At 35.2% G+C, this 55,103-nt stretch overlaps 1 protein-coding gene and 3 pseudogenes across 1 annotated transcript; 2 read left to right on the top strand and 2 right to left on the bottom strand.

Moving 5' to 3' along the window:
• Positions 1 to 12,721: 12,721 nt before the first annotated feature.
• Positions 12,722 to 15,102, top strand: LOC120139039 (annotated as a pseudogene).
• A 1,370-nt stretch (positions 15,103 to 16,472) lies between these two features.
• Positions 16,473 to 18,090, bottom strand: LOC120139064. Its single transcript, XM_039154398.1, has 5 exons — positions 17,891 to 18,090; positions 17,665 to 17,764; positions 17,436 to 17,498; positions 16,653 to 16,745; positions 16,473 to 16,529 (listed from the first exon to the last, which is right to left on the bottom strand). The coding sequence occupies exons 1-5, from the start codon at positions 18,088 to 18,090 to the stop codon at positions 16,473 to 16,475; spliced, it is 513 nt and encodes a 170-aa protein (XP_039010329.1).
• A 16,982-nt stretch (positions 18,091 to 35,072) lies between these two features.
• LOC120139041 lies at positions 35,073 to 37,503 on the top strand (annotated as a pseudogene).
• Positions 37,504 to 39,290: 1,787 nt separating this feature from the next.
• Positions 39,291 to 40,429, bottom strand: LOC120139063 (annotated as a pseudogene).
• Between the last annotated feature and the right edge of the window lie 14,674 nt (positions 40,430 to 55,103).

Here is a 55,103-nt window from a genome sequence, read left to right as displayed (position 1 = left end):
CTGTCCATCAGTCTGAGGATGAAAAGCTTTACTGAAATTCAAACGAGTACCCAGAGCCTCGTGCAAAACTTTCCAGAACCTGGAAGTGAATCTCGGATCTCGATCAGAAATGATAGACAACAGAACACCATGAAGTCTAACGATCTCAGAAATATATAACTTAGCAAGTTTGTCCAGAGAATAATTAACCCGAAAAGGGATAAAGTGCGCTGACTTGGTGAGTCAATCAACAATCACCCAGATAGAATCCTTTTTTAGAAGGAGTCAAAGGAAGACTAGTAACGAAGTCCATCGTAATGCGCTCCCATTTCCACTCAAGAATATTAATTAACTGTAACAATCCAGATGGATGCTGGTGTTCTGCTTTAACCTGCTGACAAGTCAAACACCTCGCCATAAAATCTGAAATATTATTTTTCATACCAGTCTATAAGTAACGCTCTTTGAGATTATTGTACATTTTGTCCCCGCCAGGATGCATAGCATAAGAACTACTATGAGCCTCCTGAAGAATAACCCGTCTCAACTCATCATCTTTAGGAACGCATTAACGACCGTGAAAACACAAAATACCATCTTGATCCACAGTATACTCTGAACTCAATCCTTGCTTAACTTGCTCAATAATGGGAAGCAATGAGCTATCCAGAAGTTGTTTGGTCTTAATCTCATCGGCCAAAGTAGGTTTAAACTGCAACTCTGCTAACAAACTGTTATCATCAAATAAACTCAAGTTGGCAAATAAGGCTTTGAGATCTGATATAGCCTTACGGCTCAAGGCATCCGCCACTACATTAGCCTTCCCTGGATGATATTCTATCTCTAAATCATAGTCTTTTAGAAGCTCCAACCAGCAACGCTGTCTCAAATTCAATTCTTTCTGAGTAAGCATATACTTTAGACTCTTATGATCAGTATAAATATAACATTTTTCTCCATATAGGTAGTGCCTCCAGATATTTAAAGCAAAAACCACGGCATCTAACTCCAGATCATGAATAGGATAGTTACGCTCATGCGACTTTAACTGACACGAAGAATAAGCGATAACCTTCCCATCTTGCATCAAAACACATCCTAATCCAGAGTGAGAAGCATCACTGTAGACAGAAAAATCTTTTTCAGATTCAGGCTGAATCAACACTGGGGCTTGAGTTAGAACAATCTTCAATTTCTCAAAGCTAGCTTGTTGGTTCTCAGACCAGACAAATGGAACATCTTTCCTCAATAGTTTTGTTAGAGGAGCTGCAATAAGGGAGAACCCCTCAACGAAACGATGGTAGTAACCAGCTAAGCCCAAGAAACTACGGATCTTAGAAACGTTCCTGGGTTGCTTCCAGTTCAGAATAGCCTCCACTTTGCTTGGATCACCCGAATACCATCAACAGAAACGATATGTCCAAGAAAAGTCACTTCGCTGAGCCAAAACTCACACTTGCTCAACTTAGCGTATAACTTATTCTCCCTTAGAGTCTGTAGAATAATCCTTAAATGTTCCTCATGCTCTGCTTCACTTCTAGAATATACCAGTATGTCATCAATGAACACAACTACAAACTGGTCCAAATAAAGTCGAAACACCCAATGCATCAGATCTATAAAAGCAGTAGGGGCATTTGTTAACCCGAATGACATCACTAAAAACTCATAATGCCCATACCGGGTACCGAAAACAGTCTTCGAAATATCCGAGTCTTTCACTTTGAGTTGATAATAACCAGACCTCAAGTCTATTTTTAAAAAGAAAGAAACCCCTCGAAATTGGTCAAATAGATCATCGATCCTGGACAGAGGATATTTGTTTTTAACTGTGAGCTTGTTTAGCTTCCTATAATTAATACAGAGTCTCAATGTTTCATCTTTCTTCTTGACAAAGAGAACTGGGGCTCCCGACGGTGATATACTAGGTCGGATAAATCCCCTGTCCAATAACTCTTGGAGTTGAACTTTCAGTTCCTCAAGCTCCTTTAGGGCCATATGATAAGGAGCCATTGAAACCGGAGTAGAACCAGAATATACTTCAATTTCAAACTCAACCTCTCTATCTGACGGTAATCCAAGCAACTCCTCGAGAAAAACATCGGGAAATTCCTTGACAATCTGGATACCTTCAATATCAGACTGAGAACTCCTAGTATCCAATATATAAGCAAGAAACGCCTCGAAACCTTTCCTGATCATCTTCTCAGGTACCAAAGCAGACACAACATTCGTCAGAAATCCACGGCGTTCCCCGATCATTACAATCTTTCGATTATCTAGGGCCTTCAGAATAACTCTCTTGGTCTCAAAATCAATATTTACTCGATGTTTATCCAACCAATCTACGCTGAGAATCAAATCAAACTCTTCCAAAGGTAACTCCATCAGGTCGGCCAGAAAAAATTCCCCATTGATCTCTATAGGACATTCTCTAAAAATACGATTCAACATTATGGACTTGCCTAAGGGACTTTGAACTATCACCGAATGCTCAGTATTCTCAACAGGAATATTTAGACCCTCAGAAACGGAATGCGATATATAGGAATTTGTAGAACCACTATCAAATAATGCAAAGTAGGGAACTGAATAAATAGTAACAGTACCTGAAATCACATTAGGCCCATCGCGATCCTATCGAAGTCTAGCAGTGTAAACCAATGTAGGTTATCTGGCCTCAGATCTGACTGGAACCCTATTTTGAGATACACAACCTCTACTAGTCGATCCGAATGATCTCTTCTGAGTACGACCACCCGCAGGAGTCTGAACAGTACTCTGAGTACGAGCGGGAGTACGAGCTGGTGTCTGAATTGAATGAGTTAAATCTGGACAATCCTTCACAATATGGTCACCTGAACCACATCTAAAACATGTACCCAATTTCTTCATGTATTCCCCATAATGAGGTTTCCCACAATAATTACATGACTACAAAGATTAAGACCCAGAAGATCCACCATGTCTAGAAGGCTGAAAAGTTGAAGAACCAGATGCAACAGGTCTGACACTCGCACCGCCTCTCTGAAATGACTCACCCCTGCCTCTTGCTAGGGTATGTAGATGAATCAACAGAACCAGAAGGCCTCCTGAATCGATTTTGGGCTCGATCACTATCTCTCTTGTGCTCCATACCCAATCGCTCTATTTCCTCAACAATCTTGGCTATCTCAACCAATGCATCAAAATTCCTCTCCCGGTGGGTAGCGACTCGACTCTTGATATCATACAGGAGTCCATTTTCGAATCTCAAGCATTTATCTATCTCTGTGCCAACAAGTCCATGAGCATAACAGCTCAATCGGATGAACTCAACCTTGTAGTCCATAACAGACATATTACCATGCTCCAGATCCTGAAACTCCTGACGTCGCTCCTGCAAGTATCTCTCTCCGATGTAGCGACTCCGGAAGCGAGTCTTAAAAAGATCCCATGTTAACTGGTTTCTCTGAATACTACCAGAAATTGATTGCCACCATCTAAAGCTCTCTTTCTTCAACATAGTTAGGGCCCCCTTCAACTTCGGCTCAGGTCCGAGGTCCATCTCATCCATAATCCTCTCTGTGTCCTCAAGCCAATACTCAACGTCTATTGGGGGTCCACCAGTAATACCCTCGAATGGAACTACACCAGTAGCGACCAAAGAATTTGAAATCTCAACCGCAGTCATATTACTAGGGGCTCTGACAGCTCTCTAAAAAATACGGAATATAGCTCTATTAATGACGTCTTCATTCACATCAGTATCCTCATCTCCAGTAACGGGAGTGTTTCTCACGGGAGTAAACTAATCATCATGAGAAAGGGTCGGATCTACTTGCGGAACATGAGGATCACATGGAGACATCGGATCATCAATCGTAACAAAAAGTCAAGCAACTCGCCCTCGACCACGTCCACGTCCTATCCTACGACCTCTAGCAGCACTCATCGTTGTATCTATAAGGCTCTACAGAAAGAATTTGAAACATATGTCAGATTAGCATCAGGGATCTCGAGAAAATTTTAAATCATAAAATAATGTGACATTTTTTTTATTTCTTAAAAATCCAAAATTTAGGACCCATATACAGTCCGAGTGTTTAAAACTGAAAGCTCTGATACCACCAAATGTAACCCTCCGACCCGGTCTGTAAGTTAGACCCAAACCTAAGTGGTCACATGTCCCATTCAGAGGTTTTTTTTAACAACTTATAGAACATTACATATAATATAGAACAAAATATTAATAATACAGATATATCCAAAACGATAGTAAATACATGTCACCAAATATAACCGAAAAACATATAGAGATATATGTTCGTACAAAATAAGTAGTTGATCTCTCCTGATGTCAAATATGCTAGCTTACGGTCTGTTGTTATATGAAAAAAGGTAAAAACTACAGAATGAGCTAAAAAGCCCAATGTGCTCCATACAGTGTATAAAAACATATTAACAAAATATTATAATAAAATTTGTTTATGCAACATGTTTTGAAAACATGAACACTACCCCCATCCTTTCACAATATGTTTGTGTAGGTTCCCCATAACCATACACCCCGCACAACCAGTAAGGCCCTGAGCACACAGCCGAGGAGCATGCAGATAATCTTCTTCTAATAATATTCCCCCCAATGATAGTAATTAACATGAATGTATTCGCGTAAAACAATGAATAATTCTTTAAAAACATAAGAATATTTCAAGCTTGAAAACCATAAACAGAAATACAGAAATCAAAAATCAAATCAGTAATGTATGATAATTCAGATGTTGGTTAATCAGTATTCAGAAAACGATATAAAATACCATAACCAGAAATCATATCAGAAATATGCAGTAAATCAGAAATCAGATACACAATATTCAGATATTTATATACTTTAAAACAATAATATAACACTATCAGGAAACACACCTGTAACAGTCTGAGAAATCAGATAGGGAAGCCTACTATTGGGTTTGTCGATTAAGCTCTACTGCAGCGCTAGATCCTACGAATTGGAAAAATCCATATTGGAATCCTAATATAAATAATCTTAATATTTATTTAAATAATATACGGAAACCTAAGGGTAATTCTCGTAGTACGCGGTTCGGGCTGATCTGACGAACGGAACAATTTCGGACCTAACTGATCCTCTCTCAGTTGGAACACCAGTACCTTCATAAAATATTTTATTGAATCAATTCCTTAACCAAAACTCAATTAAATAATCAAAATATTAAATTACTAAGTCTTTTTGGGTTCACATGCTCGATTCAGGAATTTCGGGTCAGAATTTGGCAAAACGGACTTCGAAATCAGATTCAGGATGTCGAAAAACATAAAGTATGACCTTATGGATATTTAAATTTTTGGTCAAAGTCAAAGGGTTTGACTGACAATTTGGAGACTTTCGAGTTCGAATTTGGTGAAACGGACTTCGGATTCGGATTTGGAACGTCAAAAAATGTCAGGATAGGTATACTTGGTCAAAATCAAAAGTCGTTTAATGCCCGGTCAAAGCCGGTCAAAGTTCTGGTCAAAGGAGGTCAACGATCAACGATCAAACGGTCAACGGGTCGGGTCAACGGGTCGGGTCGGATCGGTTCGAACCGGTCAAACCGGTTTTTAGCTGCTGCCGAAGTTTCCCCACGCGCAGTGGTGGCGCGTGGGGGCGCATGTGACGTCCTACGGTGTCCTATAATTCACGGAAAAATTTCTAAAAATTATTTTGAGCGATTTCGAGATACTTACAAAGCTCGGTTCAAATTTTTGAACGGCGGAGAGCTCGATTTCAACAAATCGGAAACTTTGACCGCTTCACCTCCCCACGCGCCGCCGTCTACGGAGACCAAGGATGACACCGGCGGACTCAGAACGGCACAAGGAACACGATGGTGCGGGAGGTGTCGTAAACGCAGCAACGATCGGTGATGAATTTAAGATTTTCTCGACGATTGTGCTAAAAAAATATCGATACTTTGACTGGAAATTCCCGGCGTTTGACAGTGTTTCGCTTTAATTAATTTAAGGAGTTTGTTCCTTGCTCGATGATGAACACGATGGTGGTTTCAAAACGACGATCAGAGGTCGGATGGCGTCGGAATCGGGTTTGGAAGTTGTGTGAAAAAAAAGAAATTTGAGCAATTGGTTTCTGCAGAAACCAATTGCACGTCTAAATAACCAGAGCCTGCCGACACTTCAGGTGTAAATTCAGGGCTTGGTCCCTGAATTTTCTTTAACTCTAAAATAGGCTACAAGTTTTAAAAACTTTCAATTTAGTCCCCAAAATTTACCAATTTACAAAATTAAAACCTTAAATTTCATTTAAATATTATTTTTAAATTTTCGGGTTATTACAGGATCATTATAGGAGATATCCGATAAGCGGTACGATGAATATGTCAGATTCAGTGGTAGCGAAAGCATGAGCTTCAAAAAATGAACCCGAGCAAGATATCGGGCTAGCCAGTTCCATAGTTAATAAATAAGTCTTCGTATAACATTCTTGATAAGAGAATGAGCAAGATAGCAACTAGTGAGAGTATAACTCCACTTCAGTGAATCCAACAATGTTAAGGTATACCCAAGTTACCTTAGTTGCCCTAGTGGGGCATTGTTAGTGTGCGAGACACTTTAAGGCTAATTAGGGTGCGAGGAACGAACACTCGCAAGGAGTGGATTAGCAATGTCAGTGTTGTGTGGCCTTTGGGCCTTAGATATGCATGGGTAGTTATGTCAGTTCAGTACAATCATGTAAGCTTTCGATACACGTAAATTATGGTTCTTACCCTTAGGTTATTCCCTAATCAAGGTAGGATGGGTTGTTGTTATGAGATGCACGTAAAATTCCTTCGATAACACCACCATACCTACCTCATGTCTGTTTGTTTAAGTCATGCATGTACAATCTTATTAGTCCGGTATATCAGATATGTTAAAGCTTGGCTTGAAGGCTATATGAGACCGAATAAATGCTTCACTTAGGTGGGAGTTATATCGATGCTATGAGACACCGGGTTCCCCTCAATGATCTACCTGATGGCTATGTGAGGACCAGGAGATCATTCAGTATGTTTTGTGGGAATTGCATCGATGCTATGTGACACAGGGTTCCCTTAGTAACTAGTGTCTGATGGCTACATGAGACCAGATACTAGTCAGGTTTGCATTCAGATAATATACAATATGTTCAAGTTTGCATTAAGATAATGTACAATATGCTCAGGTTTGCATTCAAAAAATGCACAATATATTCATGTTTGCATTTAGATAATGCACATCAATACAATCATTAGGGTTAGAGACCCTTTAGAGGAGTACTCATGACGATGCCATTAGTAGAGGATTAAGGGAAGCATGAGACCCCTACTTTAGTGATAGAGCCGTAAAGCCTTAAGTAGGTAGCACTTGATCTAGGTAATGCATGTACCTACTGCTTAGTACAATGTCTTTAACATACTTATGTTTATGAAATTCTTATGCTGCTCTAGTTTAGCAATTATTACTGGCTTTGTAAGTTCAGTATTCGGATGTTTTTCGTTGGAGGTTAGCAGCTTGAGTCGTTCGTGGAGCACCGTTCGCAGCAGGACTTCCAGCATATCTGACAAAGTGTTGTACTGTAGCTTTAGTGGGTATGTATATTCGTAGAACCTTACTCATGTATTCATTTTATCAAACTCAGAGTTGTTTTGGTTTTAAATTATGTGTTACGGAGCTCCAGTTTTGTAAAATGTTTAATAAATTATTTATGTTTTATCTATAATATCATTCATTATGTTTGAAAGGAAAATGAACAAGTTTTGAAAATCAGTGATTGCCTCGGCAGCCCAGTATGGCACTTTAGGCCCAATCAGATTTAGGGTGTTACAATACATATTTTATTAAAATTATTTTTAATATTATGATAAAGATTGATTCTATTTTTTTAAATACATATTTCATATTCTTTTCATATTAATGTTTTTATATCAAATACAATCTAAAATTATAAATATATTTGCAACATTGTATTTTAAAGAATGTATTTTGAGGGTGAAGTATTAATAAGAGTATAAATGAGTCAAGAAATTGATTGGAAGAAATAATTTACAAACAATTACAATCAAAATACCAAATTGAGTAAAATACAAAGTTAAGGATTAAATAAAAATAAGAGTACAATTTTAGTAAAAAAAAATAGAAAGTGAAGTTACATAGGTATTCTATAGTGGTATAGAATATGTAGTTCAAATTTGATAAAAATGGACTTAAAATAAAAAGATGAATTGAAGAAATAAAAAATCATGAAAATTAAGAAACTAAATTGAAAAATAGAAAACTTGTTATCAAAAAGATGAATTGAAAGTACATACGTATTCAAAGATATTATAGGAGCATATGATTCACATTTGATAAAAAATAAACTTAAAATGAATGAGGAATTGAAGGAATAAAGAAATCAGATACTAAATCGTAAAATTGTCAAATACTCGGCCAAATTTTTGGTTTTTCGAGTAACTCGAATTTCAAATTTCAACTCGACTTGAACTTGAAAACTAAATTGATAATTCAAATTGACTTGAATAATTCAAAATTTAAAAAAAAAACTCGATTTTTCGAGTCTAGTTGAATTTTGCTTACCCTTATCTATATGTATTAAGTATAACCTTCAGGAAATTGTGCATTGAGAGATGCAGCAAACCTCCAAATAAACAAAGACATATAGAATCACTCCAAATCCTCACCCATGACCTCATTGCAGTCACTCGGGGAATGAGCCCCTAAAAGATTTCGAACTCAAATTATAGTTTGTCCATCATAAACCATGACTCATCAACAATGGCCTTATTTCAATCAATCTGCACGCGTAGAAAACCTTTAACCATCAGATATGATTGATTCACCTCTATTTTCTTCTCTAGATTCTTCCTTCTTGTTGCAGTTCCTCTTCATTGTATTGAGAAGAAATTTTAATGAGAAAAGAAGAAAATTTTACAAAAACATTATCAGAAATAATTACAATACAATAAAAAGTAAAGGTGAAATGAAATGGAATTAGGTATTTTTCCTAGCACGCGAGTTAACGCCACCATCAGTGTTTAATTTGAATCCTCCTGTACTTGGTGGATTTCACGGTTAGACTTGCACACGATTAACCTTAGGAGTTTGCATTTTGGTAAGGTTATCTTTAATGGTAGAGGCCCACATTGAAGCAGAATGGACAATATCGATAGTGGCGCAGACTTGGCCATTAAAAATAAAATTATTTCTTTGCTTCCAAATCTTCCATAGAAAGATCCCACAGACATGTCTCCAACAGCCCTCGACAATGGTAGAACCTGCAGAAGAGGTTAGATTTGAAGAAAGCCAGTCACTAAAAGGAAGAGAGAAGTTGGCCTGTAAATGGTTCGGAACAACCAAATTCCAATTGCTTGCACCGGGTAGAAAAAAAGTAAGACATGTTCAATGGATTCAACACCCGTTTCACAAGCTGGGCATTGATTATTAGCCGAAATTCCCCTTCGCGCTCGTTCTTCACTTGTCATTAGCCGATTACGGAGCACAAGCCAATGAACAGACGGATACGCAGGTCCATCGAATTTCCAAGCCAAATTCCAACGAGTATCCTGATTCTCCCAAGACGTGTGCTGAATTTTGTAGAAAGTGGATTTGACTGAATAGATTTCGGATTGTTCCCATTTCCAACTCGGCTGATCTTTCCCGGTGCTTTCACGAGGCGCAGGAACACCAAGGATACTGCTAACGGTACCCTCATCCAACAGTTGTCGAAGAGCATCATGTTCCACCTTCCATCCTGAGTTGTAAAATCCCGGACCGCAGCTTGATGGTTCCGGATCTGATGCATATCAACATCTCTGAAAGAGAGTTTTTACCGGGAATCCAATAATCATACCAAAACTAGTGTCATTCCCATCTCCATCGACCAGCATATATTCTCGTGGAATTGGCTCCAAACATGCGCTAGAGATTTCCACAGAGAGGACCCATTCTTACCGTCGATATTAATGGGAACCGGGTCGCGAACTTTGTACTTGGATCTTAGAATCTGAACCCAAAACGCTTCTGTTTTGTGATGAAGTTGAAGCCAAGTTTGATAAGGGATTTATTCTGCTGATCCAAAGGCCGAAGACCAAGCCGCCATGCATAGGAGTTGACAACAGACTGCCAATTGACTACAGATGTTTTCGGGGTCCTATTGTTGCCTCCCCAATAAATCTTCGAGCAATTTGTTCAATTTGGGCACACATTCCTTTGGGAATTGTCACTGTATGCATAAAATAATTCAGAATCGCGAGAAGTGTGGATTTAGCCAAAGTGACACGACCGACGAGAGACAACTGGGATGCCGTCCATCTAATATGTTATTCCGAACTTTGTCAATGACGAACTGGAATGTGCTCTTAGTCACTCTGCTATGAAAAAGCAGCACCGCAAGATACTTTCCGAGGTCTTTGGTATACTGGAACCCCAGACTAGAGCATATGCTATTAATAAGATCATCGTTGGAGTTGGTAGAGAAAACGACTTCGTCTTAGAGGAATTAATCTTGTGACCTGAGAAACGACTAAATTTATCTAGAATAGCCTTCAACAAGCACGCTTGATCCCAATTAGCCCTACAAAAATGACCAATTCATCAACAAAAAAATAAGTGTGAGAGGGGTGGAGCATCCCTAGCAAGAACTATTGGTTCCCAAAGCCCGACATCCATGGCATAATGTATGCTATGACCTAATCTTACGGTGCAATAAAGGCCTTCTTTTGCACGTCTCACTTTAAACTATTTTATGGTATTTCCTTGACCAAAGAGAAACAAATATTGTACCTCATCTGAACCTCCATCGCAAATGGTATTGATGTTGTCAATCCTATGTCTATCGAGACCTCCAGAATTCCCAAAAACCTTCAGAATTAAATATCATTCGAACGACTATAATCTCTTGACATAACCATTGGCTGGCCCGCAAGGTCTGTCAAGCTAAATCACTTATTGGAAATCTAAATCTATTTTGTATGCTAATTAACAAATGGTTATTATCATACTAGGCTTAACTCCAACACTAAAGGTTTGTATATAAACCACCATGCAAAGTTGTAGGAACCGACCTCCCTCAATGTTCATCATCTTTCTTGGACCAACAACTTTCAATTTCCTTCATAAAATTATTATTCGTGCCTCTCTATTCAAATCAAAAGAGATAATTTTTCAAACACACAATCTCGTTTTTCATTAACAAAGTTTAGGTTTTAGGACTAATATGAACTAAATTAAAAGAATCAAATTTAAAAACTATAATGTTGCGTTATCCATTTATTTAAATACAAACTAAGAATTATTCTTTTATAAAATATATAGAACGACAATCCTAATCTTAAATGATGAAATGTAAACACAATATTTACAAAAGACTTAATACTAAAATAAGTGCCAAAACTATATTGTTTTTCCCTAATAGGTGCCTAACTATTTTTTGACTCATCCAGGTGCCTAACGTTATAAACGTTATCTATTGAGGTGTTTGGGTCGTCAACGGCGTTAATTTCCACCATTAAGTGACACATGTCACAATCTGGTGATTTTGATTTTTTTTAAATATTAAAAATATTATGATATTTATAAAAAAACACTAATTTTTCTTATATTATAAAACAACCTCAAAATCCCAAATCCTAAACTTAATCCGCCGCCACCGCCCTTTCTGGCCAAGACCATCGCCACCTCCATAGTCCCTACCATTCTCCAACTCATACGTCGTCGTAGTTTCCGTCGATTGACCGTCGAGATCGCATGGGTTCACGATTTTCATCCTAGGGTTCGTGGGGTATAAAATGTTGATTCGTCGTCAATTGGTCAGGATTTCAACGTGGTTTTGGTCGTCGGGGAGAGAGAAGGTCGGGTGGAGCTTCGTCGACGGAAAAAGGCGATGACCAACATGGGTTTAGGGGTTAAAATGGATGTTTTCAAAGTTTTGGGTTTATTTCAAAATTTGTGTAATATATATATATAAATATTAATTTTTATTTTTATATAAAATTTTTAAAATTATCAGGTTGTGACACGTGTCACTTAATGGAGTAATTAACACCGTTGACGGCCCAGGTACCTAAATGAGTAACGTTTGTAACGTTAGGCACCGAAATGAGTCAAAAAATAGCTTAGGCCTATTAGGGAAAAGAGTATAGTTTAGGGACTTATTTTGGTATTAAGCCTCTACAAAATTGCACATACTATGTTCCACTAAACGAACCAATCTTTTGATGCTTTGCTTTAGATATATTTGGTCGTTGAAACTTGTGCTTAAAGCAATTAAAAAAAATATGGGCTTGAAATTCCAACTATCAATCACAAAAGAAAGAGTAAAACCAAAAAAGAACAAAGGGGGGAGATGGTGAAGGATAGTGACAATCATCAAATAGCCGGCTTTATTGCACTCGTTGAATTCTTTGGTTTTCGGGTTTCAAGTCTCCATTAAACAACTTCAACCTGCACATCCTCAAATTCTTATAGTATTACTAGAAACAGGGGTTTTAAATTACAAAGGAAACTTAATTTTAACTGGTAAATAAACGTAAACCAAAACAAACCTACACGAAATAAGATTGAAGCTGAAGATGAGATAATTTTTATTCTCAAACAGAAAATTTGTGATTATTTAATAAAATTGGTTGCTATAACTTACCTAATCATTTCTTTGTCAACAAGTATATAGCCAGATAATGACTTACGCCACCACGTTCTTTTCACTAATATTCAACTGAAAAGAATTAATCATTTATCACTACTCTTGCTTCCATGACACAATATTAGACCAAATTCATGCCATGAGCTTCAAGGAAACAGCAAACAAAATGAAGCCATCTTCCTTTTCCATTCCCTTCTTCTTCCTTGCCCTACAGGCCTTATCAGTCTTACAGGTTAATTCGCAAGAGACGGATTCATGCAATTCCAACCTAACCTTAATCTACCCTTTGATACTTCTCTCACTGCCTTTCTGTCTGGACCAGATATGATTTCATCCTCAGAGTAAGTTGAAATCTTCGTTGTGCTTTTGTCATATAATTGGAAGAGTTGATTACTTGTGGTATTAAACGTTTGAATTCTTCCGTTGTGCAGCACGTCCAGGCCTCGTCCAACGTTTGGAGCTTCGTTCTATCGGTGCCCGTTTCGAATTCCTTCATCGGAATGGGGTTTTCGAGCGACGGGCGTATGGTGGGATCAAGCGCCGTGGTTGGTTGGATTTCAGCCGACGGCACCGGGACATGAAACAGTACTTCCTAGGAGGGCAGCGACCGAATTTAGTGATCCCTGATGAAGGGAACCTGACGATCGTCGATAATTCTACGTCCATAACTTCACAATCGTCGCGTATATACATGGCGTTCCGTTGAGCAGCAGTAAACCGCGGTCACGGGTGCTGTACTCCGTCGGGCAGATCGGAGTGATCCCATCGTCGCCGGCTTTGCTTTGGCTGAACACCGTGACAAAGTCTCCACTCGCTTGAATTATGTTACAGGTAAATGGACTTATCCTATTTTTCTAATTCCTGGTTTATTTCATCAAAAAAATAATTCCTGGTTTAGTTTTTTTTTATTTTAAATATATCACATAAAAAGATTTAAATAAGTAAATTAATTTATTTAATAAATAAATTGGATAAGGAGAGAATAACAGGAGGAGAGATAGAACGTTACGGAATAATTTGAAATTTATTTATTTTATAATTTTTATTTGATAATAATTATATATATACAGATAGATTGCTTCCATTTCGAAAATTTGGCTGACAACAAATCGACAAAATGACTTAATTCCGTCTAACTTTGGAAGTTTCACAATTAAATAAGACTGCACGATTTTAAATATCATAGACCAATTAAATATTATAAAAATTAAAAATCTAAGATATTATGTGCACTATAAATTATTCAATACATTAAAAAGTTAACGTCATGATAGTGTTTAGAATCAGTCGATCAGTTCATTATTTATTTTCAAATTTTAAATATACTTAGAGATATATTTAATCTTTTGAACACGATGGTAAAATTGTTATTTTTCTTAATAATAACTCATGTTGGAATAGCCTTTTCTTGAACAACAATAACAATATTAATCTATAAATTCTAAATCTTAAATCATAAATTTATAACTTTAAATAAGATAAATAACATCATCAATACAATTTCGTTTGTAATTTTGACGCCTAAAATAATTTATATAAATTGAATGAAATTAGAGGGAGACAGACAAATAGGCTACCAAAACTCATTGCCAAAATCAGTTTATTGCTTGTTTATTAGGTTATTGACCAAGGAAAATTATCTATTATTTGCATACCTTTCAAACATATTTTGAATCGTATAATTGAAGAAATTCATTTTTTTCTCCCAAGTGGGGGAGTTGGTGTACCCTCAACATATTAGATCTAAATAATTAAAATAATATTGCATAAAATTATCGATGTCTTAAATATAAATTATATATAAATATAAAAACAATGGTTGTTTTTGGGGATGAAATTGTTTGATGAATTTCAAGGAATGCAATGAAACAGGTACAACGAGTGCAACAAGCAGCCCGCATCGGAGGCTGAGGAAGAGCCACGGGATACTAAATATGGTGAGTTGGGGTATACTGGTGTTAATCGGAGCAATAGTTGGTCGTTACTTGAGGCAATGGGATCCCCTCTGGTTTTATGCTCACTCACTCATTCAGACCGTCGCCTTCCTCCTCGGCATCTCCGGTATCATTGCCGGATTCGTTTTGGAAGACCGTCTCGGTGTCGATGTCGACACCCACAAAGCTCTAGGCATCACCATTCTTGTGCTGGGATGCCTCCAGGTAATGGCGGTATTTGCAAGACCAGGTAAGGAGTCGAAGGTGCGCAAATACTGGAATTGGTACCATCACACGGGGTAGGATTCTTATGGGATTTGCCATAGCGAACGTGTTCTATGGGATTCATCTGGGAGACGAAGGTACAGCATGGAATGCTAGCTACGCTGTTGTTATTTCTGTCTTGTTTTTAGTTTCTCTTGTCTTAGAGTTTAATTTGTGGAGGAAAAATTGATATTTTGTATTTGTAATTAACTTCACCTCTGGTACTCTTTCATATTATTGTTGCTTTTATGAGTTTACGTATTATTTAATTAATGTATTTCTTATTACTAATTCCCTCCATTTCTAGTACAAAATAGAATAATTTTCTAGGTCCATCCCTGATTTTAATATTTTCAAAATTTTTAATGATAATCTAAAAAATAAGAAAAATAAAAGTATTAAAAATTCTAAAAGAAATGTGACAAATTTTAGAAAATTCTCCTAATTTGTAACCCCATCCGATTAGTGGTTTGTCTATATTAGAAGTGAATCGTAAATTATCAATTTGGTCACCTCATTTTAACACTTAACTGACATAAACCATTATGTCATATACGTTGTTAATCAATATTGGTGCAATAAGTGTCGACCAATTTACATACTAAAAAATCAATTATGACACGAAAACCCAAAAACATGTAAACTGCCCCAAACTCAAAGCTGAAAATAAATCAGAATCAAGCAAACATCCTTCAACCCTGGTGGAGCGCCGAACAGGAATATAAAAGAAAGATGTTGCACCACCTTACTACATACACGTAATTCCTAAAAACAGTAGACTTAAAAGGGAAAATTTTGCTACATTATAATTTAGGGTAAGTACATAAATGATCCTCCGACTATAGGATGTTGCTTTGTTGAGTCCCTCAACTATTAAAAGTTACAAAATGATCTCACGACTATAGTGTTGCTTACTGAGTCCATCGCTATAAAAAGTTACAAAATTGTCACTCGAGTATTCGTATGTTCCAAACTTGTCTTTTTCCATTAAAAATTTAAGCTAGACGTTAACTTACTGACTAGGATGTGATAAAATCTGATCCTAGAATCTTAAACGACTATCATATCCCAGTCAACATGTTAAGGTCTAGCTCAGACTACCATCAATTTTTTAATGAAAAGGCCTCGTTTGAAATATGAATAGTTAGGTGACCATTTGTAACTTTTAATAGCCGAGTAAGTCAACAAAATAACACCCTATAGTCGAAGAGCTATTTTGTAACTTTTAATGATTGAGGGACTATTTGTGTACTTACCCTATAATTTATAGAAACTTAGAAAAACATTTTAAATTTGAAACAAAAAGACTTGATCGTCAGTTTTATTCATCCCTGAGTTGAGAATTCCCACCTCGACACGAAATAGGTCTTCGTAACCCTGAATCATGATTTCATCATATGGAATGACAGAGGAAGGATGTTGTTCGCCAGCACCTCGTTTACCTTCAACGGAAGCGGAGGGATTGTTTCATTACCTCTGCCAAGTCATTTAAGCTGCCAAAACAAAGCTTACCAACATGAAACAAAGCAAAATATGGTATATCGTATAAGTACAATTACAATGCCTACCAATTAACATTGAAAATCTAATTCAGACACATAACAGAGAAAGCATGGAGGCAACGACGTACACATTCAGATTGTGAGGATATTACGCCGGGCTTTGCATAACAGACCTATATTATCATGTATCTGCATAGGAAAAAAATTAATAAGAAAGAAAAATCAGAATTAACAACTCGAAACAATGCAGGCAGATGTGCATGTGCACGCATTTATTGAGGAAAATATATAAATTAAGATGGTATATTTCACCTGGGAAGCTGAAAAATTTGCTGAAATTTGACTAAACATTTGAGCATTCTGATCAAGCAGCTCTCCTGTCACACCTAGATGCAAATCTATGAACTGCATCAATAAGAGGGATGAGGAAGTTTTTAATAGGAGGGTTAAGCAGTCAACTACCTGAGCTTAACAACAATAGGCCAGAGCCTGGAGTAGAAACACCTAATACCATCCAGGATATCTAAGACAACCCAGACATTTAGTGTGGCTACTCATGCAAGTTTAGTGTTGAACATGTTAGGAAGTAGCCCTTGTCTGAGATGGGGCATATTTCACTTTCAACCACATGTAGTTTTGTGTAACTTTAGGCTTAATGTATCTCATAATAAATTATACAAACACCTTATAGACACAGTACATAATCCCATTACTGTGGTACATATATGCCCTGCTTATGTTACCTCAACTTATTATGTATTTACTCTCATGCTTCTTGAGAAGCACCCTGTTTCAAGAATTTCAGTATGCAAATGTATTTCAAGCAACTTTCTGCTCAAGAATGCCAAAACATACCATATTCGATCATTGGTAAAAATGCTAGGACCATAATTAAAAACCAGAGAGAATTCATTGAGAGAACCAAAAACTGCTAAAGTTGCCACAAAGCAAGACAATTTCTTTCAAGAAAGAATAACAGGGATTGAATTTCCATCTGTTGTTATACTTTCAAAGGACCGATTGTGAAAAGTGAAGCAGTGTAAAATTACCTTGCACGGATTAAATATACTAGCATACAAATTTAGACAAAAGTACCCTATTGTTTTTTATTTTCCTAGCTGAGCCATGATCCCCTTTCCTTCGTTTGCCATTTTCCTTCTGCAAACAGATTCAAAGCATCCAAAAACAGTGCTCATTCATAATTTCATATGCATGTTTATTATACAAATAGATGCTTTGGAGGACAACTTCAGGTGTTATCACGAAATCCTTTAAGCTTGGACCCAAAGCTTCAGCAAAATACAATTTGAATTGAACAACTTACAGTCATCCATCTGCAACGTAGCGCCACATCCCGAACTGTTTTGTCCTTCAACTTCATCGCTACCTTAGCATAGCGAACTATGATTGAATCAGATGCACACCTGCATATTAACTATGTTTGAATAAAACGCAAGTTTACAAGTTACAGAGAAGTAGCAGAAATGAAAGAAAATAAACGATAAAGAAGTTTAGAATTAAAGTGAGAAAGGGAGTTACTTGGTGAGTACATCTCGAGAGTCAATTGTTCGTCAGGAGTCCAATTCACGGAAATTTCAGGGTTGTGTCTCAACGCGGACGGCGTATCAACCAAGACGGCGTTGCCTTCGCTATTTTTCGAATTGACGGAAACGCCATTGGTTGTTGTAGAAGGAGTCGTTGTCTTCTGGTTCAATAAACCTTCCTGATTATTTCCGGTCTGATTCGCCATTAATCAAAAACATTATATATATATATATATATATATATATAATGTATCTCAAGTGATATAAATAATGAGGAAGGGGATGAATTATTTGAAAAGAGAAAATAAATTAGAAGCGATGGACATCCATTTGACTGAATGTCGTTCTATTTCATTATTTTTTGCCCTTTTCATTTTCCATTTGAGTGACAGAATATTTTTTCCCTCCTTTTTAAAATATCTAAGATGCTTCTTTTACTGTAATTTTATTTTGGTTTAATATAAAAATAAGTACATAAACAATACTTAAAATTAACTTTTGGTGTTCAAAGAATTTTCACTTAAAATAATTGTCTAAACTTTTCTCTGTAAACATAAAAATATAATGAAAAAAAATTAAACATATATTTTTAAAGAAAAATTCTTTTAACACCAAAATATTTTTCGAGATATTCTTTAAACACTTATTTTTTTTATTAATCCTTTTATTTTTAATTTTACACACACGCACTGGCTGGCAACTAGAGTTGCTCGAACCAGGCTATTTCAAGGGTAAAACCATTTTCTTTTCCTCACAAATATGTGAAGAATTAAATCAATCTGATCGAAAACATTTAGTCTATAAAGCATTTTGTCTTTAAACCAACTTGGAAACAAGGAATTCATGTTGCTGCACTCCTAAAGCATTTGTCATTGTGTTTGCTATCTGATCTCCTAAACTTATGTACTCTGTATGTATAACACATTCTGGCACTTTTTCTCGAACCAAAAGGCAGCCTATGTCAATGTATTTTATCCTTTCATGGAATACCGGATTAACAACTATTTGGAGTGCTGTCTTGCTGTCACAATACAAACAAACAAGCCTTGGTCTTTTACTCTAAGCTCTTTAACAAACCATTCAATCAAACTATTTCTGCAGCTGCATGACCATGCTCTTATATTATACTTCAACTGATGATCTTGCTACAGTACTATTCTTTTTGGCTTCCAGAGACTAAAGAATCCCAAGCTTGATGCAAAATCATGTTATAGATTTTCTGGTCATGGGTAGGGTTGTTCATTCGGTTAATTCGGTGGCCGACCGACCGAACTACTATTAACCAAATTAACCGAACTTTTTTTCTTTAACCGTTAACCGAACCGAATAAATTTCGGTTAATTCGGTTAATTTTCGAATTAACCGAAATTTTTAAAATTTTCTAATTTATTTAAAAATTAAATATTTATAATTAAAAAATACATTTTATAATTAATTAAATAATATATAATTTAAAAATAAAATTTATATAAATTTTTTAATTAATTAATATTGATTTAGGTTTAAAAAGTTTTAGATCTTAAATTATTAATTGGGTTTTAAATGGTTTGGGTTTGAAATCATTATATATATATATTTAATATTTTTAATTCAGAAAAATAATTTACAATTAATTTAAATAATATATAATTATAAAATATAAATTTTATATAATTTTTTAATTAATAATATTGATTTAGGTTTAAAAGTTATTGGATCTTAAATTATTAATTGAGTTTAAATGGTTTGGGTTGAGCCATATGTTATAAAAATATATTTAATATTTAAAATTTATTTTGGTTAATTCGGTTAATTAACCGATTTCGAACCGAATTAACCGTAACCGATATCTAAAAAAACCTTAAACGTTCCCCGACCGAAACTAATTCGGTGGCGGCCGAATTAACTAAATTAGTTCGGTTCGGTCGGTTAATTCGGTTAAAACTGAATTTTGAACACCCCTAGTCATGGGGCATGATGCCAGTCAGAATCACATAACACATGAGTTGCGTTTCTGTTGGGCTTGATGAATCTCATTCAATCAACGAAATATGCCAAGAGGGAGTGAATTGGTTTTTTGAAGTTTAGGGAGTAAGGAGTATAAAGATAGGAAAATTTGTACAATGATTTATAGTGGTCAACTCCCTAAATTAAGTCTACGTCTACTACTTAAGCTTCTCACTTAGGATTTTCCAACAAATCCACTAATTTATTCTTTCTTTTCAAGGATAAAGAGATAACATTTACAAACTCCCTAGCTTTTCAAAGACTAGCTACAACCAAAACCACTTTATAAAGGAAATAATTGTAAAAAAAAAACTCTAAAAAGGAAGGTGTTTACAAATTAAAGCTCACAAAACACAAATATTTATAAGAGAAAGAGAAATAAAGAATGAAAAGCTTTCTCTTGTGTTTAATTGCTGGATAGGTGTTGGTCATTCTTCAAGTGTCTTGAACTTGTTTTGGGTATGTTGGAATGAGTTACTAGCCGTGTCTAGCCGTTTGGGAAGGTTGGAGCCATTGGAAGACTTTATGCACACAAATTTTTGAAACTATGTGAAAGCTTCGAAACTCTTCAAAAGATCCGTCGAAAAAATCCATTGGAGCCAAAGTATCAAAACTTTAGGGAAAGTTTTGAAACTCTTGAGATAGTTTCGAAACTCTTGAAAAGTAACGAAACTTTTTGGGAAATATCTTGGTAAGTTTCAAAACTCTTGTAGAAGTTTCAAACTTCTGGTTAAAATACTCATTTTAAGGTTTTGATTGGACTTTAAATTATTTTGAAAACTTTGAATAAATTCAATTTTGTCCAACAAATATTTTTCCCTTATTGTTATATCAAAAATAAGTTCTATAATCTCCCATTGTTATATAACAAAACTTTGAAAATAGTTTTTGACAAAAAGCTCCCCCATATAAAAATATTTAATGAAAAAGAGATTATTAGGAAAATATTAATCTCCCCTTTTTCATTCTTGAAATTGAATTTTTCAAACCTATACTTCTCCCCCTTTTTGTTATATCAAAAATAATTAAAACTTTTAAGTTACAAAATAACAATGGAGAGAGTAAGCAGTAATTTTAACATTAAAATCATTTGAAAAATCAAAAGTTCCCCCTCAACAAGTGCATTCCAAACAAAAATTTGACTTAAAAGCTTGACACTTAAAAGACATTGAATTTCCAAAGATGAACAAACATGTTAATAGCACATGAAATTCAATATATCCAAATCTAATATACTTTATGCAATACCAATTGTTGTATTTAAGTGCATGTGAATAGAGCTATCCAAAAATGTTATGCACTTGAAAAATTGATATCAATTGTTAGAGAGATACCATTGTAATAAATCACATGCATAAACATTTAAATTAAGGTCAAAAATTAAATATGTAAAAACAAAGCATTAAAACCAATTTTGACCAAAATTCATTATGATGAACAAACATTTATGAAAAACATTAAAACTTTAGAAAATGTTCGTCGCAACACTTTTAATATACATGAGATAGAAAATCAACACAAATCATTTAAGTTCAAAACTCAAGCATGCATACAACAAATCGGTAACCAATAATCAAAACAAAAACATTAAGCTTAGAGAGGTACCATTCCTTTTCAAGTTTGGTAGAACATTTGATATATTCACTTTCATCACCATTACTCTCACACACCTACAAGAGACTTTAATTGTATTTTGGTATCCAAATTACTTTGAATCCTTGAACGTTAGTTTCAATGGCCCTTGTTCCCTTTGGAACTCATACTTGTCTAATTTTAAAATGTTTTCATTTCTTAAAGGACAAGCATGTTCTATATGATCATGACAATGGCAATGTGATCATTTTGCCATTATGAAACTAGATGAATTATTTAAAAATATTTCTTTTCTTTTGTTAAGCATTAAAGCTTAACATTTAAATCAAAACTTTCTTTTCATATTTTTCAATTTTCATTTTGAAAGCTCTAAATCCTTTTTTAAAAATTTCATTTTGATTTTCAAAATCCATTTTTACTTTCAAAGAAACTCATTTTCAACTTTAAATTTTGAAATCATTTTCTTGTATTTGGAGTTCATGGTCTCAAACTCCAAACATAATTCATATGCATCTTGTAACTCATCAAATAATATGAATCGAATTCATTAGAGTTAGAAGATACCTTGGGCTCTTCAAGAGCCATTAAGCACACCATCTTGTTGGTTCTCTTTCTTGTTTCCATGTATCTCTTCGAGCTTATTCCAAAGCTCCTTGGCATTTGAACAAGAAGAAACTTCTTCATTGACATCAGGACCAAATTCACAAAACAACATGTGCATGACCTTAGCATTTTGTTGAGCTTTCTTCCATTCTGGGCACTTCAGTCCTTCGTCTTTCTTTGGAGAAGAGTAGTCGTTCTCAATCACCTCTCATGCATCAAGATCATTGGATTAGATTAATAGATTTATTAATTTCTTCCAATGATGGTAGTTTGGATCCATTGAGTATGGAGGCTTTTCAATCGATTGGGAGTCTTCAATATAGAACAAGCCGGAGATGGAAGCCATCTTCTCGATTGCTTCAAAAATGGATTGAGCTTCTCAAGGATCGTCTCAAGGTTGTTAAACCTTCAAATGAGTCAAACTCTGATACCAATTATTGGGTTCAATGAAGCTCATTGATCAACCAAAATATGCCAAGAGGGGGTGAATTGGCTTTTTGAAGTTTATGGAGTAAGGAGTATAAAGATAGGAAAATTTGCACATGATTATAGTGGTTCAACTCCCTCAATGAAATCTACATCCACTACCTAAGCTCATCACTTAGGATTTTCCAACAAATCTACTAATTTTTCAAGGATAAAGAGATAATATTACAAACTCTTTAGCATTTCAAAAGCTTAGATAGAGCCAAAACCCCTTTACAAAGGAAAAGAATTGTAAACAAGAAAACCTTGAAAAAAGAAGGTGTTTACAAATTAAAGCTCACAAAAACACAAATATTTACAAGAGAAAGAGAAACAAAGAATAAAAGCTTTTCTCTGTGTTTGATTGCTTGATAGGTGTTGGTCTCATTCTTCAAGTGTCTTGAACTTGTTTTTATATGTTGGAATGAGTTACTAGTCATTTTTAGCCATTGAGAAGTTTTGAAGCCGTTAGAAGACTTTCTGCAAATAAAGTTTCTAAACTATGGGAAAGTTTCAAAACTCTCGAAAGAGCCATTGGAAAAATATGATCGTGGAGCCAACATCGCAACTTTAGGGAAAGTTTCGAAACTCTCGAAAAGTATCAAAACTTTTGGGAAATTGTCTTGGAAAGTTTTGAAACTCTTGTAGAAGTTTCGAAACTTCTGGTTAAAATATTCATTTAAGGTTTTTATTACACTTTGAATTTTTTGAAAATTTTGAATAAATTCAATTTAGTTCAACAAACATTTTGCCCTTATTTGTTATAAAAAATTATAAGTTCTATAGTTTCACTTGAAGAACTCAACAAAATACCTTATTCTGGATTTTTCTTAATATTTTACCACCCTTAAGGCTACCTCAAGATGAGATACTTTGGTTGTTGCATGAACTGGCTCAAAAATGAGAGTAAAGGTGATATATGGCCTTGTGTGTGTCAGATAAATCAATCTTCTAACTAATCTTGGAAAACTATTTGTCTTGCAACAGTTCATCCTTACTGTTTAACTCTACTTCTCATCAAACCTAATCGTGATAAGCTTTTTGTTTTGTTCTAAACAAGTAAAAACAGTCTGGCTCCTATTGTCCTATATATCTATTAATTTAAGGCATACTTTCTCTGGTTTATAAGAATGTCTTTGTAATATCCAAATATCAGGTCAGAGATTTTATTGAAAAGATTTGAAAATTTAATATTTATTTGAATATTGCTAAAAGATAAAAAAAATGATTTGGAATAGTTTAGACTAAATTGTAACAATAGATGAATTAAAAGGGCAATTTGGTCTTTTAAGAGGGAAAATGAATTTAAAATATATCCCTTATTAAGGATTTAAATAGGGCAAAGAGGAAAGTTAAGATCTCTACTCTTCTTCTTCTTCACGTGCGTAGTGCTCCTCCATAGTATAAGGTAAACTTCAATAGTTAGTTCTTCCATTAAATTTTAGGTTGCTTTAGTAACATTAAGTGATATGTAAGCTTAAGTAAGGATTAAAGAAGATTAAAACTAAGTGGTGAATGTTTTATATGAGATTTAGGAAATGGGTTTTGAATGATATATGATATATGAGTTTATTGAGGTTTATTAGTATAATTGACTTGTCAATGAGTGAATAAGAGATTAGAAGCATTGGATATGATTAACAACATGTTAAAAAACTTTAGATGATTATTGGGTTGAGATGTTCTATGAGATTTTAGATGTTATAAGAGGCTAAATGAATAAAGTTAGTTGGTTAAGTAAAGAGGAGTTTAATAGTATCGTTGAAGGTAAAAGTAAAAGATTAGAGGGGTAAATTAAGTGAAAATCAAGCCAAAAAATGGTAAATCTGGGCAATGGTATCGGCACTGATAGAACTTACTGATACTATAGGTGTAAATGGGTAGAAATATGACAAACAATATCGATACCGATGTAAGCGATACTGGGGGGATACTAACAAGGGGAAGTATCGATACCAAGGATAAAAAATGCCAAAATGGTATCGATACCGAAAGGAGAGTATTAGTACCATAGTTTAATAGTATCGATTCTGAGAGAAGGTATCGATACCATAGTATAGAAGTATCGATACCATGGTAGGGGTATCGATACTATTGAGCCTGTAACTATAAGATATATTGAAATTGTTATCAAAATTGAAAGAATGATACTTTGAGTTTTATTAAGTATAAATGTTAGGGAATATACTAACATTTGGTATGCTATATGTCTTCAATGGATGCTTGTGTAGATCATAACCAAGCTCCTGAATCTAGCAAGAAAAAGGGAAAGATAAAGTTGTTAATTAGCCAGACATCTCTACATCTTATTAGTGGGAATTACCAGGTGAGTACATTTATTGTAATTATATGAGATGAAAAAAATTTATAATGATTCAAATTAGAATGTTTTAAATTAATGTTGCTTAAAGTATTGAATATGTTATCCTAAATATGGAAAGGATATAAATGAGTTTTAGATTATGAACTGCTCTAAAATAAATTAATAAATGAAATGCATGAAATGATGCATTAAGGCATGAATGATGCCATAAATGAAATGCATGAAAGGATGCATTAAGGCATGAAAGGATACCATAAATGAAATGCATAAAATGATGTATTAAATAATGAAATGATGCCATAAATGAAATACATGAAAGGCTGCATTAAGGCATGAAAGGATGCCATAATGAAATACATGAAAGGATGTATTAAGGCATGAAAGGATGATATAAATGAAATGCATGAAAGGATGCATTAAGGCATGAAGGATACCATAAATGAAATACATGAAAGGATGCATTAAGGCATGAAATGATGCCATAAATGAAATTAATGAATAATTACTAAGAAAAATGAAACAAAAATATACAAGAAAGAAATGTATGTTGGACATACTAAGGATGTTGATAATAGTATGAAAGAAGTTTGGTATCAATAATAGGAACTTATCTTATCCTTATGGATGATACGAATTAGTTCAAAATCAAATAACCATGATATGCTTAAGTATACATTAATGTTTCTTTAATATTATGTCTCACTAAGTACATACTTAACGTGTGTTGATTTTACTGTAGGTAAAGACAGAGATTAACTGAGTAAGGAGTGCAACTGTAGCAACGGTGATTATTAATTAAGGTTGACTCATCAGTGACAATAGGACAATCCAATTTAATTTGGAAAACTTATTTGGTATGTAATTAAAATACTAAAATGCTATGTTTTTAATAAGTGGAACTTTGTAATAGATTACAATCAATGTTTTGTTGTATATTAAAAATGTTGTGTTTTAAGAAATCAAAAAATAAAAATTTATGGGTTTTCAAACGAGAAACTTTTAAAAGTGATGTGACATATGTACCTCGTGTACGGAAAGGTATACGGGAGATGGGTGTTATATTTATTGGTATCAAAACTATAGGTTTAGTCATTCTCGGCTGAAACTAGTTTTATTTAAAATACAAAGGGATTATATGCCATAAGATTGTCAATGCTACTGGTATGGTGTCATTAGAGTGAAATTGATGGCACTCCTTACTAATGTAATGTATTATATGTATGTCATAAAAAATATTGGAATCTTCGAATTGCGAATAACTGTGGAACAAGAGATGTAAGAAAGAACTGGTAGTGGAAGTTATGAGGCTAATAATGAACAACTTCTCCCATCTGAAAATACTAGTGCACCTGCACATCAGGGATTCCGATGCCTGAGTTTGGAACTTTCATGCAAGCCCTTGATGTCATACTGACTCGGTTTCAACCTCGCCCTGCTCTTCCAGCATCGAGAATTTGATCCCAAAAGAGCTGAAAGCTTGGGAGCTCTAGAGTTCCAGGGAGAAGAGGGCGAGAGTCCTATAGAGGCTGATTTATGGCTAAATTATATTATAATAATGCTCGAAAGTCTTCACTGCTCGGATCCAAAAAAGTTGGGTGGAGTGTATCTTTACTTAGAGGATCAGCTGGGTCTGGTGGTCAAATACTATAATGTATGCACCACCGGAGCAAGTGACCTGGCAATTCTTCCTAGAAGAATTCAAGAACAAGTTGTGGGAGAACAATTCAGACTAGCAATGATGTTAAAGTTCCTTAATTTGAAGCAAGGTGATCGAGCTGTACATGAGTTCGAGGCTGAGTACAACAAGTAGAGTCGTTTTGCTACGGAAGTCGTTCCAAATGATAAAGCAAGATGTGATTGGTTTAGAGGGTTTGAGGCCAAAGTTAAAAGAGATGATACTGGCTTTGAACTTGTCGAGTTACAATAAGTCATAAATTGAAATAACTCAAGAGGAGACTTTAGCTGTGGAGCAGAGTTTACAGACGGGGAAAAGAGTGAGAATGCCTTTCACGCCTCATCATGTTAAAAGAGGCAAGGGTTCGAGTTCTTGATATTCTGATAGAGATAGTTATGTAGTAGCTTCACAGAAAAAATAAACAATCTCAGTCTTTTGCTGCTAGCTTGGGTAGAGTATATGGGAAAAGAATTCCATGTCAAACATGTGGCAAATTGCACAGTGGAGCATGTAGACTTCTCAGTGGAGATTGTTTTCAATGTGGCGAGACTGATCACTTTGCTCGAAACTGTCCTAAGAAATTTGGGGACAATTCGACGCAATCTGAAATATCAGTGGTAGCCTTAAATAAAAGCAGAGGAATGGTAGCTCCAGGGGACATCGGATTTAATGCAGAGAAGAAGAGACTCAGGGAGTCGCTAGAATTTACAACATTTAGACTAATGAGGATCGAGATGATCCTGAAATTATAACATGTATTTTTCATCTTTTGATGAGCCTGTATTGTTTTAGTTGATCCTGGTTATACATACTCATACATCAGTACAAAGTTGGTTAGAGCTAGCGGAATCCCTTTAGAACCAATTGTTAGTGAGATGATAGTAGTAAACCCTATGGGTCATAGTGCCATAGTAACTCGAGTATGTAGAAAATGCCCTATAAAGATCCAAGGGATTATGTTCCCAGCAAACTTGATGGAGTTACCCTTCGATGAATTTGAAATCATTTTAGGCATGGATTAGTTATCACATTATGGATGGGTCAATTGTCGTAAGAACACATTTTTCTAAAAGATGCAAAGGTTCAGAAATGGTAGTGATCGGCAAAAAGCGAAATCACCCTCAAATGTGATATCAGCCATGAATGCAAGGAAAATGATGACAAAAGATGTATAATTTTTCTGGTCAATGTGATAGATACTCGAATACCGGAAGTTAGAATAATGATATCCCCACAGTTAGAGAATTCTAGATATTTTTCCTGAGGAGTATTATGATTACCCCAGATCGTGAAGTAGAATTCAAGATTGAGGTTTACTTGGGTACCGAACTATTTATATGGCTCCATATAGGATGGCTCCGATGAATTGAGAGAATTAAAAGCTCATCTGCAAGAGTTTCTCGATAAAACATTTGTAAGACCCATTGTTTCCTTGGGGAGCACTTATGTTGTGTGAAAAGGAATGTCGAGTCTATGTGATTATGTATTGATTACCATCAATTAAATAAGTAATAATAAAGAACAAGTATCCTCTTTCGAGGATTGATGATCTGTTTGATCAACTGAAAGAAAATCGGTGTTTTTAAGATAGATCTAAGGTCGAGGTACCATCAGCTAAAGATCAAAGATGATGATATTCAAAGACAGCATTTCGGACTCAGTATGGGCATTATGAATTTGTGGTGATGCCATTTGGTTTGACTAATGCTCTTGCAAATTTATGGATTAATGAACCGAGTGTTTCAACCATACTTGGGTCAATTCGGGAGCACTTATGCTGTTGTGAAAAGGAATGTCGAGTCTATGTGATTAGTATTGATTACCATCAATTAAATAAAGTAATATAAAGAACAAGTATCCTCTTTCGAGGATTGATGATGTTTGATCAACTGAAAGAAACAACGGTGTTTTTAAGATAGATCTAAGGGGGGGTACCATCAGCTAAAGATCAAAGATGATGATATTTCAAAGACAGCATTCGGACTCAGTATGGGCACTATGAATTTGTGGTGATGCCATTTGGTTTGACTAATGCTCTTGCAAAATTTATGGATTTAATGAACCGAGTGTTTCAACCATACTTGGTCAATTCATGGTGGTATTTATAGATGATATTTTGGTATATTCCAAGTTAAGAGAGGAACATAATGCTCATCTTCGAGTAGTTCTTCAGACACTTCGTGAGAGGAAGTTGTATGCCAAATTGTCAAAGTGTGCATTTTGGTTAGCGAAGTGCTTTCCTTGGTCACATAGTCTCCACAGAAGGTATAGAGTAGATCTAGAAAGATCCAAGCTTAGTGAATTGGCAACCCCCAAAGAATATTTCTAAAGTCTGGATTTTCTTGAGATTTACTGGTTACTATAAACAATTTATGAAGAACTTCTCAATGTTAGCATTGCAGCTAACTAATTTGTTACGAAGATAACCCATTTGTATGGAAAGAGAAATGTCAAGAAAATTTTGAAAGGCTCAAGATAATAGTAACTGAGCCCCCGTACTAGTACAACCTGAGGTAGGTAAAGACTATGTTATTTTCAGTTATGCATCCCATAATGAATTGGGGTTTCTGCTGATGGAAAATGGAAAAGTGGTTGCTTATTCCTCGAGACAGTTGAAGAATCATGAGAAAAATTATCCGACGTACGATTTAGAATTAGCAGCAGTTGTGTTTGCATTGAAAATATGACGTTATATATGGTAAGCGGTGCCATATTATACGGATCACAAGAGTCTAAAGTACTTCTTGACTCATAAAGAATTGAACTTGAGGCAAAGAAGATAGATCGAGCCTTTAAAGGATTATGATCTAATTATCGATCATCATCCCTGAAAGACGAATGTGGTAGCGGATGCACTGAGCTGAAAGATTTTTGCCTCTCTACGGGCTTTGGATGTGCATATGTCATTAAAGGAAGATGGTGCCTTGATTGTTGAGCATAAGTTAAAGCCGATGTTTTGGGATTGAATAAAAGAGCTACAAGGTCAATATGAGAAATGCATGGTGAGAATGACACAAGTCGAAAAGAAAGAGACCAAAGACTTCGAAGAAAGAGTCGATTGATGTTTATATTATTGGGGAAGACTTTGCATTTGTAATAATGATGAATTGAAGAAAAATATTCTTTATGAGGCACATTATACCCTTTGATGATGCATCCAGGTGGGAATAAGTTGTATCAGGATATAAGAATTTGTTATTGGTGGTCTGGTATGAAAAGAGTTGTACCGGAGTTTGTGGTAAAATGTTTGACATGTCAATAAGTGAAAGCTGAGCATCAAGTACCCTTTGGATTGCTTCAACTGATATCCATTCCTGAGTGGAAATGGGAGCGAGTTACCATGGATTTTTTTAGGGTTACCTTTATCACCAGGTAAAAAGGACTCCATATGGGTAATTATAGATCAATTTAACAAGACATTTCATTTATTCCAGTTTGAGTAGAGTACTCGATGGATAAGTATGTAGAGTTCTATATAAAAAATAGTCACACTGTATGTAGTGCCTATATCAATAGTACTGATGAGACCAAGGTTTACTTCAACATTCTGGAAGTCGTACATGAGGCATTGGGTACTCGATTGTACTTCAACACAGATTTTCATAGGCATATAGATGAGCAGTCAGAACGAGCTATCCAGATACTTGAGGATATGCTAAGGGAATATGTGATTGAGTTTAAAGGATCATGGGAAAGGTATTTTCCTTTAGTGGAATTTGCTTATAATAACATTTACCAATCAAGTATTAAGATGGCCCCCTATGAAGCTTTGTATGGGAGAAAGTGTTGAACACATTAATTGGTTTGAACATGTCGACACTCATTTTTCGTCCCGTTTTTATGTTATTACTTATTATTAATATTTTTATTTTTTATTTCTCTTACAGGCTTTACATGTCAGCCCAACAAATCCTGAACCCAAGACCGAGCCCACAAAGCCAATCCAACCTAGCAACTTGACCTGACCTGGTTCCAGGCATACCATACTCTGCCATTTTCAGTTCCCACGTGAAGCATCACCAACGAGCCTCCGAGCCACTGTGTATCATCACCTACGTCAAAGGCCACCATATCAATAAAAAATATTATCATCCAAATTATCCATCCACTATAAATCCACTAAACCAAATCAAATCCTGGAAAATGGGTATGTTACCTACCAATATTCAGGCACCTGTGGAATGACCATTAATCGGCAAATATAAATACACTAGGGGGAGCATTACATTTAGAGGGAGCTCTCAGTATTGGAAGGGGGAAACAATTTGTAAAGGGGAAGCTTTTGCTAACCTATTTGAAAGAAGAACGGTGTGTAAACGAGGTTTTTTCCTCACATTCAAAGATTAATACAAACATGGATCTCTCTTTTTAAAGAATCAAAGCAGTGCAAAGCAATACTATTCATGCAAGGTTTTTTCCTCATTATCATTTACTGTCACATTTTCTTCATTTGTTTAATAGCTTTCAAAGCAAAAACGAAACTAAAAAACTAGGTAGGTTGGGTTTACCTTCGGGCATAGGAGTAGTCGAGGTAAATGAGTCGGACCTTAGGGTCCCTTTGCCGAAGTATCATCATTGTCGGAGGTAGGAAGATGCGTGAGTTTTTCTAATCCTTGCACATCAATTTTTAGTTTAGTCTTCATCCATCGGGACTTCGAAAATAAAAACAGAAATGGATAAGGGTTAAGGTTCTTACCTTAGTGTTGCGGGCTCCCATGGCCGGAGTGGTGGTCCTCAAGGATCGAGAGGTGAGTGGTCGTGGTTTGATTTCGAGAGGTAGGGGTTGTTTTTTATCCTCTATAGGTTGACTTAAGGGTTTAGAAAAAGAAGATAGGTAAATGTTTACATTAAAGAAGAGGCCCGCCGTAGTAGGTCATTGGAAATGGAAGTACACGAAGGGTCGAGGGTCATGCACGACATTTAGGGAATGATTTAGTGAACTTTGTCCTTGGGTTTGTGGTCTAGATAGAACACCAAGGTGGTAAGGCTGGTTTAAGGTTTGTTTCGGTTTCTCCGATAGTGGTGTTAAATCTGTGAAGAACCATGAAGAAGAAATAAAGATGGGGAAGAGAGGAGAGCAAAAATGGCTGAAAAATGAAAAGTGAGGCTAGGGTTTAATGTACCCAAATATTTTATATTAGCTTGATGAAATGGTGTCGTTTAGGAGGCTTAGGGTTTTTCATTTGTGAATGGCTATTTAGTCTTTGGGTCCTTTAATATTCGTTTACCATTCATTTTTGTCTTAGAATGAGTCTTTTATATTTGTAATTTGGTCTTTATATTTTGCGCATTTGATTTTGGTCCTGAATGCTAATGTATTTATTTTCTTTCGTTTACATATTTGGCCTTCGAATTTTGCATGTTCTATTTTAGTCTATTGGTTTGTTTAATCGAATTTGCATGTTGTGTTTCTGGCCTATTACTTTAAAAGTTTTTGCTTGATCCCCTGCGAGTTGTTTTTTTATGGTTTCAATGCTTGTAATCTTTTATACGTAAATTCATTGATGCATGTTTAAGATACAAATGCATGTAAATATACATATATATATATATATATATATATATATATATTATAATTAGGTTTAAGTTTGACTTTAATATACTTGAGTAAATATCATGTACATGAATATTCCTTTTTAATAATTATGTGAATTTGCATTGGGGATATTTATTACATGCTATATTTAGATGCTATGATTACGCATGTTTAAACTTCACACATTTAATTTAGAGGAGATAGTATAATGTTTAATTTAAGTTCCATTTTATTCATTTGTGTGCATATCGGACTAGTCATTTATTTAGATCGAATGTTACATGATATTTTTAATCATAATATTTGTTTAATTAACTTTTGCATGACATCCTTTTTGCATAATTTGTATAATATCCTCATGTGCATAACTCGACATTGTTACATAATTGGATTAAGAGTAATATCCTTTTAATTTAAAATTGTTTTAAGTGGGTTGTCTTAATGTATTAGATATCCGTTTTTGACGATTTCAAATTAGAAGTGTATCTCATTAGTACACCTAAAAATGACTTTAAAATTTGGGAACGAAAGAAAAAAATGTTCGACTATTTAAATTTGTCGAGAAAAGGTTGTTAGAACTCATATAAGATCTGGTCTCGATATTTTTAAATAATCGAATATTCTTTATCTTTCTAAAGGCTTGGTAATTTTAATTTAATCTATTTTGGTGCTTTTAAATATTATAAAATTTACTTCTTTGTTATTTTTTGGATCATAATTCAAATTAAAGTCAAACTTATAAATTTCATTGCAAAGACATTAATTAATCGACTAGGTATCGATTTAGCTCGTTGTGGAGGTGCTAATCCTTCCCTACGCGTAACTCCCGAACATTTTTGGTAACGCAGACTTCAATTTGTTGTTTTAATTAAAATTAATTTTATTTAAAAGACAACGTTTTGGGTGCCCAATCACACCCTAATCAATATTGGTGGTGATCCTCAAACCGTATGTTTTTTATCGTAATAGAATTTCAAAATTTTTGAAACGAGAGGTTTTTAAAATCATATTCACTTTTAATTAAAATTAATCAAGAGAGAATAATTAAAAATGGTTTGTTTTTAAAATCTCGCATCTTGAGAAAAAGACTGTTTCGACAGAAATAAAAGACCGAGACCTAGTTGGGTCAGAGTTGATTAAATAAATGGAGGAGAAAGTAAAAATTATTCAGGGCAATCTAAAGATAGCCTCCGATCGGTAGAAATCTTATGATGATTTGAAAAATAAAAGAAATCAAATTAAAAATTAACTAAAGAATGTGCATGTTGTTAAAGATATTTTTATTGTTTAATCTTATATAGGTTCGAATCTCGACATTTACTTTGAATGTAATATTTTTTCTTAATTAAAATATCTATGTAAAAAATATATAAAAATAAATTAAAAAATTAACGTATCATATCAGATTTTTATGACTTAAAAAATGAAAACTAACGGTTGAATGATATTTTTGTTACAAATCAAGGACACTAATGAGCTTTTTTTAAGTAGTGCACCAAAATCAGCATTTTAAACGAGGTGTAGAATTCAAGCTTTTTTTATTCAACTAATGCACCAAAATCAAGCATTTTAAACGAGGTGTAGAATTCAAGCTTTTTTTATTCAACTAATGCACCAAAATCAAGCATTTAAAGGAGGTGTAGACCCGTCAGACGGGGAGGCCGCGGACCAAATTTTATTTCTTTTACACTTGCACAACATTTTGTGTAACATATGCAATTAGTCCTGATCGTAAGATTTTCTTGGTTGAGTTTTCTTATTTTAAAAAATTACAAAATTATCTATGATTTAAAATAACAATAAAGGTGTATTTGGTTCACGGAATGTAAGATTACCAGTGAGAATAAAAGATTACCAGGGAATATGCTTACGGTGAATGTTGTATTTTGTATTTCGTTGGTTTAACAGGAATGTAAGATTACAGTGTTTGGTTAAAAGAATAAAAGATTATTATAATGTATATTTTATCAAATTATCCTTATTATATATTTGTTTTTAACAAGTTGAATTCTACTATAATATTACTATAATTAATTTATATATTTTCTTTAAAAATTTTAAATTCATAAAATTTATATAATTTTTTTTACAAAATTGAAAAGATTAACATGTTTAATGAAAGGGTAAAATTTTATTTTAACCCCTGAACCTCATATAAAATTTTAATTATATACTTCTTTTGTAAATCTAAAATAGTTTAAGGATAAATTTGTAATATAACTTTCGTAGAATTTTTATTATTCAACGACATAAGGATGATATTTTTGGGAAACAATTAAGGGCATTTTAGTCTAAAAAACCGCTAATCCAACAATACCTAAGGAAATGGGTAATCACATTCTCAATAATATACCCCAAAAAATCCATTTTAGGAAATAAAAGATTATCAAAAATAGAATTACCGGCAAACCAAACGGAGAAATGAATATTTCATTCCCTCAATAATCCCATATACCTCGAACCAAAGACGTCCTAAGTGATGGATTAACAAGGGTGGGATAGGCCAAAGCGGATGGAAAATATGAGGGCAAGAGGAGTCATGAGAGGTTGGCATAGGTGAAAATAAGTTTAAATGATTTGTCGCAAATGATGGTCGATAAATCGTCAGCTACAACTGAAAAGATATGATACTTTAAAATGAATTATTTATAATATTAATGTCAAAATTGATACACTCTTAAATTTAATATTTAAAATAACATCATTTCAAAAAACAAAATAAAAAGTAAACTAAAATGATGTCAGATTTAATGTCATTATAGTGATGAAAAAATCCTTTTAAATTATCGTGCTGTTACTGATATAATTTAAGTCAAAATTAAAATTCAAAACTATAATCAAAATAATTAAAAAATTAATAATATAAAAGATATACTATTTAAAGTTTTGTGATATCTAACGTAGTTTGCACAATATAATTAACTAAACCAAGACCAACTAAAAAACAAAAAACAAAGATAAATGATAGTGAGTGGCCCAAAAAATAGGGGTAAATGAATTAATACGCAAAAGTTGTCGGTGTTTATTCTTTTTTCTTGTCCGAGGCGCAATAACGCTGTCCTCAAATTACTTCATCAATTGATCTGACCCAGAATCCATGGATTCTAATTCCCAACAAGCAGGTCCGATTTCTTCATTTTCTTTATTCTTTTGATCTTTGTTAGGTTTTATCATCGTGTTTTCAAAGATTGATCAATTCGATTTAGAACTATATATTATAGGGCTTTCAATTCTTATTATTGTTTGATTTGTTTTGCTGTTTCTGCTCGATTGGTGGTTTTGTAACGGGAAATTAAAAATCCGTTTAATTTGTATTTCAAATTATGGGTTTTCCTTGCGCTTTTTTAGATGATAGAATTAGGTCAAGAAATTGAAGGATAATTAACATGGATTGGGTGTTAACAAATATAATTATTGCAATGATCTTTTTTTCCCTTTTGTTTTGTTTTGTGCAATTTGATTGCAATTGACATTTTCCAACGCAGCTACAGGTGGATCTCCACCTAAACCGTGGGAGCAAGCCGGGGGCACGGCTGGTTCCGGACCCTTTAAGCCACCATCGCCGGGCAGCACAAGTGATGTGGTCGAGGCATCCGGAACAGCTAGACCAGGTGAAATTGTTTCAACTGCTGATGCGACTGCTGCTGTGAATAGAAATGTTGTTGGTAGGCCTTTACCCAGCAGGTCTTGGGAGCAACAGAATTACGGAAGCACTTATGGAGGTAAAGAGTTCATTCATCTATTACAATATTGACGATTACTTATTGTGGAGCTTGTCTAATTTGGTGTTTAATGCAGGTTATGGTTCTGCCTTAAACTACAACTCAGGGTATGGTTCAGGAATGTATGGTTCGTCGTATGCTGGTGGAGTAGGTTCATATGGTGGTGGATTAGGGTCATAAGGCGGTGGATTGTATGGCAACAACATGTATAGAGGAGGTTATGGCGGTCTATATGGGAACTCTGGAATGTATGGCGGTGGTCTAGGTGGCTTTGGGGGTCCAATGGGTGGTTATGGGATGGGCATGGGTACATATGGTGAGCAAGATCCAAATATTCCTTTTGGTGCTCCCCCATCCCCACCAGGCTTTTGGATATCCTTCCTCCGCGTGGTAATTTATCTTGAATCTTGTTTTCTCTTTCAATTTTTATCTGATTAAATGTAAACAATATCATCTGTTACTTAGAATGTTCGATCCTAGTGGTAATGGAAGCCCTCCACCTTTAGTTATTGACTCCTATTCTTTCGCTTGCTCGTTCCTTAGGTCAAAATATGCAGTTATGCACTCTAGGAAATATTCATGTATTTCATCATTTCACTGTCATTTTCTAAAAATCTAAATATACATGTGGAGAGGTGGCATCAGGTAGAAGTAGCATTTCTGGCTTGGTTCAAGGTTGCTCAGAATCTTGATGGAGTGCATATCCATTGTGACTCGTCTTTAACTCTAAAATGTCAGAAACAATTGAGGGCGGTTATTTAACTCTTACATTTTTGACATTCTGTTTAGATTCTAGGTTACTGTGAGCTGATTTATTTAGGAATATAAGGTTCGAAGGAATTGTGTGCACTAAAAAAGAGAGAATTTATCCTTTAGATTTGGGGCCACTTTTGCATGACATATACTTACAAATCTATACCTTTGTGTGAATTTGCTTTCCCAAGCTGCAATTTCACTGAGTCATTGTGATAATTGCTTCCTTTACTGATTGCAGATGCAAGGTGTTGTTAACTTCTTTGGTCGGGTATCTATTTGATAGACCAGAATACACAAGCATTCCATATGTTTATGACCGCCCTTCTTCAGGTGCTGCTTTTGCTTGTTTAACTCCCCATTTCTCCAAACTTGATGTAGAATTATCTATCAAATTGGAGTTGATTTTCATATATAATAATAGATGAATATACCACTACCGTATTCATGAGTGAAATTTATTACTGTTGACTCATGGCATCGATATTTGCAGCTTTTCGATCGTGGGGGACTGTTGTACGGAGAGTTGGCTAGATTTGTGTTAAGACTGCTGGGAATCAAAACGAAAACCCGAAAGCTTAATCAACCAGGTCCTCCTGGAGTTCCAGGACCCATAATCCTCATGGGAACCAAAACTTTATTGAGGGGCCAAAGGCTGCTCCAAGTGGTGCATGGGACAATGTATGGGGAGAAAATTAGTATGACGATCAACAATTCGAGATTGACCTGAAATTCAAAAGGGCGTAGCCACAGCACAGAGGAGACAGATGCAGCTTCTAGCACCAGTTACTACCTGCTTGATGATGCCTAGGTGGGGCTCATATGAAGAATGTGACCAAAGTTTTTTCTGCAGTTGTCGAAATATAGCAAGTATTCCGCTACTGTTAAAAAAGAGATAATAATAACCATCAAATGTGCTCATATGGATCTTGAATGTGAAGTTTATAAAAGTAGATTTTTCTTTTAAAAACAAGGGAAGTCACAGTGATCTAAAACAAGGGAAGTTACAGTGATCTTTGGTGAGTTGTATTTGATTGACTTGAGTCTAGTGAGAAGATTGAGTTTTATTTTATCATTTAAATTTATTTAATTTTTAGTTAAATTTTAGAAAAATTGAGCCGATTAAATTATTCGAGTTAAAGAATAATTGAATTGATCAAGCTTAAATTTTGTTCACAATTCAAATTAAAATAAAAAAAGAAAATTTAATATGCTAATCAGGTTTGATTATCTATTTGTTGTTTAAGTCTGTTAAAATTTTTTATTTTAAGTTAATTATTTTATAATTAATTTGTTTCGAGAATATTTTAAAATTCTAATGAAAATTTATGGGAATTATATATATATATATATATTATAAATTTATGAACAAAAAATATAATTTACTAGGTTTGATAATTTACTTGTTTAATGTTTAAATCTATTAAAATTTAATTAATTCAAGAATTAATTATATATAATTTATGGGTAAACTATATGAACAAACCTCTTTATTTTTCGTCTGATCGACTTTGATCGTGAGTTCAAATATTGAGTGTGTTTTGTTTCTTACGTTATCGGTCATACAGTTTAAATTTATGTGACAAAATTTAAAAACAAATCCACTGACTAAGTACGAGCAAGAGCTCTCGAAACCTTTAAAGGAGACCATGTTTTTTCTTCAAAAGGTCGAGTCAATAGAGGTTTTGTTGTTTGTAAACAGAAAGGTCCTTGCTACAAAAAGAAGAATAAGAAGAAAAATGCATGTGGGACACGTGGATATTTTTATTTTTAAATTACCATGTAATATTTTTGTTAATGAGTTATCGAAAGTTAACGAATGAGGGATTAATATATATAAAATCAATAACGCAAGAGGCCAAGCGCACTTAATTTTTGAACCAGTGATCAAATTCGATTATACCGAAAATAATGGGGACTATTCATAAATTTACCCTTTAAATTTATTTTGATAGCATTTTAAAATTTTGATGAAATTCAAAATTATATATATCTTGATAATTTGTTTATATGTTTATAAATTTATGAAAAGATTTTTATAATTGACCTGATTGGATAATTTACTTGTTAATTGTTTAAACATATCAAAATTTTAATTAATTTAAGAATTAGTTATTATATAACTTAATTTGTTTTAAGACTATTTTAGAAATTTAATGAATGTGTATGGGAAGTATATATATATATTTCTAAAGCATACTTTTATATATATAAATTTATGGAAATGATTTTATATATGTTTTTTAAAATTTAACGATTATTTTGAGTTTTTTTTTATTGAGAATGATTAATTTGTTGATTTTCAAAATTGACTATAATCCAACGAGTATATACATTAATTTATTAATCAATTTTTTGGGTATTTGAATTATAAAAATTGAATTAGACTCAAACTTAAAAAATCGAAAAAATTCAAATTAAATTATGGAATCCGGTTACTCAATTCTATTAACTCAAAATTTAAAATATTTTCGATTTTTACGAATCAAACCATGTTCTGTTTGCCCTTGATAAAGATACCCTTTAACTTGAGCTGTTTGTTCTTTCTTTAGCTATAAGAACACATCACATAGAACTTTGATTCAACGTAAAAAAAATGGATTCGGGGACAAGAAACAAAAATAAAATATAGAATAAGCAAACACAACCTTCCAAAAACAAAACATAATAATTGAGAATAATGAAAGTGGTGCAGAGTGGGCCTCTGATAGGCCAAAACACAAGTGGGGTAGCATAAGGTTATCTGCTAACTATATTTTCTTGATATCTTGTCCTAACTGAATGCAACAGATAAAAACAACAAAACCTAAGCAATGCCTCATGCAGCCTGAAATTTGTCTCAAGTTAACATCAAATTCTTCTATTTCATCATGTTCTTTGCACCCTTCTCTCAGAGCCTGCAACCCTTGATCACATAAGTTCCCACATCCGTTCACGTGGAGTTTCTCTAAATTATGGCAGTTTGATCCAATGGAAGCCCATCCACGAACCCTAACCTCATGACACCATGCCAGGTTCCACTCCTGGAGTTGCGGACACCCTTTTGCGAGTGCAACAACAAAAGCATCGGTAACACTTCTACAAAATCGAAAGCTGAGGATTTTAAGCCCCACCGCAAATCCATTCCCGATTGCTTCCAATCCATTTCTGAAGTTTGAGTACCTTAAACGCGCGATGTTCAAAAGCTTAAGCCCACACGATGGATATTATTCCCTCGGGTTCAAGACTACAACACTCAGCATCAATGTAAACCAGCGTTAATGAAAAACCTCTTAAGCCAACACCACTTACACCCCTGCAATCGGGATATCTTAATCGCTTGAAGCTCACGGCATCCTTGACAAAGAGCACTCAACCCAGAGTCAGAAATATGTAGGCAATAAGAAAGATTCACACGCTTCAAAGCCGAGCAAGAATTTGCTAAAGCTTTGAGTCCAGTATCATCAATGTTCAATCGATAAAGACTTATAGTAGTCAAGGAGGGGCAACCAACACCAACAAGGGAAATCCCATACTTGCTTATTCTTAAACAACTGTCCAGACATAGGGTTTGCAATCTTGAACCATAGGGCTTCAAGTAGTTTAGGGCAGCATCCGTTATCTCTGTGCAACCGGAAAGGGGTAAGTACTCTAAATGCTGAAAACGGGTGAGAATCCTGTGAAAATGGAATGAGCTGATATCGGTACAGCTTTGAGATAACGAGGAAGGGCCAACCCTACTGAAACGAAATGGAAATTGTAATGACCGACGTTGCAAGTTTTGAATATTGAGCCAACGGTGGCAAGTTAGGCCAAATGATTCTCTGTCAGTCGTACACCAGAGAAAATTGAAAATAGAACAGAGGCAATCATCAGGTAGGAGCATAATCGAAGTAGCGCCGCCCACCATGTCAACCTTGTTAGCTCTCTTCTGAAGGCTGTAAAGCTCGGATCTTTATGGTAAACTTTTTTATAAGCGGCGCCAAATGAGTCGGGAGAGTCAAAACCAGAGAGCAGGCACATCTCCGTACCCGTACCCTATATGAACCCCACATTTATGGCAAAGTAGTTTAGCTTTTAAGCGATATCGGCCCCAACAGACAGGAAAACAATGTACCTAATCAACTTTCGTGAATCGACTAAGATCAACAGACAGAAGGAGATAAGACCCTTCTTTACAGATTCGTGATACTCAGAGCCTATACTGGAGGTGATTCGGTTGGATGAAGCCAAGTTCAAAGTGTACCCACAAGATCCACAGCTGCATATATCAATATTCTTGGAATATTGAAGAAAATATAAAAGAGAAATGGAAAAGTAATGATTATATTTCTTGACTTTCTTCTGAATATAAGTACACTGATTTTATAAAAGCTTTACATAGCTAGTCTAATCGTATAGATAACTTTAACTACTCAGCTAACCAACTCTAACAGCTTAACAACTTATTAAGCACGTACAATTAACTATTCCAATATTTTTCTCTACTTCTTGTTCCTCTTGCGTTAACAAGGTAGGACACAGACCTTGTCCCTGAATACTTCAAACGCAACTTTAGGCAAAGGTTTTGTGAGACCGTCTATAATCTGACAACCTGCCGGAACATAACTGACAAGTAACACTTTAGCATCAATCTTTTTTCTAATAAAATGAATATCCATATCCACATGTTTATATTGAGCATGGTAAACCGGATTTACGCTCATAGCAATAGTGCTAGTATAGTCACACCAAATAACCGGCTCTTCACGTTGCTTCACACCCAAATTAGCTAGCAATGCACTAACCCAGGTTACTTCAGCCGCTGCGTCTGCGACACTTCAATATTCGGTCTCCATGGTCGACCTCGAAACAATCTTCTGCTTCCTCGAGCTCCATACCACATGACATTTTCCGATGAACACTATATGAACAAAAATCGACCTACGATCATCCGTATTACCCTCCTGGTCAGCATCAGCAAAAGCCACAACCTTTAGTCCTGCTTCATCAGCCAAGAACGTGAGACCGTAATCTAAGGTACTAGCCAAATATCGAAGTATTTGTTTGACTGCTGTCGTATGAGACTCACGAGATGCATGCATTTATTGAGCGGCCTTATTCACGCTGAACGCAACGTCAGGTCGAGTGTGGCAAACGTACAAAAGTGCTTCAATGATACTTCGATACTCATGAGCATTGGACAACAATGACCCTGCTTCTTGACTCGATTTTGACGACCCCACTATTGAAGTGGCAGCTGGATTAGCATTTGTCATATTTGTCTGTTCTAGCAACTCAAGAATATACTTCCTCTGAGAGAGAGCAAACTTGTCGTTACTCCTTTTAACCTCAATGCCAAGGAAAAAATTCAGTTCACTCAAATCCTTAAGTGAGAAATCACCTTTCAAGAGTTGGATCTCCCTTTCAATATCATCCCTAGACTCACCAGTAATTATTATGTCGTCAACATAAACCAAAACAAATGTATAGAAACTATCCATATGCTTTACAAAGAGTGACACATCTGCTCGTGATTCAGTAAACCCAATTTGCTCAAGACTGGCCTTAAGCTTATCATGTCAATTCCTTGGCACCTGGTGAAGACCATACAAGGCTTTGTGAAGCTTGCACACAAGAGGAGATCCATCAATAGCACATTTTTCAAACCCTAGAGGTTGTTGCATGAATACATCTTCGAACAAATCTCCATTCAAGAACGCGTTGTTCACATCTACTTGACGCAGAGGCCAATTCTTAGTAACAACAAGAGAAAGAATAACATTCAGCGTGGCAAACTTTACAACCTGACAGAAGGTATCTTTAAAATCATAGCCAGGAACTTGCGAGTAACCTTTTGTGACCAGCCGAGCTTTATACCTTTGAACAGAACAATCCGAGTTTTTCTTTACTTTGAAGAGCCATTTGCAACCAATAACAGCACTCCCTTCGGGTAAGGAACAAGCGACCAAGTCTTGTTTTCTTGCAAGGAATCAAACTCCGCGTGGACAATAATCTTCTAACTAGGCTACTTTAACGCCTGTCGAACACTGGTTGGTACTACATCGTCAAAAAAACTTGTATACACCTTGGGCTTAAAGATGCCACACTTACTTCGCGTTAGCATCGAGTGCCTATTCACAACACTTTCATTATTATCAAGCTGCTCATAGAGCAACTAAACTGGCACCTCCGTAGTACTAGATACATTCTCATTAAAGCTATTATGGAATGAACTAGAAGAGTGGGAAATAGGAATTTCACTATTGCCACCCAAACTTGATGCCCCAGACACTTCTTCATGCACAACATGTAAATCAGTTTCAACAGGAACTGAACTACTACCAATAGATCCACAATCCACATCCAATAAGGTAGAACCATCACATCTTCTAAACTTTTCGACTTCCGTAATAATTTCTAGGGACTGGGCCTATTGACCAACTTTGCTAGACGAAGTTCCTGCATGAGTAACATTGGCAAAAGAAAAATTTAGCTCATCAAACACCACATGTCGTGATATATATATACGACCATCGGGAGTGAGACATTGGAACCCTTTGTGCTGAGGAATGTATCCAAGAAATATACATGACTGCGACCGAAACTCCAACTTGTGCTTCAGATATGATCGTAGATATGGAAAACACTGACCCAAACGCCTTCAACAACCCATATTCTGGTTTCTTGTGAAGAACTTCTCAAAAGGTGACACTCCTTGCAACACCTTTGGTGGAAATCGTTTAATTAGATGAACTGTAGCAACAACTGCATATGACTAAAACCGAAGTGGCATGGATGCTTGAGCAAGAAGAACAAGCACAAGCTCAATGATATGTCAATGTTTACGCTCTACCACGTTATTTTGCTCCAAAGTGTGAGGGCAAGTGACGCAATGAGAAATGCCTTCTTTGAGCAAACAATTGGACAAGCGCCTATATTCTCCTCCCTAGTCACTTTGGACTGCTTTGATAGGCAAATCAAATTTATTCATTTTAGAGCATGAGGTTATTTAGTTATTCTAGTTCTTAGACGTTCTTTGGGTTATTTTACACTTTAGGGGCATTCCAATATAGATCCGGAATTTAAATTGATGATTCTCAAGGTTCAAGTGGATCAAGATATGAGTTCTTAGGTCGTCTCCATTATCATAGCCATCCATTGTTCTTTTTACACTTTAAGTGTATCATCATCGTTCCACTCAATTCTGTCAGTGACATTACTTTTAATAAATTAGGCTTGAAAGTATTATAGTTCCTTTAGTGTTTAGGGTATTTTGTTCCTTTGATCAATTGAGGTTATTTTAGTTATTACGAAGCTCGAAGACATTTCAGTAATTCCTTTCAATTCAATCATATGCATTTTTCTGATAATTGATCAAATATTTCTTTTCTGTGTTATTTTTCACCATCAGGAGAAGTCCTGGTCTTTTAGTACAAGGGCATTTTCGTAATTTTACCCTATAGGGTTATATTTTGGTAATTTCTTATCCAAATATTCTCTCCATTTAACCTTTAACTAGATTAATCATAATTTACGAGTCCTCAGATTGATTGATTTATTGATTAAATCACTAAACTTAGATTCGTTTCCGATCGGTCAACCAATTTCTCTTTTTTTAGTCGTCATAGTCTTGTACAATGTTATGTTTTTATTCCAATTTCCATCTGAGTTCAATGATAGTTAAATATACCTAATGGATCAATCATTTCTATTCATGCACTTACCATTTATTAATGAGTTCCAAAAAGCATACAAAAGGTAGTAGAGTATTACCTCGATTTTTATGCCATATCGATCGACCATTTAAACTCCATTCAGTTGCCTTCGAACTTTATTTCAATGTCTAATAATTCCTCGGATACATAACAAACAATTTTACGTTAGAAACTGAACTCAATCGGAAAACCAAACTTGATTCCGAAGATAAATCACTGCAAAATAGCTTACCGAGTGCGAATTTGGCAAAACGAACTTCGGATTCAGACTCAGGATGTCAAAAAACATAAAATATGACATTTTTGAAACAATTAACTTTTTAGGTCAAAGTCAACGATCAACAGTAAAAGTCAACGAACAAAGTCAACGAGTTGACTTGGACGAGTTGACTCAGATGAGTTGACTCAGTCCAGGTTAACTCGGTCTGGTCAAACAAACTCAGTTCGAACCGGGTTGTGCCGGTTCAGACCGATCTAGACCAGTTGGACCATTTCTAGAAGATTTCTTGGACTGGCTGGAGAGCCCCATGCGTACTACCGACGCGTGGTGGCGCGTGCGGGGGTGACAGAAGCTATTTGGAACGGTCGATTACTACCTGGGCAGTTAAACACCAATTCAGACCAATATCAATCCAATAACATCAAACAACCAAGCCAAATAACCGAAAACATCCATAACTTACCCATGCCAACGATGAAGGGAAATCGGCGACGTTGATGTAACCTACTGGTCGGGTTTTGATCACACGGAGCTGAGGAGTCTTCCTTGGGTGGCGGTGAGACGAGACGGCGACGGAGGCGATTGGAAAAAACGATTAATCGAGGCAGCGGGGGATGGTTTCGACGGTGATTTGAGATTCGATTCACGGCGGAATGAGGCGTTTCATGGCGTGATAATGTTTGGGCTTTGATCGTCTACTGATTGGGAGTCGAATGGAGGTAACGACACATTCTACTGTGGCCGAACGACGAGGAATCGGGGTGATGAAGGTTGTCGAGGGTTAGGGATTTAGGGAAAACTTTAGGGATTTTTGCATCTGATCGGGGAGGGGAATTGATATTAATTATCCAAAAAATTGTGAAAATTTAAGGCTAAGTCCTTGAACTTCCTAGATTTTTTAAACTAGCATAAAATTTTCAAAAACTTACAATTTGTTCCTAACTTTTTCCCTTATTACAACTTTAATTCAATACTTTAAAACTAGCCCCAAAATTGGGGTGTTATAAATAATATTTAGAATAGAAACTGCTTTGGAATCGCCTAGGCTTAATAAAAAAAAGTCAAAGGGGTAATGTTTAAACGTGGCAAAGCTCAGAATGGGGGTACCAACAAAGTCTAAATCGGTTTCCGTTGATTTCAAAGAAAGCAAGCATTAGCTGGCTAATGCTACATGGTTGTAAAATAATATTATTTACAAATCATTTAGGGGTTTAAGGCACAAATTAAACACAAAAGTACAATCTCAAGTTCTTTCAATTTACAGCTTAAATATGAACAAAAGTAGCCTATTTAAGATTATACTCTCTACTGTACTGTAATGTCTCAAAACTGAAAGCGGAAGATAGGGAGTCATACAGAACGTAAAAACTTGACAATGCGTACCCATGCCATGTTCATGTGCTTTGTCATGCTATGATTGCGCTCGTGTCGTGTGTAATCCAACATCCAAGACCACATACAACGAAAGAGAGTCAAAGAGTGAGTGTTACCTGTTATCCTTCTTCAAGTCGAGTAGAATAAAGCCAATCATGCTATATTGATCCACCTAACACACAATAACAAATCCAAACAATTTTTAGGACTTCTTAAAGACACCCGTTTGAATTAAAGAATACTATGCAAAGAGTAGACAATAACGCTGCATATTAAGGAATAATCAAACTACCAAAAGGTGAAAATATCCCTCAACTCAGAAAAATAAAAAACTTTGCTCCAAAGACATTCAATCAACTCGAAAGTTATTGATTTGTCGTGCATGATGGAGAAGATGAAGGAGAGGAGGGGGTGTCGAAGGAAAAGAAATTAGAAAAAGAGAAAAATGGTTAGGGTTTTTTTGGAGAAATAGAAAAGAAGAAATTGAGTGTAATACATATATGTGGAGTGTGCTTGAGGGGCATGAGGCGATTAATGGGTTAATAGAAAGAGCCTAATGATTGATACAACAAATCAAGAGGGCAATTTGACCTAACTAACACCTTTTGAACGTAATATGCTCCATATAACACTGATTGACCAATATTTCCCGAAGTAACACCCTTTCGGTTGAGGTGGCACAAAGGCACAATCCTGGGGACGCGCTTTACCTGGGTTTTAGCTGACTGGGATGCTACGCGGGTAAGGCGCATTCCTGGGGACGCGCTTTCACAGAGTTTTGCTGAGTCGGATGTCACACTGGTTTCTTTTTTAATAAAGATTTAATTTTTATTGTTATTATAAATTAGTAATATATTATGTAAAGTGTTTCGGTTATAATTTAAAAATTATCAAAGGTATTTTTTAAATGTGTGTTAAAGGTGGAGTGAATTTAGGTTAAAGTGTTATATGTTTCAGGGACTTTGGCATTCGCCCATTCCACGCGACATTAATCGGATGGAACTATACGGTGTCCGACTCTCAGACAATGGAATAATATATGAAAACCAGCTTTGATTGTATTGTAGTTCTAGGAAAACTATATGAAATTATAACATTACACATTTAATCTTCAATACTTACATAATTTATCAATTTAGTCTTAATTTTATTTTAATTTAATAAATTTAATCCTCCAATCAGAACATGAAATGTGTCATCGTATACATAAAGTTTTTTTTCTAACTTTTAATTTGTTTAATTTAATATTTTTCTCTAATTACAAAGTGGAATTATTATAATATTTTAAAATTAATAATATTTTTTATAATAAATAATATTAATTATTATATTCAATAATTATAATTAATCATTTTTAAAAATTACCAATAAAAATAATTTATATAATATTAACCAAATATCATAAAATAATTTTTAAATACTAATTTTTAAAAAATATAATTTATTTAGGTGTACATACATTGGGAAATTATAGAAAATGCAATTACATTTAAATATTAGAAACAAAATCATTCATTGAAATAGAATATTAATTACATAAGGGCTAACAGTTATGTGATGATAACAAAGCTGGACATTTTTTTCTATTGTGCCCGATGTTTCTGCAATGCCCACAATTTTTTTTGTTTTGTTGACTTCTCCCGAATATTCATATCACAATGTATTCTAGTGGATTTTGGACGACTTGAGTCCCTCAATAGCAACGAATATGGTATAATTGTAAGTCAAGTTTGAATCTCATCTAGGTCTCTTTCGTTACCTATGGGCGGAAACTCAAATTCATATACCTTGAATACTTGTGAAAGTTGGTATATGGGATCAACATAATTTTTGTAGTTCAAATGCGAATGTGAGCAAGCTGCAATGATGTGAGAGCATGGATATTTGAGTGCTTGAAAGAAACCACAATCACACCACCTCTCTTACAGATTAACTCTGAAAGAGTTAGTTTAAATCCCTTGCAGCGGATGTGGCATTTCGGTTACACGAAACAATTCACGGGTGCGAGAAAAATTTGTAACCAATATCCCATTTGATGCAGCCACTTTTTTCTGTAAATCAGCTACTAGTCTTGGGTGGTAAATATGGTCGTTCTGCATCCAAGTAAGAGCTTGTCCACCGAGCTTTGCAAAGAGTTGACCCAAATGAAAATAAGTCGTTTTGACCAACACCGTGACTGGTAAATGACGCGCCCCCTTTAAGGTTGAATTGATTGCTTCAGCCAAGTTGGTTGTCATATGACCATAGTGATACCCCCCGTCATATGCATTTGTCCACATTTCTTTACTGATGTCCATAATGTACTCGCACCCCTTTTTAGTTTTGATAAACAATTCTTATAGCATAGACTCAAACCTTTGAGGTAAGAGTTCGTAACCTAAGCCATTAGGAATATGTAATAGTTAATATGAAGTATAAATAAGTAATACGAAAATGATTGAAAAATTGGAAAAAAAGTAACATACCCATGCGCACGACTAATTGACGTTCATCGTTCTTCTTGTATTTTCCATAATAGTTTGCAGCAATATAACGAACATAATAACGATGTTGAACATGTGGAGGTTTCCACATTGGACCCAAAGAGTCCATTGCTTCTTTTATCCCTGCTCCTCAGTCTGAAATAATGCATACTTATTCCCTTGTGACAACATGTAAACGTAAATTTTTAAGGAAAAAAGCCCAAGACTCAATGTCTTCTCCTTGAACGAGGGAAAACGCAATAGGAAGAATATTGCGGTTACCATCTTGGACCACAACCAATAATAAAACTTTCTTGTATTTCCTATACAAGAAAGTACCATCAATTTGGACAACTGGTTTACAGTACTTCACTGCATTAATACACTGAGGGTAAGTCCAAAAGACACGGTAGAATTGGCAGGGATCGCGAACTACTCGATCATTCATGTAATGATGTTGAGTTTCAAACTCAATAATTGTCCCAGGATTAAGTCTTTGCATAACATGAAACCAACTGGGTAGCTCGTTGTAAGAATAATCCCATGAAGTTTGAGAATGACATTTTGTTTTGCCAACCAAGCTTTTTTATAAGAGACGGTGTACCATATTGTGACTGTATAGCAGAAATCAATACTGCAACAGCTATATGAGAGCTTTGCTTCATAATGGGCATGATTGCTTTGCAAATAATGTTGGAGTCCAAGTTGGGATGATCCTGGTTTATACCTCTTGCACAATACATATGAGGACCGTTGTATCTGGTTAGTTCCCATAAGTTGTTCTTCCTCTTCCTCTTTGATACACGGACCATCCATTTACATCTGTTGTCACGTTGGACGCAGTAGCAGACATATTTCTCCGTGGTAGATCGATCAACTCGGGACTGAACGGAGTTACGAATATTGTAGCTCCTTATTGCTATCATTGCTTCCTCTTTAGATGCGAACTACATTCCAATATGTAAATCGCCGTCATTGAGTGATGACTGAAGTCCATAGTTGCCAACATCAGGGAGATCCAAAAATCCAGGCTCGTATATTGCATCATAATCATCCCCATACATATGTGTAGGAAGTTCGGCTAGTGTTGTATTTATGGGAACGTCATCCTTATCATCATCAGAGTGTACGTTAAACTGTGGTAAGTCAGGTTCAACGAATAATCCCATTTCAGCACTTGGCTCCCGAAGAGGTTCTTCTGGTGGAGATGAGGGTTCCTCAGATAATCCAATGTTGAGGTCAAAGAAGTTGTCACTTGCGTGTCCTCCCCTTGAACTTGAGGCCATTGTATCATGTGGGTTGTGAACAGACTGCCGTCTCGATGGCATTTCCATGTGTAAGTCTAAAATAGTGGCAGATGAATGTATGTCCCTTGAAGTATAAGAGATGTTGCCATATGGATTATTAGTGAAGCCATGTGGGTTGAGATCATAAGCAGTTGCTAATGAATGTCTTCCTATTGAACTTGATAGCATGGCATCTGGTGTTGGATTCGCCATTAATGATGTGAAATCATTATAGATCAGTTGTGTTGGGTTATCAACTTGATCAGCTTGATGTGCAATGCTAATGTGAGAGGAATATGAGAGACCACGAGAAACATGAACCTCAATAAAAGTGGCATACATTTTAATAAGAGATTGTGTACTTCCCATATGAGCATCAACCATCATAGAAACATCATCATCGTTGGAAAGCTGAAATGATGTATATGTGAGTGGAAAAAGTTCAGTAGGAAGTTTATACTAAAGTGAAGATAGTCTTCTCCGACCTGTTACACGAATCTTTAACGAAATTTTTGTGATTAACTCCTCAAGAGTGATGTTTCTCTTCAAGGTTAAGGGGATATAATGATCTAATTCAAAAACAACCCCCTCTTCAGCTTCCTTAATTTCTCTATCATATAAAACAACAACAGAAAGATGACTCATTTTAAGAGAATAGAGGATTGAGATTTTTGAGAAATGTAGAGTTTGAGAATTTGAAAGCTTGGGAGCTGAAGTTTGTTTTGAAAGTTTATAATATGTTGCATATAATAGTGTCTATAACTAGTGTACTATTCATGTGAAGGCGCGTTTCCGGGGACGCACCTTCTATTATTTTATCAGAGAACATGTTATCATTGCCCTATTATGTCACTCGTGTCCCTCGAGGGCACTATTCATGCCATTACCTATTATGTTTGAGGGGATTTAGCAAATTGGTGAAGGCGCGTTTCCGGGGGCATGTCTTCCATTATTTTGTCAGAGAATATGTTATCATTGCCCTATTATGTCACTCATGTCCCTCGGGGGCACTATTCATGTCAGTACCTATTATATTTGAGGGGACTTAAAAAAGTGGTGAAAGCGTGTTTCCGGGGGGCGCATTCTATAATTTTGTCAGAGAATATGTCATCATTGCCCTATTATGTCACTCATGTCCCTCGGGGGCACTATTCATGTCAGTACCTATTATGTTTGAGGGGACTTGGCAAAGTGGTGAAAGCGCGTTTCCGGGGGGCGCCTTCCATTATTTTGTCAGAGAATTTGTTATCATTGCCCTATTATGTCACTCATGTCCCTCAGGGGCACTATTTATGTCAGTACCTATTATGTTTGAGGGGACTTAGCAAAGTGGTGAAAGCGCGTTTCCGGGGGCGTGTCTTTTATTATTTTGTCAGAGAATATGTTATAATTGCCCTATTATGTGAGTCATGTCCCCGGGGGAACTATTCATGTCAGTACCTATCATGTTTGAGGGGACTTAGCAAAGTGGTGAAAGCGCGTTTTCGGGGGTGCGCCTTCTATTATTTTGTCAGAGAATATGTTATCATTGCCCTATTATGTCACTAATGTTCTCGAAGATGTAGCAAAGTGGTGAAATCGGGTAAATTATAACCTAAATTTAAGTTATTTTTGGAAGTTCAGCAATTTAAGGATAAAATTATACATATGGATAAATTTAAGTTCATAACTTAAATTAAAACGTTATGTGAAGTTTGAATAAATTGGATAAAATGTTATGAATAAATTGAATAAATGTGGAGTGATAATGTCAACATTTATGTTGTGATATTGAAATTGTATGTAATGAGCATCGAAATGTTTTTACGAATTATTTTTCATTGTGAGCCTTTGTTAATGGGATTATAACATGTGGGGTTTAATGTATATGTTTTATAATGATGCTCATTAAGTACTGTGGAATTATTTTTTAAATAATTTTTACAAGACAATGAAATTTAATTTAAATTTAAGTACTGTGAACTATAATTGTAATATAACTTTAAATTTTGAATACAATTTTAAATTTTAATTCGAATATTAAGTTGAATTTTAATTTGTATTTTAAAAACATTTAACAAACATTTAAGGTTAAATTTGAATGAAAAAATAACATTAAAAATATTGTTGTAACAACCATTAAACATTTAAATAACATAACAAAATTACATAAAATTATGAAATATAACTATTTAAATAACATTAAAATACAACTGGATCACCGATGTCGTTTTCTCGAATGAGTTCCACATGGCGGTGGTTGTCTATTTTGCTGAGGATTTCTTCGTGGAACTTGCTCTTCAGTCTCCTCATCTTCACTATCATCATCATCATCGGCATTTTCTTCATTTGACGTAGATGACGCTAAAGGGCCTGTATAAAATAACGACCCTGAAGGAGTGTTACTAACAATCCCACCGCTCATAGAGAATTGAGAAAACTGTGAAAACATTGGCATCAATGTCTATGATTCATATGGAGATTGAGGTGTCTGTGGAGAAGCACCACTAGCCAAGTAATAAGCATATGAACCATATGTTGGATCATTAAACATAGCAGTATATGCACCTCTATAGGGTGTCATAAAACCCTGCAGGCTAGGCATTTAACCTGGCCGGCTAGGAATGTAACCCTGCAGAGATAGCATATGAACTGGTAGGCTTGGCATATACCCTTGCAGAGATGTCATCTGAACTGGAGGGCTGGGCATGTACCCCTGTGGCATCATCATCGGTGGATATGGATGTTGTGGTAGGACTGATGCCGAACCGGTAGCGCCTTCTCTCCGTCCACGAGTCGGGGGACGATGATATTGAGATGGTGGACATCTATCTCGGCGCCTATGAATGTTAACCCCTCATGCTTCCGCCAAAAGTAGAAACAGCTTCCCGTTTTCATTAAACCACTCCATATAGTTATCCGTAACCATATGACCAGTTTCAGCGTAAAATTGTCGAGGGGGAAACTGTGCATATCGGTTCTCCCAAATCGCAATCCAATCTCTGTATCTCACCACCTAGTTGACCTCTTTCTTTCCTCGTTTGTCTATGTTATGCATGTCGTCTAAATTCCTAGGTGCTCCGGGAATATATTGCGTACAACAAAACTGACGGAGCACACGATCAACCGGATGTCACTCAATAATAGCATAACAGATAAGAGGTACAACTGACATCCAAACATCTAATGACCCACTCAGGTGGGGTGGGATGCAAGCCTTTACTTCATCGCTCGCATATGGTATCCACTGAAACTGAAATATAAATATACAATTCAAATAAATATAATATTCTAATTATATCTAGCATTTTAAATTAAAATATTCATATTTAAACAGATTTAAAAATATACCTCAGACCCATCTTTTGTATCAATAAGTAAACGGATTTTCTCTAGTTCAGTAGGGATATCTCTATGATTGTTTCTTTTCATCGACCACCTAAGAAATATAATAAAAAATAAATAAAACCCTATTTAATTAAAAATATTTAAATCAAAATTTAGTTCGGAAATTACCTCGATAATAAGGGGAATATGTATGGCTCATTAACAATCGGACATAAGAAAGGCATGCGGAACCACACCCATGATTGGAGAGGCATGAGACATCCACCAATAGCATTTTTTTATAATTCGTTGCACAACACATTTCTCTAAAGAGAAATGCCAAAACTACAGCGCCCCAACTATATCTTCCAGCTTCATCAAAATCAATCAGATGACGCAACCACATACAATGCAGCTGATTGCGAGATTTATCGGGCATCAATATTCCTCCAATGATTCGTAGAATATAAGCCCGAGCACATGCCTTTGCTTCATCCTCGGAAGCATTTTCATTCAAAACTTCAAAATTAGCTTTCACCCATGATAAAGCTATTCTACCTCCATTAAACTCTAGCGGAGCAGCTCCAAGATACTTCATGCACATTGACTGCCAATCACCATCGGCCATACCACATATAATATTTCCGTCGACGGGAAGCCCCATATGAATTGAGACATCCTCCAATGTAACTGTAGACTCTCCACATGGAAGATGAAATATATGTGTCTCGGGTCTCCACCTCTCAATCAATGCAGAAATTAGGACAGGTTCGAGTTTGCAACAACCAATAATATGTGTAATATACCCGAACCCGACAGAAGACAGATATGGCAAAATACATGTTTGTGTCGGTATACGTGGGTTTTTAATAAATGTCTCTAAAATACGATCATTTTCCTAATTAAATTGCATTCAAAAAAATTAAAATTAATATAAATTCATGATAAATTTAAATTAAAAATAGTAATAAATATTAACGTAAATTAAAAAAAATTATTACCATATCACTAAAATATCTAGAGATATGGTTTGTATCTAATCGCAGCAGCATTTCGCTTTCCATTATAACTGTAGACAAAAAAATATAATTAGCACCAATAATAATTAATTAATTAATTTAAATAAATAATAATTATATAAATATTATTTTAATAATAAAATAATATTTATATAAATATAATAATAAAAAATATAACAACTATTTTAAAAAATACTAACTTAAACAAAAATTTCTTACCACTAATAAGAAATTTAAAACTCAAATGAAAGGAGACTTTGAGTTATATAAGAGAGGAAGAGATGTTTTGGTGTGAAGAATGAGGGGGTTGAAGGGGTTTATATAGGGGAGGAGGAGGGTGGTAGGTGAGGAAAAAATGGGTGGGCATTTATTGTTATTTACTGGAAGGCGTCCCCCGGGGATGCGTCCCCGGGGATGCGTCTTACCCCCGTGGCATCTGACTTAGCAAAACCCCGTGAAAGCGCATCCCCAGGGATGCACCTTACCCGCGTGGCATCCCAGTCAGCTAAAACCCAAGTAAACTGTGTCCCCAGGGATGCGCCTTTGTGCCACCTCAGCCGAAAGAGTGTTATTTCGAGAAATATTGATCAATTGGTGTTAGATATGGCATATTAGGTTCAAAGGGTGTTAGTTAGGTCAAATCGCCTACAAGTCAAAAGGATGGTATAATGTAATCAAATAAAACAATGAACTGAAGATGAAAATCTTATGAGTATTGAATGAATTTTTCCTTAAATCTTTTTTTCTCCCAATTTTTTTTCTAAAAATCTCAACTTTTTTACAAATTAATCACAAATTGGTTTCGGGACATAAATTTCTGGCAACTGTACAAGCTGGTTGAATTCGTAGACTTCACTGCTATACAAAAGCAGATTGAAGATTTAACCAAGATAGTGCAACAAGCAGCTGATGGAAGCAACATTCTAAAGTGGTGGAAATAATAGGATAATTGTATAAGCAATTCGGAGTCAATAATGACAATGAATCAGAGCTGTGTGGAATAGATCCTACGAAATTTGCCTGGAAGAAAGTATGAACAAGAACAAACAAGTTCTGAGAATGATCAGGTAAATACTCCTAATCTTTCGAAGTCGGAAGTGAAGAAACATGTGTTAGTGACAATAATAAATGACAAGTCACGTTTTTCTTATAAACCTGATAAGCCTGATATTTTAAGATCAAAACCAAATGATTTTCAAACAAGTCAGCAGAATCCTATG

Source organism: Hibiscus syriacus, unplaced genomic scaffold, assembly GCF_006381635.1.
Source record: "Hibiscus syriacus cultivar Baekdansim isolate YM2019G1 unplaced genomic scaffold, ASM638163v2 tig00110721_pilon, whole genome shotgun sequence".
In the NCBI taxonomy this organism is placed as follows: domain Eukaryota; kingdom Viridiplantae; phylum Streptophyta; class Magnoliopsida; order Malvales; family Malvaceae; genus Hibiscus; species Hibiscus syriacus.
Note: the sequence above shows the minus strand (reverse complement) of the source record. Positions and strands in the feature narration are given on the sequence as shown.

What these genes read in the sequence shown, in the direction of transcription:
- LOC120139064 (XM_039154398.1), bottom strand. Translation starts at nt 18,090, where the DNA reads ATGGCGAATCAGACCGGAAATAATCAGGAAGGTTTATTGAACCAGAAG. An exon ending in GGAAAATAAAAAACAATAGG is followed by an intron (nt 16,746 to 17,435) that starts GTACTTTTGTCT and finishes TTATTGATGCAG; the next exon opens with TTCATAGATTTGCATCTAGG. An exon ending in CAAATTTTTCAGCTTCCCAG is followed by an intron (nt 16,530 to 16,652) that starts GTGAAATATACC and finishes TTTCCTATGCAG; the next exon opens with ATACATGATAATATAGGTCT.